The sequence below is a fragment of the Bos taurus genome, chromosome 8 (genome assembly GCF_002263795.3).
Source record: "Bos taurus isolate L1 Dominette 01449 registration number 42190680 breed Hereford chromosome 8, ARS-UCD2.0, whole genome shotgun sequence".
NCBI classification, from domain to species: domain Eukaryota; kingdom Metazoa; phylum Chordata; class Mammalia; order Artiodactyla; family Bovidae; genus Bos; species Bos taurus.
In genome coordinates, this window is record NC_037335.1 from 22,779,226 (window position 1) to 22,851,076 (window position 71,851).

At 41.7% G+C, this 71,851-nt stretch overlaps 4 protein-coding genes across 4 annotated transcripts; all 4 read right to left on the reverse strand.

Moving 5' to 3' along the window:
- Positions 1 to 3,374: 3,374 nt before the first annotated feature.
- Positions 3,375 to 4,179, reverse strand: LOC618947 (interferon alpha-B-like). The gene has a single exon (XM_002689514.5). The coding sequence runs from the start codon at positions 4,154 to 4,156 to the stop codon at positions 3,470 to 3,472; it is 687 nt and encodes a 228-aa protein (XP_002689560.2). The 5' UTR covers positions 4,157 to 4,179; the 3' UTR covers positions 3,375 to 3,469.
- Positions 4,180 to 33,989: 29,810 nt separating this feature from the next.
- Positions 33,990 to 34,620, reverse strand: IFN-TAU (interferon-tau-like). The gene is given in 1 exon segment (NM_001245936.2): positions 33,990 to 34,620. A coding segment is annotated over 1 exon segment (582 nt). The 5' UTR covers positions 34,604 to 34,620; the 3' UTR covers positions 33,990 to 34,021.
- A 9,878-nt stretch (positions 34,621 to 44,498) lies between these two features.
- LOC781948 (interferon omega-1) lies at positions 44,499 to 45,229 on the reverse strand. Its single transcript, XM_059889367.1, has one exon. It carries the CDS (start codon positions 45,227 to 45,229, stop codon positions 44,642 to 44,644), a length of 588 nt encoding a protein of 195 aa, XP_059745350.1. The 3' UTR covers positions 44,499 to 44,641.
- A 6,219-nt stretch (positions 45,230 to 51,448) lies between these two features.
- Positions 51,449 to 52,299, reverse strand: LOC100335490 (interferon alpha-G). The gene has a single exon (XM_003586366.6). The coding sequence runs from the start codon at positions 52,209 to 52,211 to the stop codon at positions 51,642 to 51,644; it is 570 nt and encodes a 189-aa protein (XP_003586414.4). The 5' UTR covers positions 52,212 to 52,299; the 3' UTR covers positions 51,449 to 51,641.
- Positions 52,300 to 71,851: the final 19,552 nt, after the last annotated feature.

The following is a 71,851-nucleotide window of genomic DNA, read 5'->3' on the forward strand; positions in this document are numbered from 1 at the left end:
CACCACAGCCATTGAGCCTGTGCTCCAGACCCCGGGACCTTCACGACCGAAGCCCGAGTGCCCTAGAGCCCCAGCTCCTCAACGAGAGAAGCTACTGCAATGAGAAGCCTATGCACCACCACTAGAGAGAAGCCCAGCTTTGGGCAAAAGTTCATGCAGCTATGAAGACCCAGTACAGTGAAAAATGAATAAATAAATTAAATTATATAAAAAAAATGCCCCTCTGACTTTACATGTAGCTATATGTGCTATGTGTCCCAACTGGGAAGAAGAGAAAGATGATTGATCCATCAATGTCCTCCTTCAAAATTGCCTACATTAAATACACTAATTTCCACAAAGATCTTTGTTACTTTGAGAAATTGCGATCTCCCAGTCTGCACATCGGAGAAGGCAATGGCACCCCACTCCAGTACTTTTGCCTAGAAAATCCCATGGATGGAGAAGCCTGATAGGCTGCACTCCATGGGGTCACTAGAGTCGGACATGACTGAGTGACTTCACTTCCACTTTTCACTTTCATGATTAGAGAAGGAAATGGCAACCACTCCAGTGTTCTTGCTTGGAAAATCCCAGGGACGGGAAGCCTGGCGGGCTGCCATCTATGGGGTCGCACAGTTTCGGACACGACTGAAGCGACTTGGCGGCAGCAGCAGCAGTCTGCACATTACTGACATATGTCCTGGGGGGATGGCTCTGTCCCACTGTTAATGAATGTTCTAAAGGCCTGCCTGCGACTCTTTTATTCAAGCTCGTTTGACTTTGTCTCTCAAAGATGCAAAGACATTATGGAGGAATTTAAGAACTTCGTGGATTGCCGGGAGCCGGCATATTGCATATTGAGTGCATATTGCATATTGAGTGCAGCACTTTCCACAGCATCATCTTTCAGGATCTGGAATAGCTCAACTGGAATTCTATCACTGCCAGGAGCCAGCGTGAGGAACTCTGCCCATGACAAAGGTCATGAGGAAGGAGGCTCGACATACGCAAAGGTGGGATCAAGCTTCAGGAGCCCCCCTGGAAATTCTTGAGCATCTACCCCCCAAACCAGAGTCTGCCTACTTTCTGCTTTGTGCTTTCACCTACACCTCTGACTTTACGGGGGGCTGCCCCCCACTACCTCTCTCTGAAAAAAGAGTTAGCTTACAGCTCCAGTTAATAATTCCTGGGTGTGACAGTGTTTCATCCTACAAACTCCTTTGGAAATCCTCTAGCCTGCCTGAATAGGTTTTTCCGGCCACATGTGATTGTTCAGAGCCTCCCAACTGTGAGAGGCAGGAGATGGTCTAAACTGTCTAAACACAGATTCTTTTGAGTAGTTAAAAGATTGATTAGAAATTGTATTGGTGAAGGGATTTTCACTTGTTGGGCCAATGTTTGCTGCTAAGTTTCCATATCCCTTACCTGCTGTGTCCCTGGCAGTGTATTGATTAATATAATTGGTGTAAGTAGTAGCTTTAATGTTTGTAACCTGGGACCCTTGAGTTAATTCTTTTTCTTGTTATAGCCCACCACACCTTTGCTCTGTAGGAATGCAACTTTATCTAATGCTTTTGGAGGGTGGCTCCTGACCAATCACCTTTAGAGAAAAATAAGTTTTCTGAATAAAGGGTCTTAAAATGTTAACAGGCCTCCGGGCCAGAAGATGATGCAAATCACCTAAGCTTTTGCATATGATAAGTTTGTAGGAAGAAAGCCTGGCTTGCTGCATGACTCTAACCCTTCCCCCATTATCCTCTATGCATAACTTAAGGTATAAAAACTACTTTGGAAAATAAAGTGCGGGCCTTGTTCACCGAAACTTGGTCTCATCATGTCGTTCTTTCTCTCACCTTCTGGCTGAATTATTCAGCGTCTTTTTTCCACGAAATTTCCTCACTGAGCTATCCTTATTTCAGCCTCTTTTCTTCACTGAAATTTCCTCACTGAGCTATCCTCATTCTATTACTCTTTATATCCTTAATTAACATTTAATTAAGCAATTGTTTCCTGATCTTCACCTACGCCGTCTCTCCTTCGAATACCCTGGATCAGTCGGGGCTGGACCCCGGCAGTGGACTGCGTTGTCCCCAGGTACATCTTGCTCTGCTCTGAGATACCTTGCTGGGTCCTAAGGAGGAAACGTGTCTGGAGCTGTGACAGGACTGGCCCTCTTGCCTCAGGGCAGCTCATCTGTGTGGTTCAGGTCCTGAGGACCTGCCTCTGTTCCAGGGAACACTTTACACTTCTCTGTTCTCCTTCCGAGTACTCAAACTGCTGCTGACTTTCAACTCCAAGTTTCCTGCGCTTTGGGCTTTTTGAGCAAGTGAGACTCCTGACCCAGGCAAGCTCCTCCTAGTGCAATCAGCAAGTGGAAGAGCCAGGTGGAGGCACAGAGGAGCCCCTGGAGACTCCACCATTGTTCACTGTGGTGCGGGGTTCCCTCTTTTTACTGTGTTTCTCTTTGAGGCGGGGCAGTCTGGACCTGCAGTGCTTGGCAGGCAGAGCAGGTGATCTCATAGGCGAGTGCCTGACAAATCTAGAAGTTTCACTCAGGTTCTGCTTTCAGTTGGTGGCTTTGCAGTCTTAAAAGGAAAATGACAACCAGAAACCATAATGGAGAATGAAACAGCTATGTGAATGAAGAGGACACCTTCATGCAGAGTGAATGAGGAGAGCATGCTGGGAATTCCTACACCGGGAGGAAGTGAATGATTGTGATATTTGAGTATAAAGATAAGATATTCACCTGACCTCTTGCCGACTGACCACATCTCTTCAAGCATCTCTACCACTTTCCAGGGAAACAACTTCGACAACCAACGAGAGGCAGAAAGCCCTTCCCAAGAGTTCATCAAATCCTGAAGCATGAATTTTTTGGATCATTGCTTTTAGGTTACTTTTCTTTTGAAAAAATCAGAGTTACAAAATGTATTGGAGTAGTTATGATCACTTCAAGGTCTTCAGAGCAACAAACAACTTAGGTAGAGCTTGTGAGTTTTTACTTCTAATATCCAAATCCTAAAGAGGGGTCAAGGATTTACAAAATGCATTGTTTTAATCAAGGTGCCATTCAGGCTTGGTGTTTAGGGAAAAAACAAAGTAAGTTTTTTACACTAAGAATTTAATGAGTGAAAAAAAATCACAAACTAACTAAATACAAAATTACATTTTCCCATGAATACACATACATAATATTATATCAACAAGATCATTTAAATATTTATAAATAGATAAATAAATACTAAAAGAGATAAATAATGGTCCAGGTAGTGAATAAGTAAATAGATCAGCTTCGGCATCTGTGAGGACCAAGTGCCTGTAGAGTAGAACATAATGTCACTTAATATTCCAGGAAATATTTGACAAATTGAATCAATTTCACTGCATGATAACAGCTGAAATGAGAGTCCTTGACATGGCAGCGCAGGAGGAAGTGTAGTCTGTTGGTCCATGAGAATCATTTCCATATTGACCCAGGTGTGTGTCAGTCCTTTCTCCTGAATCTCTCCTGCAAGTTGGTTGAGGAAGAGAAGGCTCTCATGATTTGTGCTCTGACAACCTCCCAGGCACAAGGGCTGTGTCTCTTCTCTTGCAGATAGACAGTGAGTCTGTGGAAGTATTTCCTCACAGCCAGGCTGGAGTCCTCGTTGAGTAGGGGAGCCCCTCGCAGCCCCTCCTCCTGCCTCAGACAGGCTTGCAGGTCAGTGAGCTGCTGATCCAGTGCAGCATGGAGCTTGTCCAGGAGGCTCTTGTCCCACACAGCGGCCGAGCCCTCTGTGCTGAAAAGCTGGAAGGTGTGCTGGGTCACCTCGTGGAGCACAGAGATGGCTTGAGCCTTCTGCAACTGGCTGCCACCCAGCGCCTCCTGGGGGAATGCGAAGTCATTTCTGTCCTGCAGGCAGGAGGAAGGGGAGACCCTCCTCAGTTGTCTCAGGAGCATCAGGACCCTCCTGTTGGGCAGGCTGTGGGTGTGAGGCAGGTGGCAGCCCAGAGAGCAGGTGGCGTTGCAGCTGAGCAGCAGCAGGGCCAGGAGTAAGGACCAGGCTGGGGCCATCGGGGACCTTGCAGATGCTTGTGGCCTGGGGAGGTGGGTGACTCTGAACCTGCTCTCTAGATTCTCTGAAGACCTTCCTTCAGGCCTGTGTCTTAAGTAGGAGCCCATGGTTTCCATTTTCTGAAAGTTCCCTCTTGCTTTCTACTTTTGTTTTTGTTTTTCAGTTTGCACTCTCCAAATGGGTTAAGGCAGCATTTCTCAATCATTGTTTTTTTTTTCATGTTGTCCTTCTTTCTTCTGACCACAGAGCCTTTTTAGATATATTTTAGGTGCCCTGATTGTGAAATTTTGATAGCACAGATATACTGGGTATGTTTTTATGAATTCTATGGATAACTTTTCTCTGTACATAGAAAAAGGAAGTGTAAATATTACTCTTTGTATTCAATGTAGAGTTGAGAATTACATAAAATTTTAAGCTATAACTTAAATGTGAAAGCTACTGTTTTTTTAAATTTATTATTTTATTGAGGATAATTGCTTTACAGAATTTTGTTGTATTCTATCAAACCTCAACATTAATCAGTCATAGGTATACATATATCCCCTCCTTTTTGAAACTCCCTCCCATCTTCCTCCCCATCCCACCCTTCTAGGTTGATACAGGGCCCCTGTTTGAGTTTCCTGAGCCATTCAGCAAATTCCCGTTGGCTATCTAATTTATATATGGTAATGTAAGTTTCCATGTTACTCTCTCCATACATCTCACCCTGTCCCCTCTCCCCGTGTCCATAAGTATATTCTCTAAGTCTGTTTCTCCATTCAGTTCAGTTCAGTTGCTCAGTCATGTTCAACTCTTTGCAACCCCATGAATTGCAGCACGCCAGGACTCCCTGTCCATCATTAACTCCTGGAGTTCATCCAAACTCTTGTCCATTGAGTCAGTGATGCCATCCACCCATCTCATCCTCTGTCATCCTCTTTTCCTCACGCCCCCAATCCCTCCCAGCATCAGAGTCTTTTCCAATGAGTCAACCCTTCATATGAGGTGTCCAAAGTATTGGAGTTTCAGCTTTAGCATCAGTCCTTCTAATGAATAACCAGGACTGAACTCCTTTAGAATGGACTGGTTGGATCTCCTTGCAGTCCAAGGGACTCTCAAGAGTCTTCTCCCACACCACAGTTCAAAAGCATCAATTCTTCAGTGCTCAGCTTTCTTCACAGTACGACTTTCACATCCATACAGGACCACAGGAAAAATCATAGCCTTGACTAGATGGACCTTCATTGGCAAAGTAATGTCTCTGCTTTTGAATATGCTATCTAGGTTGGTCATAACTTTCCTTCCAAGAGTAAGCATCTTTTAATTTCAAGGCTGCAATCCCCATCTGCAGTGATTTTGGAGCCCCCAAAAATAAAGTCTGACACTGTTTCTACTGTTTCCCCATCTATTTCCCATGAAGTGATGGGACCAGATGACATGATCTTAGTTTTCTGAATGTTGAGCTTTAAGCCAACTTTTTCACTTTCTTCTATCACTTTCATCAAGAGGCTCTTTAGTTCCTCTTCACTTTCTGCCACAAGGGTGGTGTCATCTGCATATCTGAGGTTATTGATATTTCTCCCAGCAATCTTGATTGCAGCTTGTGCTTCTTCCAGCCCAGCATTTATCATGATGTACTCTGCATATAAGTTAAATAAGCAGGATGAGAATATACAGCCTTGACGTACTCCTTTTCCTATTTGGAACCAGTCTGTTGTTCCATGTCCAGTTCTAACTGTTGCTTCCTGACCTGCATGCAGGTTTCTCAAGAGGCAGGTCAGGTGGTCTGGTATTCCCATCTCTTTCAGAATTTTCTACAGTTTACTGTGATCCACACAGTCCAAGGCTTTGGCATAGTCAATAAAGCAGAAATAGATGTTTTTCTGGAACCTGTTTGCTTTTTCCATTGCTGCCTTACAAATAAATTCTTCAGTACCATTTTTCTGTATTCCTTATATGTGTGTTAGAATATGATATTTAGCTTTCTCTTTCTGACTCACTTCATTCTGTATAACAGGTTCTAGGTTCATCCAGCTCATCAGAACTGACTCAAATTCGTTCCTTTTTATGGCTGAGTAATATTCCATTATGTATATGTACAACAACTTCTTTATCCATTCATCTATTGATGGACATCTAGGTTGCTTCCATGTTCTAGCTGTTGTAAATAGTGCCGCAAGAAACAGTGGGATACATGTGTCTTTTCAACCCTGGTTTCCTCAGAGTATATGCTTAGGAGGGGGATTGCTGGGTCATATGGTAGTTTTATTCATAGTTTTTTAAGGAATCTCCATAGCATCCTCCATAGTGGCTGTATCAGTTTACATTCCCACCAACAGTGCAAGAGCTTTGCCTTTTCTCCACACCCTCTCCAGCATTTATTGTTTGTAGACTTTTTCATGATGGCCATTCTGACCTGTGTGAGGTGATATCTCATTGTGATTTGATTTGCATTTCTCTAATAATGAGCGATATTGAGCATCTTTTCATGTGTTTCTTAGCTACCTGTATGTCTTCTTTGGAGAAATGACTGTTTAGGTCTTTTTCCCATTTTTTGATTGGGTTGTTTGTTTTTCTAGCATTGAGTTGTATGAGCCGCTTGTATATTTTGGAAATTAATCGTTTTCAGTTCTTTCATTTGCTATTATTTTCTCCCATTCTGAGGGTTGTCATTTCACCTTTCTTATAATTTCCTTTGCTATACAAAAGCTTTTAAGTTTAATCAGGTCCCACCTGTTTACTTTTGGTTGATTTCCATTACTCTTGGAATTGGGTCATAGAGGATCTTGCTTTGATTTATGTCATCGAGTGTTCTGCCTCTAAGGACATCAAGTGTTTTCCTCTAAGAGTTTTATTGTTTCTGGTCTTATATTTAGGTCTTTAATCCATTTTCAGTTTATCTTTGTATGTTTTGGGGAAGTGTTCTAATTTCATTCTTTTATGTGTAGCTGTCCAGTTTTCCCAGCACCATTTATTGAAGAGGCTATTGGCCCTATTGTATATTCTTGCCTCCTTTGTCAAAAATATGGTACCCATAGGTGCATGGGTTTATTTCTGGGCTTTCTATCTAGTTCCATGTGTCTATATTTCTGTTTTTGTGCCAGTAACATACTGTCTTGATGACTGTAGCTTTGTAGTGTAATCTAAGGTCAGGAAGGTTGATACCTCCAGCTGCATTATTTTTTGTCAAGACTGCATTGACTATTCAGGGTCTTTTGGGTTTCCATATGAATTGTGAAATTTTTTGTTCTACTTCTGTGAAAAATTCCATTGGTGATTTGGTAGGGATCGCATTGAATCTGTTGATTGCATTTTGTAGTAGAGTCATTTTCACAATATTGATTCTTCCTACCCAGGAACATGGAATATCTCTCCATCTGTTTATGTCATCTTTGATTTCTTTCTTCAGTGTCTCATAATTTTCTGTGTAAAGTTCTTTTGTCTCCTTAGGTAGGTTTATTCCTAGGTATTTGGTTCTTTTTGTTGCAATGGTGAATGGGATTGATTCCTTAATTTCTCTTTATGATTTTTCATTGTTAGTATATAGAAATGCAAGTGATTTCTATGTATTGATTTTGTATCCTGCAACCTTGCTAAATTCATTGATTAGCTCTAGTAATTTTCTAATACTATCTTTAGGGTTTTCTATGTACAGTAGCATGTCATCTGCAAATAGTGAGAGGTTTACTTCATCTTTTCCTATCTAGATTCCTTTATTTCCTTTTCTTCTGTGATCGCTGAGGCTAGGACTTCCAGAACTATGTTGAATAATGGTGGAGAAAGTGGACACCCTTGTTTTGTTCCTGATCTTAGGGGGCATGCTTTCAGCTTTTCACCATTGAAAATAACATTTCCTGTAGGTTTATCATATATGGCCTTCACTATGTTGAGGTAGGTTCCTTCTATGCCCATTTTTTGAAGAGGTTTAATCATAAATGGGTGCTGAATTTTGTCAAAGGCTTTTTCTGTGTCTTTTGAGATCATGTGGTTTTATTTTTCAATTTGTTGATGTGGTGTATCACATTGATTGATTTGTGTATATGGAAGAATCCTTGCATCCCTGGAATAAGCCCAAGTTGATCATGGTGTATGAGCTTTTTGATGTGTTGCTGAATTCTGTTTGCTAAAATTTTGTGGAGGATTTTTGCATCTATGTTCATCAGTGATACTGGCTGGTAGTTTTCTTTTTGTGTGTTGTCTTTGTCTGGTTTTGGTATCAGGGTGATGGTGGCCTTGTAGAATGAGTTTGGATGTGTTCTTTCCCCTGTAATTTTTTGAAAGAGTTTTAGAAGGATAGGCATTAGCTCTTCTCTAAATGTTTGATAGAATTCTCCTGTGAAGCCCTCTGGTCCTGGGCTTCTGTTTTTTGGGGAGATTTTTTTTTTTTTTAATCACACCTTCAATTTCAGTGCTTGTAATTGGGTTGTTCATAATTTCTATTTCTTCCTGGTACAGTCTTCGAAGATTGAACTTTTCTAAGAGCCTGTCCATTTCTTCCAGGTTATCCATTTTATTGCCATATAGTTGTTCATAATACTCTCTTATAATCCAATTATTTCTGCACTGTCTGTTGTAACCTCTCCTTTTTCATTTCTAATTTTGTTGATTCGATTCTTCTCTCTTTGTTTCTTGATGAGTCTGGCTTGTCAATTTTGTTTATTTTCTCAAAGAACCAGCTTTTAGTTTTATTAATCTTTAATATTCTTTATTTCATTTCTTTTTCATTGATGTCTGCTCAGATCTTTGTGATTTCTTTCCTTCTACTAATTTTGGGGGGTTTTTGTACTTCTTTTTCCAGCTGTTTTCGGATTAAAGCTGGGTTGTCTATTCAATGATTTTCTTGTTTCTTGAGGTAAGATTGTATTGCAATAAACTTCCATCTTTGGACTGCTTTTGCTGCATCTCATAGGTTTTGAGTTGTATTTTCATTATTTGCTTCTAGAAAATTTTTTTATTTCCCTTTTGATTTCTTCAGTAATCTGTTGATTATTTAGAAATGTGTTGTATAATTTCCTTGTGTTTCTGTTTCTTACATTTTTTCCCTTGTAATTAATATCTAGTCTCATAGTGTTGTGGTTGGAGAAGAAGCTTGATATGATTTCAATTTTCTTAAATTTACCAAGGGTTGATTTGTGACACAAGATCTGGTCTATCCTGGAGAATGTTCCATGTGCACTTGAGAAGAAGGTGTATTCTTCTTAATTTGGATGGAATGTCCTGAAGATATCAATGAGATCCGTCTCATCTAATGTATCATTTTAAGACTTGTGTTTCCTTAGTAATTTTCTGTTTTGATGATCTCTCCATTGGTGTGAGTGGGGTATTAAAGTCCCCTACTGTTATTGTTTTCCTGTCAATTTCTCTTTTATGTCTGTTAGTGTTTGTCTTATGTATTGAGGTGCCCCTATGTTGGGTGCATAGATATTTACAATTGTTATGTCTTCCTCTTGGATTGATCTGTTGATCGTTATGTAGTGTCCTTCCTTATCTCTTGTAATCTTTATTTTAAGGTCAGTTTTGTCTGATACGAGGATTGCTACTCCAGCTTTCTTTTGCTTCCCATGTGCATGGGTGCCGAGGTCCAGCCCCGGCTGATCCAGGGTATTCGAAGGGGAAACGGAGTCGGCGACTATTTACATATTTATCAAAGATATAAAGAGTAATAGAATGAGGATAGCTCAGTAGGAAAATTCAGTGGAGAAAAGAGGCTGAGTAGCTTGGTTTACGCGGGAGACCAATAAAACTTCAAGACAAGAAGTTTGCACCACTTACGTAGGCCGCAGCTGTCCTTCATTCTCCTGAAGGAGAGGAGACACTGAGGCCTCCCCGGTCGGATCTTAGAAGCCCAGGCATAATTAGTAAGCATGGTGGGTTCCGCGCTCCAGATGGAGACTCAGCTGGAAGTTAAAGGGAAGAATGACATGGGGAGACCAAGCGTTGGTGAGCAAGGCCCGTAGCTTTATTTTCAACAGGGGCTTATATACCCTAAGTTACACATAGAGGATAATAGGGGCTGCAAAGTCAGCAGTTTTTGATCCTTATCAAAAACCAGGGTTTCTTTCCTGCAAATTTATCGTATACAAATGGTTTAGGTGATTTACATCATCTTCTGGCCAGAAGGCCTATTAACATTTTATGACTCTTGACAAGGACTTATCAACAAAGACTTATTTTCTCTAAGAGTAATTATTTTAAGGTTTGGCGCCATCTTCCGAAGATAAAATTGCATTCCTATAGGGCGGATGTGTAATGGGCTTACAACAAAGGAAAGAATTTATTACCTTAAGGGTCTAAAGTTACTAACACCAAGGCCACTACTTACTTTTTCTACATACCAACTATATTAATTAATACACATTCAAGGATACAATTCAGGGGATGTGAAAACTTGGCAACAAGCATTGGCTCATCAATGAAATCCTTTACTAGTTTATTCTGACAGTTTCTAACTCTCTGAGAGGCTGTAAACTATTTGAATATCTTAAGATTCCCGTGCCTCTGGGAGACTGTAAACAATCGGATGCATAGCTGTAGGAGTCCGGGTAAACTTGTCAGGCGAGTTAGAGAGCCATCTGAGGGGTTTGGATTTAAACACTCCTAATTGCCCAGGAACTTTATTAATTGGAGCTGTAAGTTAAGTCTTTGACAGAGAGAGCGAGATGGTGGTGGAGGACAGCCCCCAGTAAAGTCAGAGGTGAGAGCACAAAGCAATAAAGTAGGCAGACTCTGGTTTTTTGGGGGAAGATGCTCGAGAATATCCGGGGAGACTCCCGAGGCTTGATCCCGCCTTTGCGTATGCCGAGCCTCCTTCCTCATGACCTTTGTCACGAGCGGAATGTCTCTCGCCGGCTCCCGGCACATGGGATATATTTTTGCATCCTCTCACTTTCAGTCTATGTGTGTCTTGAGGTCTGAAGTGGGTCTCTTGTAGACAACATATATATGGGTATTGTTTTTGTATCCATTCAGCCAGTCTGTATCTTTTGGTTGGAGCACTTAATCCATTTACATTCAAAGTAATTATTGATATATATGTTCCTATTGCCATTTTCTTAATTGTTGGGGGTTGATTTTATAGATCCTTTTCCTTCTGTTGTATTTCTTGACTATATAAGTCCATTTAACATTTGCTGTAAAGCTAGTTTGGTGGTACTGACTTATCTTTTGCTTGTCTGAAAAGCTTTTTATTTCTCCATCAATTTTGAATGAGATCCTTGCCAGTGACAGTAGTCTTGGTTGTAGATTTTTTCCCTTTCAGTCCTTTAAATATATCCTGCCATTCCCTTCTGGCCTGCAGAGTTTCTGCTGAAAGATCAGCTGTTAAGCATATGGGGTTTCCCTTGTATGTTACTTTTTCCTTCTCCCTTGCTGCTTTTAATATTCTTTATTTGTGTTTAGTCTTTGTTAGTTTGATTGGTATGTGTCTTGGCGTGTTTCTCCTTGGGATTATCCTGTATGGGAATCGTGCTTCTTGGATTTGATTGACTATTTCCTTTTCCATGTTGGGGAAATTTTCAACTTTAATCTCTTCAAAATTTTTCTCATACCCTTTCTTTCTTTATGTTTTTCTGGGACCCCCTATAATTCAAATGTTGGTGCATTTAATATGGTCCCAGAGGTCTCTGAGACCATCTTCATTTCTTTTGATTCTTTTAACTTTATTCTGCTCTTCAGAAGTTATTTCCACCATTTTATCTTCCAGCTCACTGATTCGTTCTTCTGCTTCAAATAGTCTGCTATGGGGTCACAGAGTCGGACACAACTGCAGTGACTTAGCAGCAGCAGCAGCAGCAGTAGCATCAGCAGAGTACTTTTAATTTTGGTAATTGTGTTTTTTGTCTCTGTATGCTTATTCTTTAATTCTTCTAGGTCTTTGTTAATGGATTCTTGTTTTCTCTCCATTTCGCTTTTAAGATTTCTGATCATCTTTACTATCATTATTCCGAATTCTTTTTCAGGTATTTTGCCTATTTCCTCTTCATTTGTTTGGACTTCTGTGTTTCTAGTTTGTTCTTTCATTTGTGTAGTATTTCTCCACCTTTTCATGACGATTTTTTTTTAACTTATTTTGTCTGAGGTCTCGTTTTCTCAGGTTTCAAGGTTGAATTCTTTCTTCCTTTTGGTTTCTGCTCTCCTAAGTTTGGTCCAATGGTTTGTGTAAGTTTCTTATAGGGTGAAATTTGTGCTCAGTTTTTGTTTGTTTTTCCTCTAAGTGGCAAGGCTGAGTGAGGTGGTAATCATGTCTGCTGATGATTGGGTTTGTATTTTTGCTTTGTTTGTTGTTTAGATGAGGTGTCCTGCACAGGTTGCTACTGGTGATTGGGTGATGCTGGGTCTTGTATTCCAGTGCTTTCCTTTGTCTGAGTTCTCACTATTTGATACCCACTAGGGTTAGTTCTCTGGTAGTCTAGGGTCTTGGAGTGAGTGCTCCCACTCCAAAGGCTCAGGGCTTGATTTGTGGTCAGGAATAAAGATTCCACAAGTGGTTTGTTATGGCATTAAGTGAGATTAAAATGAATATCCAAAACGAGAAACCAAAGATGAATCCCAGACAAATAGCAGTTACAAAATCAGGTAAATAATAATTAAAATAATGGAATATACATATATGCACATACACCCATGAGCAATGTCAAAACTGTCCAACAAAAATAAAGTACATTAGACTGACCTGGTGAAAAAAAGGAAATAAAAAATTATATTTACCAATTAATCACAAAAGTACACAGACTGGAAAACAAAGCTAAAGCAAGGTGCCAAGTAGGGAATAAAGCAATAAAAACAAAACTAAGAAATATGTTGAGAGAAAAGGAAAGAAAGACATGAAAGAAAGAATAGATATGCAAAGTTAAATAGAGGTAGATGAAGAAGATTTATATACATTAAAAATTAACTGCAAGGGGAAAAGAGCAGTAGGAAAGGCACACAAAGGAATAAGTATAGAAATAATATGATATGTTTAAAAAATCATAAGTTAAAATTATAAAAAAGAGAAAAGAGAAAAAAAACAGAAGAATAAAGAAAACAGGAGAAAAAAACAAAAGGATAGCTAGGCAGACTGCAAAAAGCCTAGTGTGGATCCAGAGCCCTCTACCAATAAAAAGTTTGAACAAATATACATGCATATGTATACATCCATAAGCAAAATCAGAACAGTCCACCAAAAATAAAGTACTATAGACTGACCCAGCAAACAAAGGAAACCAAAAAGTATATCTACCAGAACAAAACTAAGAAATCTACTGAATTATACTTTAACTTTATAAACTAAGTATCCTGAGTGAGTTTTAATGTCATATGTTTAGTTATATAAGTAGGAATGTATCAAATTACATATTCAAATAGAACTTACATAAATACTTTATAATCATACCAAGGTATAGACACTCTTGAAAGTCATTCAAAGCTGCTCAAATCATTGAATAACTTAAAATAGTTCTTTAATATTTATTTTAGGTATTTAACATTGAATTTTCTTCATATCAGAAAGTAATTTTTCATTTTAATTAATGCTAGATATTCATCTGGATATTATCAACATTTTTTTTCTTTTCAACACTTGGATAGGTGAATAGCTATAGTAGAATTACATAAAAATATATTTTTTGTATTTTATTTACAAATACAATTTTCCATTTTTATTTAATTTCTGGAGCCCAAATAACACTGAGGTTCAAACATAAGCAACATGCCCAAGACATCCAATGGTTGCTCATAAGTATAGAAAGGCCACCTCTCACAAGATGACTTTGAGATGAAGCAAAGGAAGGAGAGAAAGTCCTCCAGTGAACCATCAAGTCGCCTTAGGTTGCACCACTGACCTTGTATACAATTTGTTTATATTCCATAAACTCAATCTCAATGCTCCTCTTACATATGATACACAAGAAATGCCAAAGTGAGAAATAAATACTAAGGAGTCCAATTTTGTTGTATCAGATTGGGTTTTGAAGTGTAATAATAAATCATTGTAATGACAAGCTTTGTTCATGTTTCAGAAAACTAATGTCTGCATGTGTGGCAGCATATCATCCCCAGTGAGAAAACATGATTTAGGAATCACCATCCATGTGAATCTCTCTCTCTGTTCATTTGCATTAAATTTCATATTTTCCAAATGACTTCCAACTTCCAATCCAAGTCTATTCTTTTAAAATAAAAGGAAACCATCTTTGTAATTAATTCAGAATGGGATAAATATTGATTATTCCATGGGAAGATTTAACTTTTGGCTCTGCTCCGGAATCCTTTTGAATTTGCAGTGGATTTTATGTTGTCTTGTCCCCTTATGTTCCAAACTTCAAATAAGAGATATGTGACCATCTTTGGCAAATCAGCTCTGTAGTGACTGAACTCTGCCTTCTTCTCTGTGGTATCCTCTGTACCAGGCCCAGTGTAATTGCTCAACAAGTTGTTTTCTGGTTATTTATTTACTTATTCACTTCTGGATGCACCGGGTCTTCACTGCTTGCCTGGACTTTCGTCAGTTGTGGCAAGTGGGGATCGCTCTTCCTCGCAGTACCCGCTTTACTTGCTGTGTGGTCCTCCTCAGGCTCTAGCGTGCAGGCTTCAGGAGTTGCAGCGTGTGGGCTCTAGAGCAGGGTCTCAGTAACAGGGGAGCACTGTCTTTGTTGTTCCGTGGCAGGTGGACACTTCCTGGACCAGGGATCTAATCTGTCTCTCCTAAGGAAAGATTCTTATTCACTGTACCATCAGATAAGTCCTCAACAAGTAATTGTAGCTAAAGCAGTTTCTCAGATTTCCTCCTACTACTGGAAGGCATTTACAAATGACCCAGCTATTTTGCTTCATCTGGGCCCTATTTCCTGGAACTATAATAGACAGCGTCTGGTATTTCCACTCTATTCCTGCTGGTACCAGTCATACTGAGTTTGTTGCTAAAACCACAAGGAGTCTCCTTCCTTGAAGGCACATGTGGTCTGGGGATTCAAGTACTAAGTGCAGCACACTTTTCAGCCTTTGCCCAGCACTATATTAAACTCAGGAGGATGCCTCACCCATAATTGTGCTCAACTAGGTCATGATTCCAGAAAACATCTACTTCTACTGCATTGACGACACTAAAGCCTTTGAATGTGTAGATCACAACAAACTGTGAAAAACTCTTCAAGAGAAAGGAATACCAGGCCACCTTACCTGCCTCCTGAGAAATCTGTATGCAGGTCAAGAAGGAACAATTAGCACTGGACATGGAACAAAAGACTGGTTCCAAACTGGGAAAAGAGTACATCAAGACTGTATACTGCCAGCCTGCTTATTTCATTTATATCCAGAGTACATCATGTGAAATGCTGGGCTGGATGAAGCACAAGCTGGAATCAAGATTGACAGGAGACATATCAATAACCTCAGACATGCAGATGACACCACTCTTATGGCAAAAGCAAAGAGAAACTAAAGGAACACTTTCTCTAATGATTAAAGTGAAAGAGGAGAGTGAAAAAGCTGGTTTAATACCTAAAACATTCAGAAAATGAAGATCATGGCATCTAGTCCCATCACTTCATGGAAAATACATGGGGAAACAATGAAAAGAGAGACAGACTTTATTTTCTTGGGCCCCAAAATCACAGATGGTGACTGCAGCCATGAAATTAAAAGACACTTGTTCCTTGGAAGAAAAGTTATGACAAACCTAGACAGCATATTAAAAAGCAGAGACATTACTCTACCGCCAAAGGTCCATCTAGTCAAAGCCATAGTTTTTCCAGTAGTCAGGTATGTATGTGAGTGTTGGACTATAAAGAAATCTGAGCACCGAAGAATCGATGCTTTTGAACTGTGGTGTTGAAGAAGACCCCTGAGAGTCCTTTGGACTACAAGGAGATCCAACCAGTCCATCCTAAAGAAAACTAGTCCTGAATATTCATTGGAAGGACTGATGCTGAAGCTAAAACTCCAATACTTTGGCCACCTGATGTGAAGAACTGACTTATTAGTAAAGACCCTGATGCTGGAATGATTGAAGGCAGGAATAGAAGGGGATGACAGAGGATGAGATGATTGGATGTCATCACTGACTCGTTGGACATGAGTTTGAACAAGGTCTGGGAGTTGGTGATGGGCAGGAAAGCTGGAATGCTGCAGTGCATGGGGTCACAAAGAGTTGGACATGACTGAGGGACTGAATTCAAATGACGTCATAACAGAAAGTGAGTCGGACATGACTGAAGCGACTTAGCAGCAGCATGACAGAAAAGAACATGCCGGGTGTCATATACAGAGCCATGTATCTGAACTCAAATTCTCCCTGATGCTCATAGCTCACAGCAACCAGGCAGTTTACCACAATACTCGGTGGATCTTTACCGACATGGCAATTGATCCAGACACTTCAGAGAATCCTTGCAAGGAATGATGAATGATCATTTTCATGCTCCATTTTATTCTACTGCATTGGCTGTTGAGTTCCATTTCAGTATGACTTCCAGTATTTGACAGGTAATAATTAAAGCCTTATGACAGGTTGAAAATCTAGAGTTTGGATATGAATCCTTGATTTCCTTTTATTGCTTGCTAACCTGCTCTTTTTTTTTTTTTTTTGGCTCAGCATGACTATATTCTTACAAGCATGTAGACTTTAAAGCCATTTATGTCTGAATGGTTCAGTCAGTTCAGTTCAGTTCAGTCACTCAGTGATGTCCGATTCTTTGCGATCCTGTAAATCGCAGCATGCCAGGCCGCCCTGTCCATCAAAACTCCTGGAGTTTACTCAACTCATGTCCATCAAGTCGGTGATGCCATCCAAGCATCTCATCCTCTGTCGTCCCCTTCTGCTCCTGCCCCTAATCCCTCCCAGCATCAGAGTCTTTTCCAATGAGTCAACTCTTCACATGAGATGGCCAAAGTACTAGAGTTTCAGCTTTAGCATCATTCCTTCCAAAGAACACCCAGGGCTGATCTCCTTCAGAATGGACTGGTTGGATCTCCTTGCAGTCCAAGGGACTCTCAAGAGTCTTCTCCAACACCACAGTTCAAAAGCATCAATTCTTCAGCTCTCAGCCTTCTTCACAGTCCAACTCTCACATCCATACATGACCACTGGAAAAACCAAAGCCTTGACTAGACGGACATTTGTTGGCAAAGTAATGTCTCTGCTTTTTAATACACTATCTAGTTTGGTCATAACTTTCCTTCCACAGAGTAAGTGTCTTTTGATTTCATGGCTGCAATCACCATCTGCAGTGATTTTGGAGTCCCCCCAAAATAAATTCTGACACTGTTTCCACTGTTTCCCCATCTATTTCGCATAAAGTGATGGGACCAGATGCCATGATCTTAGTTTTCTGAATGTTGAGCTTTAAGCCAACTTTTTCACTCTCCTCTTTCACTTTCATCAAGAGACTTTTTAGTTCCTCTTCACTTTCTGCCATAACGGTGGTGTCATCTGCATATCTGAGATTATTGATATTTCTCCCAGCAATCTTGATTCCAGCTTGTGCTTCTTCCAGCCCAGCGTTTCTCATGATGTACTCTGCATAGAAGTTAAATAAGTAGGGTGACAGTACACAGCCTTGACCTATTCCTTTTCCTATTTGGAACCAGTCTGTTGTTTCATATCCAGTTCTAACTGTTGCTTCCTGACCTGCATATAGGTTTCTCAAGAGGCAGGTCAGGTGGTCTGGTATTCCCATCTCTTTCAGAATTGTCCACAGTTTATTATGATCCACACAGTCAAAGGCTTTGGCATAGTCAATAAAGCAGAAATAGATATTTTTCTGGAACTCTCTTGCCTTTTCCATGATCCAGCAGATGTTGGCAATTTGATCTCTGGTTCCTCTGCATTTTCTATAACCATCTTGAACATCTGGAAGTTCCCAGTTCATGTATTGTTGAAGCCTGTCTTGGAGAATTTTGAGCATTACTTTACTAGCATGTGAGATGAGTGCAATAGTGCGGTAGTTTGAGCATTCTTTGGCATTGCCTTTCTTTGGGATTGGAATGAAAACTGACCTTTTCCAGTCCTGTGGCCACTGCTGAGTTTTCCAAATTTGCTGGCATACTGAGTGCAGCACTCACAGCATCATCTTTCAGGATTTGAAATTGCTCCACTGGAATTCCATCACCTCCACTAGCTTTGTTCGTAGTGATGCTTTCTAAGGCCCATTTGACTTCACATTCCAGTATGTCTGGCTCTAGGTGAATGATCACACCATCATGATTATCTTGGTCATCAAGATCTTTTCTGAGTGGTTGCTGCTAAGTCACTTCAGTCGTGTCTGACTCTGTGTGACTCCATAGACGGCAGCCCACCAGGCTGCCTTGTCCCTGGGATTCTCCAGGCAGAATGATGGAGTGGGTTGCCATTTCCTTCTGAATGGTTGAAAGTGAAGTGAAGTCGCTCAGCTGTGTCCGACTCTTCGTGACCCCATGGACTGCAGCCCACCAGGCTCCTCCATCCATGGGATTTTCCGGGAAAGAGTACTGGAGTGGGTTGCCATTGCCTTCTCCAGGGTAGACAGCTAGTCACCAGCAAAGTGGGCTTCAAACCCAGGCCTCAGATCCATCTGCCTTTGGAAACACTAGAGTGATTTTTAGAATTTATAGTAACCCCATGTGCTCGTTTTACGGGCCACTCCCCACATACATACGCTGAGGGTCCCCAGGATGAGAAATGCAGGCCAGCATTAGACCCTTTGGTGGTTTATAAGCATTTGTTTATAAGGAAACAAAAAAGTTTGCTACTTACAGTTCCAAAACAATATAATAATCTTCAGTATCAAAAAAGTCTTTAATCATGATGATATAAGGATGATTTAGTTTCTCATATCTTGAAGTACTAAACCCCAAACTAATGTTTTCATGTGACAGACCTTTTGGGATATGCTTAGGGTGTGGGGATGGAGACCTCACAAAAGGAAATAATGCCCTTATAAAAGAGGTGGATATAAACTATTCCCTCTCCTGCCCTGTGATGATACAAGGAGAACTCTGCAGTGTGAGACCTGAAGCATGCTCTCACCACAACTGGACCATGCTGACTTCCAGTTCTCAGATATCCAGACTCGAGAACTAACTTGCAGAAATACATTTCTGGTCTTTGCAAACGACCCAGTCTATGCTCTTTTGTTGAAGAAGCTTGAACAATAAGATATAACATGTCCTGTTTTATCCTAAGAATACCTCCAGGAGTCTGTAAAATACCTGAAAGGAGAAATCAACTTCCTCAACCCTGTTCCTAGACATTTTGTCTGGGCTGAAACATTTCTTGAGGTCAATCATATTCATGTAACATCAATTCACAAGGATGGTAATGATAGGAGAAACAATAATGCCAACATCTGTTAATAGATATGATGTGATAACACACTAATTTAAATATTCTTCACAGTTCTACAAGGGAGGATATGATGAAATAACATGTGAGAGAATTTTTAAAGATCATTTGCAGAAATATTTTCCTCAAGTTTGCATTTTCAACATTTGGAAGGTATGGTGAGTGGAAGATCCACTGTCCACTTTTAGTTCAGTGATTCTCAAGTACTTGCAAGGAGCTGCCTGATCATTCTTTCGTTGTCTCCCTCAGGTAATAAGGAAATATTTTGTCTACACTTGTAGATGTTTTCCTCATTGGCCTATGCCTTTGGGACTCAACCTAAATGCTTCCTTCAAATAGTCTATGATGCTCTGAACTCTGACTGACATCTCTGTCATCTTCCCCAAGCTGAAACTGTGATATAACAGTTTGTCAGAGTGTGTGCAAGCAAGAACATTGGATTTCCCCTTGCACACCCACCCAGAGCTCCATTAGGACAAATAGTGCAAAAATGAAAAAATGGTCTTGTGCACTGAACTTGTCTTCTCCTCTCTTAATCATCCAATTATTTCCCAACTTCCTTGCCATGAGACTCCCATGAGGATAAGTCCAGGCCGTGTGATGTGAGAAGTGCTATTACCCCATCTACTCCTGCTCCTTGGAAGCATCCCATGTGATCCACCAGACTTTTCTCTTTGCCTTCAAGGAGAATAGACTCAAGTGTGACCGACAAATTTGGAGTCACAGGTTGATGATGAAAAAAAATCTCAAAACAATGGCACCAATGTTCTCAACTCACTCTTTGGAGGAGAGCAAACTAGAAGATTTACCTGATCAAGGCCTGCGTTGTGCTCTTCGAAGACAGAAAGAAAAGTGTCCACTAGATTCAAATTCCTGAGACTTTGCTGTTTACATGTTAAAGAAGAAGAAGCTAAGCATTAGGTTAACTGACAAATACCTTTAACAACATACTCTCTTAAAAACTTTTCCATAAAAAAATAAATTTCATAGGTTGAAAATAGCAAATACACTCAAAACACATAAAAAATCTTTTAGATTATGTTATAAAATTATTTATTTAAGAAAAGAGATTGTGATTTGATGACTGGACGGTGTTGGGGATGCCCTGTGGGTGAATCGGATCGCGGTCCCCACCCAAGGTCTGGGGTGCTATGCGCCTTTGGAGATGCTCTGGGACTTTCAGGGTATCTTTCAAGGAATTGGCCTTGAAGTAGGGGAGTAAGTATTGAACAGCTAAAAAGTAGGAATATTCAAAAACTTACAGCACTGTATTTTTATGCATTTCAATTTATATTTAATTACATTTGTCTCATTAAATATTTAAAATTTTTTATTTTTGAAATATTTTTTGAAATATTAAATATATATTAAAATATGTGAGTATTCATTTTATGAAAATATTTAAATGTTAGATAATATATTAAAATATGAGTATTAAAATAATTTAATATTTATTAGTATTTTATTAAATTCTTTTTAAGCTATGGTTTATTTATACTGAAACAAGAATTCATTTATTTTTTTTTAATTAATTTATTTTTTTTATTTTACAACACTGTATTGGTTTTGCCATACATCAACATGAATCCACCATGGGTGTACATGTGTTCCCAATCCTGAACCCTCCTCCCACCTCCCTCCCCATACCATCCCTCTGGGTCATCCCAGTGCACCAGCCCCAAGCTTCCTGTATCCTACATTGAACCTGGACTGGTGATTCGTTTCTTATATTATATTATGCATGTTTCAATGCCATTCTCCCAAATCATCCCCCCCACCCTCTCCCACAGAGTCCAAAAGACTGTTCTATACATCTGTGTCTCTTTTGTTGTCTCACATACAGGGTTATCATTCCATCTTTCTAAATTCCATATATATGTGTTAGTATACGGTATTGGTGTTTTTCTTTCTGGCTTACTTCACTCTGTATAATTGGCTCCAGTTTCATCCACCTCATTAGAAATGATTCAAATGTATTCTTTTTAATGGCTGAGTAATACTCCGTTGTGTATATGTACCACAGCTTTGTTACCCATTCATCTGCTGATGGACATCTAGGTTGCTTCCATGTCCTGGCTATTATAAACAGTGCTGCGATGAACATTGGGGTACACGTGTCTCTTTCAATTCTGGTTTCCTCAGTGTGTATGCCCAGCAGTGGGATTGCTGGGTCGTATGGCAGTTCTATTTCCAGTTTTTTAAAGAATCTCCACACTGTTCTCCATAGTAGCTGTACTAGTTTGCATTCCCACCAACAGTGTAAGAGGGTTCCCTTTTCTTCACATCCTCTCCAGCATTTATTGCTTGTAGACTTTTGGATCACAGCCATTCTGACTGGCGTGAAATGGTACCTCATTGTGGTTTTGATTTGCATTTCTCTGATAATGAGTGATGTTGAGCATCTTATCATGTGTTTGTTAGCCATCTGTATGTCTTCTTTGGAGAAATGTCTATTTAGTTCTTTGGCCCATTTTTTGATTGGGTCGTTTATGTTTCTGGAATTGAGCTGCAGGAGTTGCTTGTATATTTTTGAGATTAGTAGTCTGTCAGCTGCTTCATTTGCTATTATTTTATCCCATTCTGAAGGCTGTCTTTTCACCTTGCTTATAGTTTCTTTTGTTGTGCAGAAGCTTTTAATTTTAATTAGATCCCATTTGTTTATTTTTGCTTTTATTTCCAATATTCTGGGAGGTGGATCATAGAGGATCCTGCTGTGATTCATGTCGGAAAGTGTTTTGCCTATGCTGTCCTCTAAGAGTTTTATAGTTTCTGATCTGATGTTTAGATCTTTAATCCATTGTGAGTTTATTTTTGTGTATGGTGTTAGAAAGTGTTCTAGTTTCATTCTTTTACAAGTGGTTGACCAGTTTTCCCAGCACCACTTGTTAAAGAGATTGTCTTTTCTGCATTGTATATTCTTGCCTCCTTTGTCAAAGATAAGGTGTCCATAGGTGCGTGGGTTTATCTCGGCTTTCTATTTTGTTCCATTTAGCTATATTTCTGTCTTTCTGCCAGTACCATACTGTCTTGATAACTGTGGCTTTGTAGTACAGCCTGAAGTCAGGCAGGTTAATTCCTCCAGTTCCATTCTTCTTTCTCAAGATAGCTTTGGCTATTCAAGGTTTTTTGTATTTCCAAACAAATTGTGAAATTATTTGTTCTAGCTCTGTGAAAAATACTGTTGGTAGCTTGATAGGGATTGCATTGAATCTATAGATTGCTTTGGGTAGTATACTCATTTTCACTATATTGATTCTTCTGATCCATGAACATGGTATATTTCTCCATCTATTAGTGTCCTCTTTGATTTCTTCCACCAGTGTTTTATAGTTTTCTATATATAGGTCTTTAGTTTCTTTAAGTAGATATATTCCTAAGTATTTTATTCTTTTTGTTGCAATGGTGAATGGAATCCTTTCCTTAATTTCTCTTTCTATTTTCTCATTATTAGTGTAAGGAATGCAAAAGATTTCTGTGTGTTGATTTTATATCCTGCAACTTTACTGTATTCATTGATTAGCTCTAGTAATTTTCTGGTGGAGTCTTTAGGGTTTTCTATGTAGAGGACCATGTCATCTGCAAATAGTGAGAGTTTTACTTCTTCTTTTCCAATTTGGATTCCTTTTATTTCTTTTTCTGCTCTGATTGCTGTGGCCAAAACTTCCAAAACTATGTTGAATAGTAGTGGTGAGAGTGGGTACCCTTGTCTTGTTCCTGACTTTAGGGGAAATGCTTTCAATTTTTCACCATTGAGGATAATGTTTGCTGTGGGTTTGTCATATATAGCTTTTATTATGTTGAGGTATGTTCCTTCTATTCCTGCTTTCTGGAGAGTTTTTAGCATAAATGGATGTTGAATTTTGTCAAAAGCTTTCTCTGCATCTATTGAGATAATCATATGGCTTTTATTTTTCAATTTGTTAATGTGGTGTATTACATTGATTGATTTGTGGATATTGAAGAATCCTTGCATCCCTGAGATAAAGCCCACTTGGTCATTGTGTATGATCTTTTTAATGTGTTGTTGGATTCTGATTGCTAGAATTTTGTTAAGGATTTTTGCATCTATGTTCATCAGTGATATTGGCCTGTAGTTTTTTTTTGTGTGGCATCTTTGTCAGGTTTTGGTATTAGGGTGATGGTGGCCTCATAGAATGAGTTTGGAAGTTTACCTTCCTCTGCAATTTTCTGGAAGAGTTTGAGTAGGATAGGTGTCAGCTCTTCTGTAAAGTTTTGGTAGAATTCAGCTGTGAAGCCGTCTGGACCTGGGCTTTTGTTTGCTGGAAGATTTTTGATTACAGTTTCAATTTCCGTGCTTGTGATGGGTCTGTTACAATTCTCTATTTCTTCCTGGTCCAGTTTTGGAAAGTTGTACTTTTCTAAGAATTTGTCCATTTCTTCCACATTGTCCATTTTATTGGCATATAATTGCTGATAATAGTCTCTTATGATCCTTTGTATTTGTGTGTTGTCTGTTGTGATCTCTCCATTTTCATTTCTAATTTTATTGATTTGATTTTTCTCCCTTTGTTTCTTGATAAGTCTGGCTAATGGTTTGTCAATTTTATTTATCCTTTCAAAGAACCAGCTTTTGGTTTTGTTGATTTTTGCTATGGTCTCCTTTGTTTCTTTGCATTTATTTCTGCCCTATTTTTTAAGATTTCTTTCCTTCTACTAACCCTGGGGTTCTTCATTTCTTCCTTTTCTAGTTGCTTTAGGTGTAGAGTTAGGTTATTTATTTGACTTTTTTCTTGTTTCTTGAGGTGTGCCTGTATTGCTATGAACTTTCCCCTTAGCGCTGCTTTTACAGTGTCCCATAAGTTTTGGGTTGTTGTGTTTTCATTTTCATTTGTTTCTATGCATATTTTTATTTCTTTTTTGATTTCTTCTGTGATTTGTTGGTTATTCAGCAGCGTGTTGTTCAGCCTCCAGATGTTGGAATTTTTAACAGTTTTTCTCCTGTAATTGAGATCTAATCTAACTACGTTGTGGTCAGAAAAGATACTTGGAATGATTTCAATTTTTCTGTATTTACCAAGGCTAGATTTATGGTCCAGGATGTGATCTATCCTGGAGAAGGTTCCGTGTGCGCTTGAGAAAAAGTTGAAATTCATTGTTTTGGGGTGAAATGTCCTATAGATATCAATTAGGTCTAACTGGTCTATTGTATCATTTAAAGTTTGTGTTTCTTTGTTAATTTTCTGTTTAGTTGATCTATCCATAGGTGTGAGTGGGGTATTAAAGTCTCCCACTATTATTGTGTTATTGTTAATTTCCCCTTTCATACTTGTTAGCATTTGTCTTGCATATTGTGGTGCTCCAATGTTGGGTGCATATATATTTATAATTGTTATATCTTCTTCTTGGATTGATCCTTTGATCATTATGTAGTGTCCTTCTTTGTCTCTTTTTACAGCCTTTGTTTTAAAGTCAATTTTATCTGATATGAGTATTGCTACTCCTGCTTTCTTTTGATCTCTATTTGCATGGAAAATCTTTTTCCAGCCCTTCACTTTCAGTCTGTATGTGTCCCCTGTTTTGAGGTGGGTCTCTTGTAGACAACATATATAGGGGTCTTGTTTTTGTATTCATTCAGCCAGTCTTTGTCTTTTGGTTGGGTCATTCAACCCATTTATGTTTAAGGTAATTACTGATAAGTATGATCCCGTTGCCATTTACTTTATTGTTTTGGGTTCGAGTTTATACACTGTTTTTGTGTCTTCTGTCTAGAGAATATCCTTTAGCATTTGTTGGAGAGCTGGTTTGGTGCTGCTGAATTCTCTCGGCTTTTGCTTGTCTGTAAAGCTTTTAATTTCTCCTTCATATTTGAATGAGATCCTTGCTGGGTACAGTAATCTGGGCTGTAGGTTATTTTCTTTCATCACTTTAAGTATGTATTGCCATTTCCTCCTGGCCTGAAGAGTTTCTATTGAAAGATCAGCTGTTATCCTTATTGGAATCCCCTTGTGTGTTATTTGTTGTTTTTCCCTTGCTGCTTTTAATATTTGTTCTTTGTGTTTGATCTTTGTTAATTTGATTAATATGTGTCTTGGGGTGTTTTGCCTTGGGTTTATCCTGTTTGGGACTCTCTGGGTTTCTTGGGCTTGGGTGATTATTTCCTTCCCCATTTTAGGGAAGTTTTCAACTATTATCTCCTCAAGTATTTTCTCATGGTCTTTCTTTTTGTCTTCTTCTTCTGGGACTCCTATGATTCGAATGCTGTGGTGTTTAATATTGTCCTGGAGGTCTCTGAGCTTGTCCTCATTTCTTATAATTCGTTTTTCTTTTTTCCTTTCTGATTCATTTATTTCTACCATTCTATCTTCTATTTCACTAATCCTATCTTCTGCCTCTGTTATTCTACTATTTGTTGCCTCCAGAGTGTTTTTGATCTTATTTATTGCATTATTCTTTATATATTGACTCTTTTTTATTTCTTCTAGGTCCTTGTTAAACCTTTCTTGCATTTTCTCAGTCCTTGCCTCCAGGCTATTTATCTGTGATTCCATTTTTATTTCAAGATTTTGGATCATTTTCACTATCATTATTTGGAATTCTTTATCAGGTGGACTCCCTATCTCTTCCTCTTTTGTTTGGTTTGGTGGGCATTTATCCTGTTCCTTTACCTGCTGGGTATTCCTCTGTCTCTTCATCTTGTTTATATTGCTGAGTTTGGGGTGTCCTTTCTGTATTCTGGCAGTTTGTGAAGTTCTCTTTATTATGGAGTTTCCTCACTGTGGGTGGGGTTGTATCGGTGGCTTGTCAAGGTTTCTTGGTTAGGGAAGCTTGTGTCGGTGTTCTGGTGGGTGGAGCTGGGTTTCTTCTCTCTGGAGTCCAATGAAGTGTCTAGTAATGAGTTATGAGATGTCAATCGTTTTGGAGTAACTTTGGGCAGCCTGTATATTGAAGCTCAGGGCTGTGTTCCTATGTTGCTGGAGAATATGCATGGTATGTCTTGCTCTGGAACTTGTTGGCCCTTGGGTGGTGGTTGGTTTCAGTGTAGGTATGGAGGCGTCTGATGAGTTCCTATCGCTTAATGTTCCCTGGAGTCAGATGTTCTATGATGTTCTCAGGATTTGGACTTAAGCCTCCTGTTTCTTGTTTTCAGTCTTATTTTTACAGTAGTCTCAAGAATTTTTCTATACAGCACCGTTGATAAAACATCTAGGTTAAAGATGAAAAGTTTCTCCACCATGAGGGATACCCAGAGAGATTCACAGAGTTACATAGAGAAGAGAAGAGGGAGGAGGGAGTTAGAGGTGACCCGAATGAGATGAGGTGGAATCAAAAGAGGAGAGAGCAAGCTAGCCAGTAATCACTTCCTTATGTGCACTCCACAGTCTGGACCACTCAGAGATGTTCATGGAGTTATACAGAGAAGAGAAGATGGAGGAAGGAGACAGAGGTGGCCAGGAGGATAAAGGAAGGAATGAAAAGGAGAGAGACAGATCCAGCCAGTAATCAGTTCCCTAAGTGTCCTCCACCATCTGGAACACACAGAGATTCAGAGAGTTGGGTAGAGGAGAGAAGGGGGAGGGAGGAGACAGAGGCGACCTAGTGGAGTAAAAGGAGAGTCCAAAGGGGGAGAGAGCAGTCAAGCCAGTAATCTCGCTCCCAAGTAAAAATGAGTACTGAAGATTGGGTTCTTAAAGGTACAAAATTGATAACAAATACCAACAAGCAAAGATTAAAATTCTAGAGTAGAGGTTGGATTTTCAAAAATACAATATTAAAGAAAAGAAGAAGAAGAAGAAAATCAAAGTCACAAAAGTTATTAAAATATACATATATATGAAGTTTGCTTTAAAAAAGTCCTTTTTTTTGAAAAGTAATAGGTTATAAAAATGAAAATTAAAGGAGTAATAAAGGACTTAAAATTTTTTTAAAAAGTTAAAAAAAAGAAAGAAAAAAATGGAAAATAAAAAAGAAAAGAATGATCATAAAAATAGTAAGAATACATCTAGGACTTTCTCTGGTGGTGTTGTGGGCAGTGTGGGGTCAGTTCATTTTCAGATAGTTCCTTGGTCCGGCTTATATTTCTCAAGATCTATAGGCCCCTTCCTATGTAGTCGGTACTAACTACAGGGTTTTAATCTATGACACCTGTCACTTCCAAGGTGGTTCCCTCGGTTTTAGCTTCTGTTTGCTGGTCTCCTCAGTGTCTGACTTCTGCCCTGACACAAGGGGGTGGTTGGTGGTGGACACTTTTTTAGGCTCATTTGTTCAGTCGCATTGTGGGAAAGGAGGGACGCTGCAAACAAATAATACTGGCGTGTGCTTGCAGTGTCTCAGCCACACTGGGCCTGCCCCTGCTCACGGCGCTTGCACCCTCCCTGCCCACACAGCTCAGGCTCTAGGTTGCTCCACCGGGAACCGTCTGAGGCTGGCCCTGGGCTGCATGCACCTCCCAGGTCTAAACCACTCAGGTTCAGGCACTCGGGTAGTCCTCAGAGGCGCAGACTCCATTGGGCCTGCGTTTTGTGCCCTTCCTAGCTCCAAGCGTGGTGTTTGGCAAGCACGGTCGCTGTGACATCGTCTCTCCCGTCCCTGCCGCTCGGTTTTCTGGGTGTACAACTGGCTCACCTTCTCAGGCGGATGACTGTCCAGAACCCCAAGAAGTCTTAGTTAGCAAAGAAGCCTGCTTGCAGTTTGGTAGATGTCTCTCTGGGGCTACGATTGCCCACTTCTGGCTATGGCTGCCTGTCACTGGAGGGGGATGGTCTGCAGCCGGCTAGTTCTGTTCCGCCCTTTGTTCTGTGCGCGGGCCTGGTGGTATCTTAGGGCTTTTTGCATGGTAGCTATCCCGTAGTCTGGTTTGCTAGCCCAAATTAGTTTGCTCTGATTACCCATGGGGGCATTCAGGCCGGATCCTTACTCTAAGCAATGCGGCCCGCGCCTCCCTGCCCAGCCCGCGCTTGCTAGTGGCGGGTGCAGGTGTCTGTGCTGATTCCCCACTGGGGGAGTTACCGTTGGGCTCCTAATCTGTGGGTTTTAATTATTTACTTATTTTCTTCCCTATTATGTTGCCCTCTGTGCTTCCAAGGCTCGCCACAGACTCGGCAGTGGGAGTGTTTCCTGGTGTTTGGAAACTTCTGTCTTTTTAAGACTCCCTTCCCAGGACGGAGCTCTGTCCCTACCTCTTTTGTCTCTTTTTTTGTCTTTTCTATTTTTCCTACCTCCTTTCAAAGACAATAGGCTGCTTTTCTGGGTGCCCGATGTCCTCTGCCAGCATTCAGAAGTTGTTTTGTGGATTTTACTCAGCGTTTAAATGTTCTTTTGATGAATTTGTGGGGGAGAAAGTGGTCTCCCCGTCCTATTCCTCCGCTATCTTAGGACCGCCCTCCTGAAACAAGAATTTAATATGATTTTACTTTACTGGCTTTAATGGAAGCCCACTCATTAATATATTCAAGCTGACATCTTTATTTGTTTGACAATTTCTTGTGACTGTGACAGTTAAATAATTTTTATTTATCCTGAGTTTCTGAAACACCACTGCCAGCACCCCACCTTGAGTGTAGTGTAGAAAAAAGGATTAGTGCAGATGTCCCTGGTCCAATGAGTAAGACTGCACTTTCAGTGCAGGAGGTGTGAATTTGATGCCTGGTCTGGGAATTAAGGTCCCCACATGCAGTGCTGTGCAGTCAAAAAGAAAGGAAGAAGATGGAAGAGAGAGAGGGAGAGAGGAACCAGAGGAAGAAGAGGCAGTGTCCTGTACAGAGCGTTGAGGGCATTTACCACGTCTGATCTTTTCATTTTCTTTGGGAAAAATTTTATAGGTGAAATGAAAATTGCCCAGAGTTCATTGGCAATGTGAAGCTTTTCTTTGTAAAACACATATGGTCTTGCAAATGAAAGGGCATTTCCTGTCTTTCTTGAAAATTTTGATGTTTTGTTCAGTGTGTGTATTTTGGTATTTTCATTTTTTAATATTGAGTTACAGTGTTATTTACCTTGATGGCTTAGACTTGGTGCCTTTTAACATTTCATACTCAAGACAAGTCCTTTCTTACTTCACCCCAAATACTAACCCAAGAAATAGCTTTGGAAGTACTGTTGCCACCTTCCCTGGTGGCAGAGAAAGTGTAGGGATGTCCCATTTCTTGTCATCCTCTCTGTCACATTTTATAACTGATTTCCTGGTCTCGTAATCATTAAAAAAATCTCTGTCTTAAAATAATATCACCAGAGGTGGTCTGAGACTAACTGAGGATGATGTTAGGGACTGTTTACCTCATTTATACTCTTCACAGAGAAGCTGTTATTTTATAAGACAATTTTTCAAGATGCTAGTCCCAAGCAAAAAGATTCAAGTGCTGTAAGATTTCTTTTCATAATGTTCCCGGACTGCTGTAAGCATGGACTCTTGGGATCTGTTCCTTCACAGTTCTTTGGGCAACCCCCTCTCCTAGACTTTGGATTTGGTGGGTCTCAAAACACAGCATTTTATCCATTTTCCTCCTCTCCACATCTTAAAAAAAAAAAAACAAAAAACAAAAAACCTGTCATTTTGTTCCTTTAGAACAAAAATTTCCTTTAAAAAAATTTCCTAACCACAAATCTGATTTCTTTTTCTCTCAGTATGATTTTGAAGTATAACATAATCTGTAGCTTAAAAAGTAACATCAGAGGTGGTCTAAAACTTACTGAAGTTGAGGAAAGGGACTGCTTGTTATCTCTTTTATTAGCAGAGCAAGTGTGTTTTATTAGACAACTTTCTTAGAATCTGTTTCTATGCAAAGAACTAAAAGTACTGTGGGATTTCTCTCCATAATGTACCAGGTACTGATCAAAAGAGAGGAAACGTGGGCTCCTGGGCTCCTTCAGAGTTGTGCAGGCAGTCCCTCTCCTAGAATTAATACTTGGGCCTCAACATGCAGACTCTTCACAGTGTTAAGAGACTTGCAGGTGAAACTTCTTTTGGTTGGACTGAGGGTGGACTGAAGAGGTTACTATTGGTTATATGCGAAGTACATCATGAGAAATGCTGGGCTGGAGGAAGCACAAGCTAGAATCAAGATTGCGGGGAGAAAAATCAATAACCTCAGATATGCAGATAACACCACTCTTATGGCAGAAAGTGAAGAAGAACTAAAGAGCCTCTTGATGAAAGTGAAAGAGGAGAGTGAAAAAGTTGGCTTAAAGCTCAACATTCAGAAAACTAAGTCGTGGCATCCGTTCCCATCCCTTCGTGTCAAATAGAATGGGAAACAGTGTCTGACTTTATTTTTCTGGGGCTCCAGAATCACTGCAGATGGTGATTGCAGCCATGAAATTAAAAGACACTTGCTTCTTGGAAAGAAATTTTTGACCAACCTAGACAGCATATTAAAAAGCAGAGACATTACTTTACCAACAAAGGTCTGCCTAGTCAAGGCTATGGTTTTTCCAGTAGTCATGTATGGGTGTGAGATTTGGACTATAAAGAAAGCTGAGCACAGAAAAATTGATGCTCTTGAACTGTGGTGTTGGAGAAGACTCTTGAGAGTCCCTTGGACTACAAGGAGATCCAACCAGTCCATCCTAAAGGAGATCAGTCCTGGGTGTTCTTTGGAAGGACTGATGTTGAAACTGAAACTCCAATACTTTGGCCTCCTGATGTGGAGAGCTAACTCATTGGAAAAGACCCTCATACTGGCAAAAATTGAGGGCAGGAGGAGAAGGGGATGACCAGGATGAGATGGTTGGATGGCATCACTGACACAATGGACATGGGTTTGTGTGGACTCTGGGAGTCGGTGATGGACAGGGAGGCCTGCCGTGCTGGGGTTCATGGCGTCACAAAGGATCGGACATGACAGAGCGACTGAACTAAACTGAACTGAATTGGTTATATTGATATGAAAGACTGTTATCATTCATTAAGTTTTACATTCTCAGCCTAATTTGCAAACTTTGTATTATTTGAAGTAAAGAATGTCCTCTGTGGCTGCTAAAAGTCATCTTCATCTTTTAGAAGAGGAACTGAAAGTCTGGAACAGCAACACTCAGGAGCCCCAGATTGTGTGAGAATAGTGCTTCCTGCTGCTCCCAGGCCCTCCTCTTCATCAGCTCTGAGTACTGGCCCTCAGCTGCTCTGAGCACTTGCTGCCTCCTTCCTCCTCTTCCTGACTCGATGTCCTCTTCCCTGCTCCCAGGAGGGCAGTCACCATTCGTGCCTGACTGTTCTGGAATGCACATCATCAAGCACATTGTCACATGTGTGTGCTGTCAGCACACTTTGGTGACAGAATAAAGAAACTGTGAATTACCCCATGTTCAGTATTATACCACTGTTATCTGTAGACCATCAGAAAATGAGAACTATGGTCCAGTAAATCATTGTGGAAGAATTCAAACCTTATCTATTGGACCTTAAAAAGGAAATGTAGAGAGTTGTGGCTAGATTTATTTTGGTGCAATTTAAACTGTCAAAATAGATTATGTAGTCACACCTCTGAGTTCTATTTTACTAAAGAAGAGAGTTAGATTGAGCTTCAGGTTTTTATTTCAAGCTGAGTTGACTCTTATAGATGAATATCTCCTTTTGTATTGAGACTTTACCATGAGTATATTTCATTTCCAGTGTAATAATACAAAAGAAGTATTGAAGCTGTGACATTGTCTGATGCCCAGGATAGAAGGGAAAAGTTTCTTCCATGAAAACAAAATTGAGAAAAGTGCAGAAAATGACAATTCTGGCTTAGCTTCTGGTTCAAGATGACAGAGTACGAGGACATGCACTCATCTCCTGCAAGAGCACTGAATTCTCAAGGAGCTGTTAAAAACCATCCACAGGAGGACTCTGGAGCCCACCCAGAAAAGATACCCCATGTCCAGAGACAAAAAAGAAATTATAATGAGATGGTAGGAGGTACTCAAACATAATAAAAATAAACTCCATACCTGCACATTGGGAAACCAACAAACTGGAAAACAATACAACCAAAAACATTCTCTCACTGTTGTGAAGGATCTAAGACTCATGTCAGGCTTCCAGGTCTGCGAATCCAGCAAAGGGCCTGGGAATCCCTGGGATATCTGACTCTAAAGGCCAGCGATATTTGATTTCAAGTCTTCCACAGGACTGTGTGGCAAAGAGACTCCATTCTCAAAGGGGACAAACAAAATCTTGTGAGCACAAAGACCCAGGGGAACTGAGCAGCAGTGAGCCCACAGGAGACTGAACCAGACCTACCTGCTAAAGGTGGAGTCTCCTGTGGAGGTGGGTCAGCAGGGGCTTGCCGTGGGGGCAAGGGCACTAGCTGCAGCAATCCTGGAAGGTGCCCCGTGGCGTGAGTCCCCTGGGGGTTTCAGAAAATCACACTTCATTCATTAATAATGTTTCTCCCGTCTTTAGTATGAGAAGGGTAACAACTGGTTTCGGAACTCTTTGTTGGGTTTTGGTCTTTCAGTAGCAATGCAGAGGCTCCTGGAGGTGATCTTGCCAGCAAGTATGGACAAGGGACTTTACTGAAAAGAGAACTAGGATCCAACCTGGGACGGCGTAGGATTGGAGGGCAGAAGTCCATTTCACAGTGCCTGCTCTTTCCTTCCTGCCTCTGCATGTGTTTGACTTTCTGCATTGATATGAGATCTGTATTGTTTCCCTATTATTCGTCTTTTTTACATCAAATCATTTTCTACAAATTCATCTTTCTCAAAGAGTTTTATATGAACTCATAGGAGTGCTTTTTAGAGATATGACACCCAGAAATTGGAATTCTTTTCAGTATATGGCAAAGGAAAGTTCTCACACTGAAAGCACTATGAAACCAGCACTGAAGTGGAAGAGAAAATACCTTTAATACACCATGCAGCTAGAAAGCAGCACAGAACAGAGTTCCTGTGTTGGAGGCAGTGAAGTTACTGTGTAAGGGAGTGAATTGCTCAGTAAGGCAGTACTGAGGAGAAGGTGGAAGGCAGAATAATAGGAGTCAGGAGCAGCCAGTCAACAACATATGGCATCAACTTTCCAGCAGGAGGTGACTGCTTCCCTCAGATATGTCTATCAACCATTCTTTAATGAGTGGGTATAAATTACTTATGCCTAGACATCAAGACTAACAATTTTCTATAATTCATAATTTCCTTTCTACCTTTTTTTCTTTTTGGCACCCTCCACAGCTTATAGGATCTTAGTTCCTCAACTAAGGCTCCCTGGAGGGAAAACTCAGAGTCCTAGAAACTGCGCCACCAGAAAGCTTGAAGAATTCCACCTTTTGACAGACATTTGCTAGAAAGTGATAGAACTGTTCCACAGTATAAAATGAACATTACTGTTTTGTGGTAGGTAAATATAGACAAAATAAGGATTTAGATTTTCAAAGTAAAAAACCTCAAGAAGTTTACCTTGATAAGTATTTAATAAATAAAACAAATTACAATTTTAATCAAAGAGAAAGGGGAATATATTTTCTAAATTTTAATACAATGTAAGCATACACATCTTTTATATGAAAATATAAAATATTGAGATAAAATAACACATTAAATAAATAAAATATAAATAAATAACATCAAAGCAGTCATTGCTTATAGACTGATACCCTTGCAGCTGGGTACTTTTATATCTACTTGCTTACTAATACTGTACTTCTATGCATTGGACTAACTAATTCAACAACTTTCATGGCTAAAGCAGAAATCAGAGTCTTCTGAAATGACTACACTTGAGTGTGCAAGGATGCTGTGGCATCTTAGTCAGTGAGTCATGTCAAGGTTAATTCAGGTCTCCATCCATCATTCTTAACCTTTCTTGCAAGTTGGTTGATGAAGACAAAGATCTCATGATTTCCAGTCTGACGATTTCCCAGGCGCAGTCACTATATTCCTTCTCTCTCAGGTAGACGTGGATTCCGTGGAAGTACCTCTTCATGGCCAGTGTGGGGCCCGTCCTTCCCAGCGCAGAGTCTTCCTCTCCCATCACCTGCCCCAGGCAGGCATCCAGGTCATCCAGCTGCTGATGGAGTCCAGTGTGGAGTGGCTCCAGGAGAGTGGTGTCCCAGGCAGCAGAGGAGTGCTCTGTGTTGAAAAGGTTGAAGGTCTGCTGGAGCATCTCATGGAGCACAGAGAAGGCCTGAGCCTCCTGGAGCTGGCTACCCTCCACCATCTCCTGGGGGAAAGCAAAGTCTTTTCTGTCCTGCAGACAGAAGCGAGGGGAGAGTCTCCTCATTTGGCCCAGGAGCCTGAGGTTCTGCCTGCCAACCAGCATGTGGTTCTGAGACAGGTCACAGCCCAGGGATCCTCCCAGGCCGTAGCTGACAAGCACCAGGGCCATCAGTAGAGAGAGCATGACGGCCATGGGGAATATGAGGCTGCTGCTGGGCTGGCTGAGACGGCGTCTGGTGGAACCTTGAGGTAGGTTCTCTGATGCCATGCTTTCTAAGCAAGGCCATTAAATAGGGAACACAGTAATTTTCATTTTCTAATCATTTCTATACACTTTTACTTTCTATTTTGGTTTTCTGTTATGTATTCTGAATATGGTCAAAGAAATTTTCATCAATTTAAACTATTAATTTTACTTTTTCCCAGTAACTTCAGACATGCTTATCCAAATGGGTATTTATCATCAAATGAGAAGGTCTTTGTCTTATGTTAGAATTGAAGTACATTTGTAATTACACACATATTGCTCCCTGTCTCTCATGCATAAATGTGCCTCTCCTCTTGTCCAGGAACACATTTGTAGCCCTCATCTTAGGCTCCATTTTCCCCTCTCACTTTACCTAGGAAGCCAGGCTCCCTCAGCCCTATGGTTTTCGTATTTATTTAGGGATTTACCAGATCACTGTGGCAGTTGAGCTCTTTGAAACAAGATGGGTTTCATTAGAGTTTGATTTAGAGAAGAGGCTGATTATTATCAGTCCATGAGCTTATCCCACGTTTCTCTTCCTTCTAGAACATGTTCTTGCAGGTCCATGTGGTTCTGTTTTAGGGAGCCACAAGCTCAGGGCCATTACAGACATCACCCTTTCTTTCCACCATTTTCTTGCTCGAGACCTGTCATCCTCCACAGACTGGGCCAATACCCCCACCAGAATCCTGGTTCTTCTCAGGGAACACTGGTGAGGAGACTCTAAATCCAGGATAATTGTATTTTCCCAGCAGCACCTCACTCAGAAGGGAGAGATCACATGGAGACACCCCCTCTCCTCTGAGTGACAGAGTCCCTTCCTCACCTGCTGTACTCCCTCCCTGAGGACAGGCTTACCATATCCTGTGGCCTCAAAATCTCCTTCTGTGGAGGGCTTGTTTATTTGTTGGGAAAATAAATTCTCTTCCTGAACCCCATCCTCTCCCCTGGAGTGTTTCTGTGAAGGATCCTAGTTCTCCATGGTGATCTCCTCTTGTCCTGACCCTTTTCCCCAGGTGTCCAAAACATCAGCAGTGCTCAGATGCTGAGAGCAAAAGTGTGTTTGTGTAAGTTGGTGAAGGAATTTCCAACTGCAGTCATTTTGCTTTTAGTAGTTAAATAATATCTACTTTACCAAGTATAGTTTTTATTATTCAACTCTTTTACTTAAACTGTTCAACACTTGTTCTGCTCAGAGTTTCTGAGCTGGAGGAAGGAGATTCAGTGCTGGTGTTGTCTCTTGTTGGAAGCTTATGTCACAGAATCTAGTGAGTTACAGCCGTTTGTTCAGGCAGTTGATTCCACCCGGCATCTCTGTTCCTCTGACTCTGTCTCCTCTGAGAAAGCAAGTCAGTGAGACCCAGCATGCTAGATCAGGAGAAATAGCCTTCTTTCCTTGAGTGTAATTTTTCATTTAAACTTTTTATATTCACTTAGTGACTTATTGGACAAGATTGGTGTCACCGCTCCTTCTCTGGTTGTAATTCATGATGAGGTGAGAACAAGAAAGGAAAGAAAAGAAAGCCCGAGGAGCTGCATCACTTTCAAGAGGTTAGATTTTTTGTTTCTCTTTGCAATTTTGCTAGAAAGTAAAATTCCACAGTTGTTTCGTGGGCAACTAGAAAACAAGGGTAAGTCTCAGTGTCATGAATATGAAAGAAAGGAAGTGGCTTCCCTGACACAGTGATGTATTCTGGATTAGCAAACTTCAGTGCAGCATATCTGGGGCCTAGGCTGTGGCAGAGGGGAAGGATCAGGTCAATATGAACAACAGAAAGGCTGGGACATGGCTGTTTCAGACAGAAGCTCAACAAAGTCCAGGTCCTGAGTCCGTGGACTGCCCTCAGCTTTGTAAGACCAGCCACCTGATTTTTCTTTCCTTTAATCCATATGTGGCCAGTATAAGGGGAGAAGGAAGAAGTCACACACACCAGCTCATCGGAGATGGGTAATCAGAACTCCAGTTGCTAGAACACTAACCCTGTCTCACAGGGTCAAGGAGACCAGCCTTGCTATGCATCTGTGACAAATCCACCTGGGCAATGAGAAGTTGCTTTGAGAAAACTAGAATGAAAGGGAATGAAATGATTCCAATGATTCTGATCTTAATCTGGGTAATAATAATTATGATATTAAAAATGATAACTGAATTTTATTGATTGTAACCCTAATGTCCCTAATATCCCACCTTGTGATATGATCACATTTATGGGATGGGTTTCTTTGGGTTTTTTAAGAATTTTAAATGCATTTATTTGGCTGTGCCAGGTCTTGGTTGCGGCATGCTGGCTTTTCCATATTCCTTGCCTCAGATAGGATCTTTACTTGTGGCATGGGTAGTCTTGGTTGTAGCCTGTAGGATCTAGTTCCCTGACCAGGAACAAAACATCAAAATCCTAGGAGAGTGGACTACTTTCCTAGAATCTCTTCCTCAGCAAAGAACTTCAACTGCTGTTGGATTTCTCACGATTATGTACAAGGCCCTGCTCCAAAGGGAGGAAACTTGGGCTCCTGGACTCTTCACAGTCCTGCGGGCATTCCCTCTCCTAGAATGAACACTTAGGGATTCAACATGCAGACCCTTGCCTGTGTTAAGGAACTTGCACTCAAAGCTTCTCTTGGTTGGACTGAGGGTGGAGTAAAGAGGTTACTATTGGTTATACTGATATGAAAGACTGCTATCATTCACTAAGTTCCACATTCTCAGCCTAATTCTCAAACTTTGAATTGTTTGAATTAAAGGATGTCCTCTGTGACTGCTACTATAGTTGTCTTGATGTTTTAGAAGATGAAATGAACATCTGGTGTCGGCTACACTCAGGAGCCCCTGATTCTGTGAGAGTAGCTTCCTGCTGCTCCCAGTCCCTCCTCTTCATCAGCTCTGAGTACTGGCCCTCAGCTGCTCTGAGCACGTGCTGCCTCCTTCCTCCTCGTCCTGCCTCCAAAGTCTTCTCCCCTGCTCCCAGGAGAGCAGTTATGATCCCCTCCTGACACTCCTGGAATCCACATCGTCAAGCACATTGTCACATTTGTGTATGTGGTCAGCACACTTTAATGAGAGAATGAAGAGAATGCTACAAATTAACCCATGTTCGTTAATATGCCACTATTATCTCTAGACCACCAGAAAATAGGAGCTATAGTCCTGTAAATAACTGAAGAATTCAAACCTTATGTATTAGACCCTTAAAAAGGAAATGCAGAGAGATGTGGCAATTTAAAAATTGATGCAGTTTAAAAACTGTCACAATAGACTATGGAGTCACACCTCTAAATTCTCTTTTAGACTAAAGAAGAGAGATTGAGCCTCAGGTTTTTCTTTCAAGCTGAGTTGACTCATATAGATAAATATCTCCTTTTGGATTGAGACTTTTCAAGAGTATATGTCATTTCCAGTGTAATAACACAAAAGAAGCATTGAAGCTGTGACATTCTCTGATGCCCAGAATAGAAGGGAAAAGTTTTTCAGTGAAGACAAAATTGAGAAAAGTGCAGAAAGTGACAATTCTGACGTATTTAAAGATCTTATTTGTGGGAAGGGGCTGGGAACAGCTTGATAAAGGCTGGCACAGCCCAACACCTGCAGCATCACCAAGCTTACCAGATGCCAACCCCTTCCCTGATGACACGGAGGGTGATGTTCTCCAGCCCTGGAGAATGGTGATCATCACCATTGCCACCCTCTGAGAGACCAGGAATCCCCCCAAATCAGCACTTCAGTGAAATTCAGTCCCATGGCTCCAGCTCAACAAGATGCTCAAATCTGCCTTTCCTGCACCCCAGCGACTGGGAGACCACTACAGAACTCCCTGTAACAGAGCAACTGGCCTTGCTCTCCCAGCAGACCTGTCCAGGTCCAGAGCCTCGAACTCCAGCGCCACATACACGGGGAGAACTGGGGAGACCCTGTAGGCAGGAGCCTCCAGCTAAGTTGGTGCTTCTGGGGCCCGGGAAGCATGTGGGGTCCCAGGAGCAGTGAGGAACCTTCGTTTTGGGGCCAGACTGCCCAGGGGAGCTTTGCAGGGGTTTCGCTCAGAACTTGATTTGTGCACCTGCCCCTGCTTCCATCCTGCCCTTCCTGGGAAAAGATTTTAGCCAGAGCGGTTTACACTGGTGCCCGTTTATGCTGCAACTGATGGCTGGAAATCTGAGCATGTTGTGGTATGTTTTCAGATTCCGGGTTGTTTCTGGGGGAAAAGACTAATTTGGGGAAAGGGGAAAGGCATCTACATTCTGGACAGTAATCTAGATATTGGGACCATCCACTGGGAAGACTTGAGGACAAGACTGAGACTTACAGGAGCCCCTGGGGAAAGGGAAAATGATTTTACTTAATATAAATGGTTAATTTCTCCTGCAACGTTCAAGTAGTTGGAAATATTTCAAAATGTACAAAGAAGTCTAAAACTCACACCAAGTCTAAATATTCCTTATGCCAAAGCAAAACTTTAAGTACCTGGCTTCATTGGAAGCAAAACATCTGTAAAGTTTTCAAAATTGCTTCTTTTTCATCTCAGTTCAATTGAGGGAAAGCCATATTTGAGAAACAATGACCCAGTAGCTACCTTAAATAATTAATATCAATTTTCAAAGTCTTTTTTTCTTCTCATTTCCTTTATCTAAGGATCTTACGTTAAGCTTTCAAAATTATACATAGTTTTGCATTGCATAGTTTTATTAACATTTTTAGAAGGTCATTTCATATAGATAAGTTACTTTAAAATTCATAATCAAGATGTTTTTTATTTCAGCATAATGTAGATTTTCACATAATATACCATTTCCTACCTAATAAGTATCTTATATGCCAAATGCACTGATTACATGTTGATTTGATGGCCACTAAATATCTCGGTGTGCTTGGTACAGTCATGTCATTATTTTATTTGCTAGTAAAATTTCAAAATGTGTAGATATGCTTTGTACAATCCTAGAACAGATTTACATTCTAATTTGCAGAGGTAGAATTTTTGCATTAAAAATTGAGTTGAGACAGTCACAGATATGGCCTAATCATCTTTAGGGTAGACATGAAATAATGGTGAAAGCTTAATACACACCTGTCACAGTAACAACTCTCACATGTTTAATGTGGCCCTGATGCTTTATATAATCTACTCATTTAAGATAATTTTGTAAGTTGTTATATTAACATCATATAGAGTACAGAACATGAGATGGTATATTGAATGGAGTACAGTATTCTCATTATCCCTATTTTGATTTTAATTGGAGAATAATTGCTTCACAATGTTGTGCTGGTTTCTGCTGTACAACAAGGTAAACCAGCTATAAGTACACATATATCCACTCCCATATCCTTATTTTAAAGCTGAGAAAACTGTAGCATAGGACAGAAAAATCGACTGGACTAAATGATTCAGGAACTTGTGGGAAATCTAAAGAGATGCCCAGATAACAAATATACTGGTCACCTGAGAAGACAAGAGTAACCCACAAAAAATAAAAACAAAAAAATGTAGCAAGATTGTCGTTTTCAAACAGTTTAACTGGTAAAACTCTTCTAAGCTTATCATTATTATTATTATCATTGTTACATTTACACTTTTATTGACAACTCTGAGGACCAGTAGTATCCTACCGTTGTGCAGGATGCTGGGTGGGAATAGGAAATGGAGACTTGCTCCTGCTTTGGGGAGTCAATTCCTCCCCATTTAAAGGACTCTCAGTTAGAAGGTCCTGATGGAGGATGTGTGTGGCGGAGGTGTGTTTAAAATGAAAAGAAAGACTTTGATCTTGAAAAGTAAAGATTATAGGAAATTCTTAAAATAATAAAAGTTGAAATATGCTGAATGAAATACATAAATTGGTGGGATCTTTGTTGATCAAATTTTATAAATGATCCCACTTGTTACTGGGGGGAACTGGATATACCTCAATAACAATATTTTCTGTGCAGCAGATTGATGTGTTGATTTTTAAAATCTTTCTTATAAAAGCATACTCTTTGAAGACAGACAGCATACATATTTCCAGCAATTAACCCTCTGTTCAAATCTCAGCCACAAGTATGTCCATGGTGGTAAATAAAAGATATGGTGGGTGTGCATGAGATAGTTCAGCATATTTCAACTGGTCAAATATCAAAGTTTTGGCGAAGCTTCTGATTCAAGATGGCAGAGTAGAAGGACATGCACTTATCTCCTCACGCAAGAGCAACGAAATCTCAACTAGCTGTTGAACAGCCATCCAGAGGAGGACTCTGGAGCCCGCCAAAAAAGGATGTCCCATGTCCAGACACAAAGAAGAAACTACAACGAGATACTGAGGCACTCAAGCATGATAAAAATAAATGCCATACATGCCAGATGGGAAAGCAACTAACTGGAAAACAATAATACCAGAAAAGTTCTCCCACTGGTGTGAAGGTTCTGAGCCTCATGTCATGCTTGCAAGCCTGCAAAGGGACTGGGAATCCCCAGGCAATCTGACTCTGAAGACCAGTGGGATTTGATTACAGGACTTCCACAGGGCGGTGGGAGAGACTCTTCTTGCAGGGGACAAACAAAATCTTGCATGCACCAAGACCCAGGGGAAGGGAGCAGTGACCCCACAGGAGACTGAACCAGACCCACCTCCTAAAGTTGGAGTCTCCTAGGGAAGTGTGGGTCAGCAGTGGCTTGCCCTGGGGACAAGGGTACTAGCAGCAGCAATCCTGGAAGGTGGCCCCTGGTGTGAGTCTCCTTGGAGGTTGCCGAAAATCAAGCACCTCATTCATTAATCATGTTTCTCACTTCTTTAGTATGAGAAGAGGTAAAACTGGCTTCTGAACCATTTCTTGGGTTTTGTTCTTTCAGTAGTAAAACAGAGGCTCCAGGAGGTGACATTGCCAGCAAGTATGGACAAGGGATTTTATGGAAAGGAGAACTAGGATCCAACCTGGGACAGCCCAGAACTGGAGAGCAGAACCACACACTTCACAGCCCGTGCTCTTTCCTTCCTGCCTCTGCTTGTGTTTGATTATCTGTACTGATATGCAATCTCTATTCTTTCCCTAGTATCGTATTTATGTTAGATCAAGCATTTTCTACCAATTCATCTTACTCAAAGAGTTTTTATGAATTCATAGGAATGCTTTTAGAAGTATGAAATCCAGAAATTGGAATGCTCTTCAGCATACAGCAAAGGAAAGTTGTCACACTGAGAGCACTGTGAAACTAGCACCCAAGTGGAAAACAAAATTCCTTTGTCAGGGGCCAGCACCTTTCCATGCTGCCCTCCAGTCTCTGTCTCAGGGCAGCTGTCCTGTCTCCTCCCTGAGGGCAGCCACTCCATGATTCTCACAGTCCTGATGATTTCTGCCAGGAGCACTTGATGCCTCTTGTGTGATATAGATTCATTGACTCCAAACAGTAATTGTATGAAAACCACTCTTATTGTCCCCATATTAAAAATGAGGAAACTGACCTGTTGTGTTTGTGAAATTCTTCAGGGTCATACTGTTGGTAAATAGCAGAGTTGGGATTCAGAGGTTTTGGAATTTCTAGTACTCTCCTTTCACTTGGACTCTCTTCCTGTGGCTTCTACTCTGACTACACCATGCAGCTAGAAGAAATCAGCACAGAACAGAGTTCCTGTGTTGGAGGCAGTGAAGGTAATGTGGAAGGGACTGAATTGCTCAGTAAGGCAGTGCTGAGGAGAAGGTGGGAGACAGAGTAATAGGAGTCAGGAGCAGCCAGTCAACACTGTATGTCATCAGCTTTCCTGCAGGACGTGACTGCTTCCCTCAGATATGTATATCAACCATTCTTTAATGAGTGGGTATAAATTAGTTAAGCCTATGACATCAAAACTAACCATTTTCTACAGTTTCATAATTTCCTTTCTACCTTTTTTCTTTTTGGCACCCTCCACAGCTTATAGGTTCTTAGTTCCTCAACCAAGGCTCCCTGGAGGAAAAACTCAGAGTCCTAACAACTGCACCCACAGATGTTTCTCAGAATTCCACTTTTGAAAGACACTTGTTAGAAAGTGATAGAACTGTTTCAAAGTATAAAGTGAACAAATACTATTTTGTCATAGGTATTTGTAGACAAAATAAGGATTTAGGTTTTCAAAGTAAAAACTCAAGAAATTTATCTTGATAACTATTTAATAAATAAAATATAAAACTCCTAGAGGAGAACATAGGCAAAACACTCTCCGACATACATCACAGCAGGATCCTCTATGACCCACCTCCCAGAATATTGGAAATAAAAGCAAAAATAAACAAATGGGACCTAATTAAACTTAAAAGCTTCTGCACAACAAAGGAAACTATTAGCAAGGTGAAAAGGCAGCCTTCAGAATGGGAGAAAATAATAGCAAATGAAGCAACGGACAAACAACTAATCTCAAAAATATACAAGCAACTCCTACAGCTCAACTCCAGAAAAATAAATTACCCAATCAAAAAATGGGCCAAAGAACTAAATAGACATTTCTCCAAAGAAGACATACAGATGGCTAACAAACACATGAAAAGATGCTCAACATCACTCATTATCAGAGAAATGCAAATCAAAACCACTATGAGGTACCATTTCACGCCAGTCAGAATGGCTGCGATCCATAAGTCTACAAGCAATAAATGCTGGAGAGGGTGTGGAGAAAAGGGAACCCTCTTACACTGTTGGTGGGAATGCAAACTAGTACAGCCACTATGGAGAACAGTGTGGAGATTCCTTTAAAAACTGGAAATAGAACTGCCTTATGATCCAGCAATCCCATTGCTGGGCATACACACTGAGGAAACCAGAAGGGAAAGAGACACGTGTACCCCAATGTTCATCACAGCACTGTTTATAATAGCCAGGACATGGAAGCAACCTAGATGCCCATCAGCAGATGAATGGATAAGAAAACTGTGGTACATATACACAATGGAGTATTACTCAGCCATTAAAAAGAATACATTTGAATCAGTTCTAATGAGATGGGTGAAACTGGAACCTATTATACAGAGTGAAGTAAGCCAGAAAGAAAAACACCAATACAGTATACTAACGCATATATATGGAATTTAGAAAGATGGTAACAATAACCCTGTGTACGAGACAGCAAAAGAGACACCGATGTATAGATCAGTCTTTTGGACTCTGTGGGAGAGGGAGAGGGTGGGGAGATTTGGGAGAATAGCATTGAAACATGTATAATATCATGTATGTAATGAGTCGCCAGTCCAGGTTCGATGCACGGTACTGGATGCTTGGGGCTGGTGCACTGGGACGACCCAGAGGAAGGGTAGGGGAGGGAGGAGAGAGAAGGGTTCAGGATGGGGAACGCGGGTATACCTGTGGCGGATTCATTTCGATATTTGGCAAAACTAATACAATATTGTAAAGTTTAAAAATAAAATAAAATTTAAAAAAAAGAAAAGAAAAGAAATACAAATAAAACAGTCCAATTAAAAGACAGACTGAATAAAAGCAAAACTTCATATGCTTCTTACAAGCAATGTACTTAATATTTATATATGAAGTCAAAAAGGAGTTTGGCAGTAACAGGATGGAATAGAATATATCTAGAAAATAAGACCCTAGAATACAACCTGGCATAGTTATACTAATTTCAGAAGAAAAAAAATAAATAAAATTTAAAAAAATAAAAACTCAAGAAATTTATCTTGATAACTATTTAATAAACCACATAACAATTATAATTAAATAGGAAAATATATTTTCTAAATTTTAATACAATATAAACATACATATCTTAATATGAAAATATAAATACAATGAGATAAAATATTCCATTAACTAAATAAATAAAGAATAAATAAATAACATCAGGGCAGTCATTGCTTATGGACTGATACCCCTGCACATGATTACTTTTACATCTACTTGCTTATTACTACCGACATGTATCGGCTGAGTTAATTCAACAAATTTGGGGGCTAAAGCAGAATTCAGAGTCTTCTGAAATGACCCCAGGTGAGTAAACAAGGATGATGTGGCATCTTAGTCAGTGAGAGTCATGTCAAGGTGAGTTCAGGTCTCCGTCCTTCATTCTTAACCTTTCTTGCAAGTTGGTTGATGAAGACAAGGCTCTCATGATTTCCAGTCTGACGATTTCCCAGGCGCAGTCGCTGTATTCCTTCTCTTTCAGGTAGACATGGATGCCCTGGAAGTACCTCTTCACGGCCAGTGTGGGGCCCATCCTTCCCAGCGCAGAGTCTTCCTCTCCCGTCACCGGGCCCAGGCAGGTATCCAGGTCGTCCAGCTGCTGATGGAGTCCAGTGCGGAGCTGCTCCAGGAGGGTGGTGTCCCAGGCAGCAGAGGAGCGCTCTGTGTGGAAGAGGTTGAAGGTCTGCTGGAGCATCTCGTGGAGCACAGAGAAGGCCTGGGCCTCCTGGAGCTGGCCACCCTCCACCATCTCCTGGGGGAAAGCGAAGTCTTTTCTGTCCTGCAGACAGAAGCGAGGGGAGAGTCTCCTCATTTGGCCCAGGAGCCTGAGGTTCTTTCTTCCAACCAGCATGTGGTTCTGAGACAGGTCACAGCCCAGCGATCCTCCCAGGCCATAGCTGACCAGCACCAGGGCCATCAGTAGAGAGAGCATGAAGGCCATGGGGAAGATGAGGCTGTTGCTGGCCTGACTGAGCAGTGTCTGCTGGAACCTTGAGATAGGTTCTCTGATGCTACTCTTTCTAAGCAAGGCCATTAAATAGGGAAGATGGTAATTTTCATTTTCTAATTGTTTTAATACACTTTCACTTCCTTTTTTGATTTTCATTTGTGTATTCATAATATGATCAAAGAAAATGTCATAAGTTTAAAGTAGTAAATTTACGTATTTCCCAATAACTTCAAATGTACCCATCCAATTGGATATTTGTCACTCAAATGAGAATGTTTTTATTATTCAAGACTTTTACTTAAACTGTTCAACACTTTTCTGCTCAGAGTTTCAGAGCTGGAGGAAGGAGATTCAGTGATGAAGTCTCTCACTAGAAGCTTATGTCACAGAGTCTAGAGAGTTTCAGTCATTCATTCAGGCCGTTGATTCCACTGGGTATGTCTGTTCCTCTATCTCTTTCTCCCTCTGAGAACGAAGGACAGTGAGAACCAGGCTACTGGTTCAGGGAGAAATAGCCTTCTTTCCTTTACTTGAGTATAATTTTTCACTTAGTTTCTACATTCTTTTAGTGACTTGTTGACCAGGCTTTGTCTTGCTGCTCCTGCTCTAGTTCTAATTCACCTTGAAGTAAGAATAATAAAGCGAAGTGAAGAAAGGCGGAGGGGCTGTATCTCTATCATATGTAAGACTTTAGTTTTTTTTGTTGTTGTTGTTTCCCTTTGCCACTTTCCTAGAAAGTAAAACTCCACAGTTGTTTTGTGGGCAAAAAGAAAACTAATCTAAGTCTGAATGTCTGAATATGAATGAAGGGAAGTGGTTTTCCCTGACACAACGATGTCTTCTGAGTTAGCAAACTTCAGTGCAGCACAGCTGGGGATGAGGCTGTGGCAGAGGGGAAGCATGAGGCCAGTGTGAACAACAGAAAGGCTGGGCCATGGCTGCTCTGACAGAAGCTCACGAAGGTCAAGTCCAGGGTCAAGTGACTGTCCTTTGCTTTGCAAGATCAGCTACCTCATTTTTCTTTCAATTAATGCATGAGGATTAGTTTCAGGACAGAAGGAAGAAGTCAAGCCCATCACCTAACAAGAGATGGACAACTAGAATGCCAGTTGCTGGAATACTAACCTTCGCTGGCAGTGTCTTGGAGACCAGCCTTGCTGAGCATCTGTCTAGGTAGTAAATCCACTCAGGCAATGAGAAGATGCTTTGAAAAAAACTAGAATGAAATAGAATTAAATGATTCCAAAACATCCTGAACTTAATCTGGATAATAGTAATTATGATATTAAAAACAATCGCTGAATTTTATTGCCTGCTACTAATGGAGTGTTCAAGCTGGTTTTAGAAAAGGCAGAGGAACCAGAGATCAAATTGCCAACATCCACTGGATCGTCAAAAAAGCAAGAGAGTTCCTGAAAAACATCTATTTCTGCTTTATTGACTATGCCAAAGCATTTGACTGTGTGGATCACAATAAACTGTAGAAAATTCTGAAAGAGATGGGTATACCAGACCACCTGACCTGCCTCTTGAGAAACCTATATGCAGGTCAAGAAGCAACAGTTAGAATTGGATATGGAACAACAGACTGGTTCCAAATAGGAAAAGGAGTACGTCAAGTCTGTATATTGTCACCCTGCTTGTTTAACTTCTATGCAGAGTACATTATGAGAAACGCTGGGCTGGAAGAAGCACAAGCTGGAATCAAGATTGCCAGGAGAAATATCAATAACCTCAGGTATGCAGATGACACCACCCTTATGGCAGAAAGTGAAGAGGAACTCAAAAGCCTCTTGATGAAAGTGAAAGAGGAGAGTGAAAAAGTTGGCTTAAAACTCAACATTCAGAAAACAAAGATCATGGCATCTGGTCCCATCACTTCATGTGAAATAGATGGGGAAATAGTGGAAACAGTGTCAGACTTTATTTTTCTGGGCTCCAAAATCACGACAGATGGTGATTGCAGCCATGAAATTAAAAGACGCTTACTCCTTGGAAGGAAAGTTATGACCAACCTAGATAGCATATTGGAAAGCAGAGACATTACTTTGCCAACAAAGGTCCATGTAGTCAAGGCTATGGTTTTTCCAGTGGTCATGTATGGATGTGAGAGTTGGACTGTGAAGAAAGCTGAGTGCCAAAGAATTGATGCTTTTGAGCTGTGGTGTTGGAGAAGACTCTTGAGAGTCCCTTGGACTGCAAGGAGATGCAACAAGTCCATTCTGAAGGAGATGAGCCCTGGGTGTTGTTTGGAAGGAATGATGCTAAAGCTGAAACTCCAGTACTTTGGCCACCTCATGCGAAGAGCTGACTCATTGGAAAAGACTCTGATGCTGGGAGGGATTGGGGGCAGGAGGAGAAGGGGATGACAGAGTATGAGATGGCTGGATGGCATCACTGAGTTGATGGACATGGGTTTGGGTGAACTCTGGGAGTTGGTGATGGACAGGGAGGCCTGGCGTGCTGCGATTCATGGGGTTGAAAGGAGTCGGACACAACTAAGCGACTGAACTGAACTGAAGTGAATGGTCTAGTCATTTTCAAGCTCTTTATAATTTTAACTGAATCGTTTCATTAACTCTTAGGGTCCCACTTACTTATACTCCTGGAGAAAAATATAAATCTAGACAAATGAACTATTCCAATCATAGCAAAATTCAAGAGCAAACCTTGGGGGCTTTGATTTGTCTGAATGATCCAATTAAAAAATAAAAGGAAGGATTCAAATGAACATGACATTAAGGAACCAGTGAAATAAGTGATAGGGGGAGAATGAGATGACAAAGACCCCTTAATCCATTTCAGATGCCAAAGGGTCACGACCTATTGTTTTGTAGGGCCACAGTGTATGGTCTGCAGTCCGCAAAATTGAGATCTAATTATAAATAGTCAAAATCACTATTAAGTAGTTGGAAGGGAGTAGATTGTTCTGCCAGCTAAAAGAAAAGCAGGAGTTTGCTCATTGTCTAGTGGTTAGGATCCAGCACTTTCACTGCTGTGACCTGATTTCAATCCCTGGTTGGGAAGTCCGATCACACAAGCCTCGCTGAAGTCTAAGCTTTTATGAGTGGTTTCTTCCATGAAATATAGTAAAATGATTTTATTAACCCTATGAAAGGTAAGCTCTAGTTTCTATGTATTTTAATCTTTTGCCCTTCTTGTGAGCTTAAGAACAAACAAAAAGCATCTAACAGTTTCTTGCCACATGAGTTCTGATGTTTCTCCTTCAGGATGACAATGAAAACATCTTTCTGCATCAGGTTCTGCAGAATGAAGTCTCTACCCACTGCAGTCCCTGACCTCCAACACGCACTGATAGGAGTTCAGGGTTGAGATCAGGAACAAGGCCCTCTGTGCTCTGGGAAAACTGACACAACAGGCCTTCTGATAGTTAAATAATTTCTAGAGAAAATTGACTAACCCAATTTTACAACTTCTTATGGGTAGAAAAGCTCTAAAATCTTTCAGAGAGACATCTGTTCCTCCTGATTCTCAGCCACTTTCTCCCAAGGTGTGAGATTATCTGCACGTCACCCCTTCACCACAGTCGCATGCATACTGACCTCCTCTACGTCCGTGGAGCAGTTCCTCAGAGCTGGGGGGAGGCTGTCCTCTGGCCTGTAGTCCTCAGCAAGTCCTCCCAATAAAAAGAACTCTCGGGAGTCATGTTTTGGGGGTTTTTTTTTTGGTTGACAAGGACCCCTTCCAAGAGACCTCCTCAGGTAACCTGCTGTTCTCATTCTAAAGGAAGACACCTGCGTTACTCACCTCCAATCCAGCTGGGTCATCCTGGTGTCTACTGATGGAGTTCAGTGAAGAACAGCTACTCTGTTTCCCAACTTCTGGTCAAGATGTGGGTGTTGAGGAGGCCTGTGTGCGACCAAGATGGAAGCGCATGTGTGCTTCCTGGACAGAAGCAGTGAACATTTTTCTCCTTGGCAGGGAGAAATGGGCTTGAATTGTGAAGTAAGTCTCAAGGCCTTGTATAGTTATCTTTTTAAAAAATTTCTAGCTCAACCTATTAAACATCATTAAGTAATACTATAGAACTGACATGAAAAGGTTATTTAGAAAATAATTTGTTAATGAAACGATATTTTTAGCAGTAATATCAGAATGTTTTTTACTTTTTTAGGACCCTTATCCTCAGGAAGGTTTCCAAACCTCTCAATGTACTTTACATGTTTCCTGAGGGGCCTCCATGGTGGCTCAGTGGTGAGGATCCCACCTCTGGGATAGGACCACATGCAGTCCTAGAGGATGCGCACACTGCAGAACAGCTGAGCCGTGTGCCGCAACTATTGCCCTGTGCTCTAGACCCCAGGACCCCCATTACCAAAGCCAAGTGCACCGGAGCCTGTGCTCCCCAACAAGAGGAGCTACCACAGTGAGAAGCCTGTGCACCACAAGCGGAGAGGACCCACCTTTGCCACAACTAGAGGAAACTCCAGGCAGCAATGAAGACACAGCACAGTGAAAAATGAATAAATAAATAAAATTATTTCAAAAGTCCCTCTGACTTTACATATAGCTACTGAGTGCTGTATGTCCCAACTGGAAAGAAGAGAAAGATGACTGATCCATCAATGTCCTGAAGATTGCCTACATTAAATACATGAATTTCCACAAAGATCTTTGTTACTTTGAGAAATTGTATTCTTCCAGTGTGCATGTTACTAACATATGTCCTACAAGGAAAGCTCTGTCCCACTGTTGCTAAATGTATTAAAATCCCTGCCTGTGCCCCTTCTATTCAATCTTGTTTGTCTTTTTTGTCTCTCAGAGATACAAAGACACCATGATGGAATTTAAGAACTTCCCTGGATTGCATTGTCCCCAGGCACCTCTTGCCCTGCTGTGTGATAACTTGCTGGGTCCTAAGGAAGAAACAAGTCTGCAGCTGTGATGGGAGTGGCCCTCGTGCCTTCCAGGACTCTGCAGGCTGCTGTGGTGTGAATGTCAGCCGTGCTGGGGACACAGCTGGTGGCCAGGCATTCGTACTCTGTCTCTGTGCTCTCAGCATCCACTTCAGTCTTCTCAGTCTCTGAAAAGGAATGTTGTGGAGAAGCACTTGCCTCGGTGTAGTTCATCTGTGTTGTTCTGTGTCCCGAGGACCCGCTGCTGCTCCACAAACACTTTAAACATCTCTGTTCTCCTTCCAAGTTCTCAAGCTGCTGCTGACTTTCAACTCCAAGTTTCCAGTGCTTTGGGCTTTTCTCAAATGAGATTCCTGAACCAGGTGAGTTCCTCCTGGTGCAACCAGCGCATGGAATAGCCTAGGTAGACGCTCAGAGGAACCCCTGGTGTCTCCACCATTGTTCACTGTGGGGCGGGGTTCCCTCTATTTACTGTGTTTCTCTGGGAGGCTGGACAGTCTGGACCTGCAGTGCTTGGCAGGCAGAGCAGGTGAAGTCTTAGGAGAGTGTCTGACAGATCTAAAACTTTCACTCAAGTTCTGCTTTTAGTTGGTGGTTTGCAGTCATATGGGGAAATTGACAACCAGAAACCGTAATGGAGAAGGACACAGCTGTATAAATGGAGAGGACACTTTCATGCATAGTGAATGAGGAGAGAAATGGGGATTTCTACACTGGGAGGAAGTGAATGACTGTGATATTTGAGTGTAAGGATAAGATATTCACCTCACCTCTCGCCAACTGAATACCATGTCTTCAAGCATACCTACAATTTTTTCCAAGGAAGAAAATTCCACCACAAACAAGAGGCAGAAAATCCTTCACAAGAATTCATCAAATCCTGAAGCATGGATTTTTTTTTTTTTTTTTTTTGATCGTTGTTGTTAGGTTACTTTTTTTGAAAAAAATCAGAATTACAAAAAGCGTTGGAGTGGTTGTGTTCCCTTCAAGGTCCTCAGAGCAACAAACAACATAGCTAGAGCTAGAGTATTTTTACTTCTAATGTGTAAATCCTAAAGACGGCTCAAGGAATCGTAAAATGCATTTTTTAATCAAGCTGCCATTTGGCTTGGTGTTTCTGTTTTAACGAAAAAACAAAGTAAGTCTTTTACAGTAAGAATTTAATAAAGGAAGAAAAATCATAAACTGACTAAATACAAAAATACACATTTTCCCATAAGTATACATACATAATATTTTATCAACAAAATAATTTAAATATTTATAAATAGTTAAATAAATATTAAAATAAATAAATAAATGTCCAGGTAGTTAAATATGTAGATAGATCAGCTTCAGCATCCGTGAGGAACCAGTGCCTATAGAGTTGAACATGATGTTGCTTAATATTCCTGAAAACATTTGACATATTGATTCAGTTCAGTGCATGATGACAGCAGAAATGAGAGTCTTCCACATGGCAGTGCAGGAGGAAGTGTTGGTCTGTTGGTCCATGAGAATCATTTCCGTGTTGAACCAGGTGTGTGTCAGTCCTTTCTCCTGAATCTCTCCTGCAAGTTTGTTGAGGAAGAGAAGGCTCTCATGACTTCTGCTCTGACAACCTCCCAGGCACAAGGGCTGTGTCTCTTCTCTTGCAGATAGAGAGTGAGTCTGTGGAAATATTTCCTCACAGCCAGGCTGGAGTCCTCCTTGAGCAGGGGAGCCCCTCGCAGCCCCTCCTCCTGCCTCAGACAGAATTGCAGGTCAGTGAGCTGCTGATCCAGTGCAGTGCGGAGCTTGTCCAGGAGGCTCTCGTCCCACGTGATGGCCGAGCCCTCTGTGCTGAAGAGCTGGAAGGCGTGCTGGGTCACCTCGTGGAGCACAGAGATGGCTTGAGCCTTCTGCAACTGGCTGCCACCCAGCGCCTCCTGGGGGAATGCGAAGTCATTTCTGTCCTGCAGGCAGGAGGAAGGGGAGACCCTCCTCAGTTGTTGCAGGAGCATCAGGACCCTCCTGTTGGCCAGGCTGTGGGTGTGAGGCAGGTGGCAGCCCAGAGAGCAGATGGCGTTGCAGCTGAGCAGCAGCAGGGCCAGGAGGAAGGACCAGGCTGGGGCCATCGGGGACCTTGCAGATGCTTGTGGCCTGGGGAGGTGGGTGACTCTGAACCTGCTCTCTAGATTCTCTGAAGACCTTCCTTCAGGCCTGTGTCTTAAATAGAAGCCAATGGTTTCCATTTTCTGAAAGTTCCCTCTTATTTTCTACTTTTGTTTTTGCTTTTCAATTTGCACTCTCCAGCGGATTAGGGCAGCATTTCTCAATCATTTTTTTTTTCAAGTTGCCCTTCTTTCTTCTGCCCACAGAGCCTTTTTAGATATTTTTTTCTTAATTGCTCTGCACTGTGAAATTTTGATAACACAGATATACTGTGTATGTATTTTTTTACTCTATGAATATCTTTTCTCTGTACATAGAAAAAGGAGGTGTAAATCTTACTCTTTGTATTCAGTGTAGTTTAGAATTACATAAAATTTTAACCTATAATTTAAATGTAAAAGCTACTGAATTTTATTTTTTCTTTATAAACTCAGTTTTCAGAGTGACTTTTAATGTCATATGTTTACTTTTATAAGTAGGTATGTATCCAATTACACATTGAAATAAAATTTACATAAATACTTTTAATAATACCAAGATATAGACATACTTAAATGTCATCAAAGCTGCTCAAATCATTGAATAACTTTAAAATAGTCCTTTAATATTTTAAGTATTTATCATTGAATTTTCTTCATGTCAGAAAATAATTTTTAGTTTTACTGCCTGCTAGATATTCATCTGGATATTATCAACATTTTTTCTCTTTAATACTTTGACATGTTGAACCACCTTTGTAGAATTTTGTAAGAAAATATAATATTTTTTGTATTTTATTTACAAATAAATTTTCCATTTTTATTTAATTTCTGGAGCCCAGATCACACTGACCTTCAAACGTAAGCAACATGCATGAGACGGACAATGGTTTCTCAGAAGTACAGAAAGGGCAACTCTCACAATATGACTTGGAGATCAAGCAAATGATGGAAAGTCCTCCCATGAACCATCTAGTCACCTTAGGTTGTAATACTGATCTTGTATACAATTTGATTATATTCCATAAACTCAATCTCAATGCTTCTCTTATGTATGATACACAGGAAAGGCCAAAGACAGAAATAAATACTAAGGGGTTAGATTTTGTTGTATCAGGTTGAGCTTTGACGTGTAATAACTAATCATTGTAATGACAAGATTTGTTCATATTCCAGAAAACTAATGTCTGCATGCGTGGAAGTAGCATTATCCCCAGTGAGAAAGCATGATTTAGGAATCACCATCCATGTGAATCTTTCTCTCTGTTCCTTTGCATTAAATTTCAGATTTCCCAAATGACTTTCAAGTTACAATCCAAGTCTATTGTTTTCAAAAAAAGGAAACCATCTTTGTAATTAATCCAGAATGGGATAAATATTTATTATTTCATGGGAAGATTTAACTTTTGGCTCTGCTCCTGAATTCTTCTAATTTTACAGTGGATTTTATGTTGTCTTGTCCCCTTATGTTCCAAACTTCAAATAAGAGATATGTGACCATCTTTGGCAAATCAGCTCTGTAGTGACTGAACTCTGTCTTCTTCTCTGTGGTATCTTCTGTACCAGGCCCAGTGTAATCACTCAACAAGTTGTTTTCTGGTTATTTATTTACTTATTCACTTCTGGATGCACTGGGTCTTCACTGCTTGCCCGGACTTTCATCAGCTGTGGCAAGTGGGGATCGCTCTTCCTCGAAGTACCCGCTTTACTTGCTGTGCAGTCCTCCTCAGGCTCTAGCGTGCAGGCTTCAGGAGTTGCAGCATGTGGGCTCTAGAGCAGGGTCTCAGTAACAGGGGAGCACTGTCTTAGTTGTTCCGTGGCAGGTGGACACTTCCTGGACCAGGGATCGAATGTGTCTCTCCTGAGGAAAGATTCTTCCTCACTGCACCATCAGGGAAGTCCTCAACAAGTAATTGTAGCTAAAGCAGTTTCTCAGATTTCCTCCTACTACTGGAAGGCATTTACAAATGACCCAGCTATTTTGCTTCATCTGGGCCCTATTTCCTGTAACTATAATAGACAGCGTCTGGTATTTCCACTCTATTCCTGCTGGTACCAGTCATACTGAGCTTTTTGCTAAAACCACTAGGAGTCTCCTTCCTTGAAGGTACGTGTGGTCTGGGGATTCAAGTAGCAAGTGCAACACAGTTTGCAGCCTTTGCCCAGCACTATGTTAAACTCAGGAGGATGCCTCACCCATAATTGTCCTCAACTAGGTCATGATTCCAGAAAACATCTACTTCTACTGCATTGACTGGGCTAAAGCTTTTGACCTTGTGAATCACAACAAACTGTGGAATATGCTTCAAGAGAGAGGAATACCAGGCCACCTTACCTGCCTCCTGAGAAACCTGTATGCAGGGCAAGAAGCAACAGTTAGAACCAGACATGGAACAAAAGACTGCTTCCAAACTGGGAAAAGAGTACACCAAGACTGTATACTGTCACCCTGCTTATTTAACTTATATCCAGAGTACATCATGTGAGATGCCACGCTGGATGAAGCAGAAACTGGAATCAAGATTGCCAGGAGAAATACCAATAACCTCAGATATGCAGATGACACCACCCTTAAGGCAGAAAGGGAAGAGGAGCTAAAGAGCCTCTTGATGAAAGTGAAAGAGGAGAGTGAAAAAGCTGGCTGAAAACTTAAAACATTCAAAAAATTAAGAACATGGCTTCCTGTACCATAGCTTCATGGCAAATAGATGGGGAAACAAAGGAAAGAGTGACAGACTTTATTTTCTTGGGCTCCAAAATCACTGCAGATGGTAACTGCAGACGTGAAACTAAAAGACACTCGCTCTTTGGAGGAAAAGCTATGGCCAATCTAGACAGCATATTAAAAAGCAGAGCTGTTACTTGGACCTAAAGGTCTGTATGGTCAAAGCTATGGTTTTTCTAGTAGTCATGTATGGATGTGAGAGCTGGACCAGAAAGCTGAGTGCCAAAGAATTGATGCTTTTGAACTGTGGCATTGGAGAAGACTGTTGAGAGTCCCTTGGATTGCAAAGAGAACAAACCAGTCCATCCTGAAGGAAATTAGTCCTCAATATGCACTGGAAGGACTGATGCTGAAATTCCAATTCTTTGGCCACCTGATGCGAAGAACTGACTCATTGGAAAAGACCCTGATGCTGGAAATGATTGAAGGCAGGAGGAGAAGGGGACAACAGAGGATAAGATGGTTGGATGGCATCACTGACTCAATGGACATGAGTTTAAGCAAGCTCCAGGAGTTGGTGATGGACAGGGAACCCTGGTGTGCTGCGGTTCAGGGGTCATAAACAGTCACCAATGACTGAATGACTGAACTGAACTGAGGTCCTGACAGAAAAGAACTTGCTGGGTGTCATACGCAGAGCCATGTATCTGAACTCAAACTCTCCTTGATGCTCATAGCGCACAGCAATGAGCAGGCAGTTTACCACAGTACTCTCTGGTGGATCTTTACCGATATGGCAATTACTACTACATTGACCTGAGATACTTCAGAGACTCCTCACAAGGAATGATGAATGATCACTTCCATGCTCTATTTTATTCCATTGCATGGCTGGTGAGCTTCATTGTAGATTGGTTTCCAGTTTTTGACATGTAATAATTAAAGCCTTACAACAGGTTGAAAATCTAGAGTTTGGATATGAATCCCTGGTCTCCTTATTTTGCCTACTAACCTGCTCATTCTTTTTTGCTCAGTGTGACTATTTTCTTCCTTCTACATGCCAAGCATGTAGACTTTAAAGACCTTTATGTTCTGAATGGTTAGGACCCCACCAAAGTCATATCATGAGGTCTTAAACCCCAAAGTAATGATATCAGGTGACAGACCTTCTGGGAAGCGATTAGGGTGTGAGGATGGAGGCCTCACAAAAGGAAATAATGCCCTTATAAAAGAGGTGGATAAAAACTAGTCCCTCTCCTGCCCTGTGATGATACGAGAGAACTCTGCAGTGTGAGACCTGAAGCAGGCTCTGACCACGACTGGACCAAGCTGACACACAGTTCTTGGATATCCAGACTCGAGAACTAACTTTGAGGAATACATTTCTGGTCTTTGCAAACTACCTAGTCTATGATATTTTGTATACATGCCCTGTTTTATCCTCAGAATACCTCCAGAGTCTGTAAAATTTCTGAAGGGAGAGAAATTATCTTACTGAACACCATTTCCTAGACGTCTAGTCTGGGCTCTAACATTTCTTGAGCTCAATCAATATTCAAGTAACATCAGTTCACAAGGATGGTAATGATAGGAGAAACAATAAACCCAATATCTATTAGATATATATGATGTGAGAACACAATGATTTAGAGATTCTTCATGTTTCTACAAGGGAAGATATGATGAAATATTGTGTGAGATACTTTTTAAAGATCATTTGCAGAAATATTTTCTTCAAGTTTGCATTTTCAATATTTGGAAGGTATGGTGAGTGGGGGACTCAGTGTCCACTTTTCATTCAGTGATTCTCAAGTGCTTGCAAGGGGCTGCCTGATCACTCTTTCCTTGTCTCCCTCAGGCAGCAAGGAAACACTCTGTCTACACTTGTAGATGTTTTCCTCATTGGCCTATGCCTTTGGGACTCAACCTGAATGCTTCTTTCAAATTGTCTATGATCCTGTGAACTCTGAGTGACAGCTCTGTCATCTTCCCCAAGCTGAAACTGTGAAATAAGAGTTTAAATTAGACTGTGTACAAGCAAGAACATTGGTTTTCTCCTTGCACACCCACCCAGAGCTCCATTAGGACAAATAGTGCAAAAATGAAAAAATGGTCTTGTGCACTGAACTTGTCTCCTTCTGTCTTAATCATCCAATTATTTCCAAATTTCCTTGCAATGAGACTGCCATGAGGATAAGCCTGGGCCGGGTAATGTGAGCAGAAGTGCTGTTACCCCCGTGTAGTCCTGGCCCTTGGAAACACCCCATGTGATCCACTAATCTTTTCCCTTTGCCTTCAAGGAGAATAGACTCAAGTACTACAGACAAAATAGAAGTCACGTGTTAATGATGGAAAAATTGCAAGACAAGGGGACCCATTTCCCTGACTCACTTTTTGGAGAAGAGCAAACTAGAAGATTCACCTTGATCAAGAAGGCCTGCATTGTGCTCTTCAAAGAAGGAAAGAACGGTTTCCATTAGAATCAAATTCCTGACACTTTTCTGTTTACCTCTTACAGAGGCTAAACATTAGGCTAACTGACAAATACCTTTAACAACATACTCTCCTAAAAACTTCCATAAAAAAGTAAACTTCAGATGTTGAAAATAGTAAATACCCCCAAATACATAAAGATCTTTTACATTATGTTATAAAATCGTTTATTTAAGAAAAGAGACTTTGTTTTTATGTTTAAATGTTTTTGTAAAACTATGATTTTTATTTCAGATATTTTTCAGCTTGTAAGCAAACAGAAGTCCAGATCCCTTTGGAGAGTTAAGAAAACAACAATCTGATTGAGTAGAGAGTTGTCACAAGTATAATTTTCATTTTATCTGTTGACTTTTCTTGAGGATTCTTACATGAGGGAAAGGCACTTTTCAATTTCCACTCTGACAATCTCCCAGGCACAGGAGCTGTATTCCTTTCCCTTCAGGTAGAAATGGATTCCTCAGAAATACTCCCAGACAGTAATTTCCAAATCGGGAAAATCCAGAGTCACTTCTTCCAGCTGTTCCAGGCTCTGACCCAGGCTGGAGAGTAGTTTGTCGAGGAGGGTGTTGTTCCAAGTAGCATAGCTACTCTCCATGGTAAAGAGGTTGAAGATCTGCTGGAGCATCAATTGGTGATAACAAGTGCCCTGAGTCATCTGGATTGGGCTGATATTCTCTCTTTTCCAAGGAAACTTGAAGTCATGTCTGTGCTCTAGGCATGACTGGGAGGGGATCGTTTTCATCTGTCTCAAATGTATGAAGATTTCTTTGTTGTCAAGAGGACAAGCAGGGATGGAGCAGAACATCACTCCTGCCACTAGCAAATAGATCTTGGCCATAGGGAGTTTCCGTGATTCACTGGAAGGCCAACAGGGGGCGCGCGGACACCACTAATCAGTGAGCGAAAGGTTTCTTGGCCAGGTTCTGGGAGAACGGTTCTCTAGGAAGCCGCAAGAAGGCGGGAGGATGACTTCTTACCGGTTTTCTTAGAGTTTTGCTAGTTCTGAGACTTCGTTTCAGCGGGTTTGGCAGCCAGAGAGGAAGAGCATCGCTGCTCAGAGACCAAGCTGGTGCGCCTTTAATAGTGCACTAAGGAACTTTCAGCAGCAAGAAACTTTGGTTTCCGAACCCTCGCCAGAGGCATTTTTGTGCCCGGAACCTTGCGTCTTCTGCTTTCCCCTGAGGTTTTTTTTTTTTTGTGCTTTCTTCTCGCCCAGAAACTTGAGCGAGGTCTTTCTTTCATGGTGACTCAGACGGTAAAGAATTGGCCTGCAATGTGGGAGACCTGGGTTCGATCCCTGGTTTGGGAAGGTCCCCTGGAGCAAGAAATAGCACCCACTCCAGCATTCTTGCCTGGGGAATCCCCATGGACAGAGAAGTCTGGTGGGCTACAATCCATGGAGATTTCAGAGTCGGATAGAACTGAGCAACTTGGCACGTCGTTACAAAGAAAATACTTTTACTAAGGGGTTTGAGGCAGAGAAACAGAGCGAGTTAGGGCCGATTTTACAGATTCCGCCTCGTTTCTGGCGCGATGAAGGGGCAGCTCAGGGAATGGGGAACTTGGCGGCGGCGATGGGACGACTGGACCGTGTTGGGGACGCCCTGGAGGTGAGTCGGAGTGCGGTCCCCACCCGGGCCGAGGACGGGGGAGCTATGCGCCCCTGGAGATGCTTTGGGACTTTCAGGGTGTCTTTTAAGGTATCGGCCTTGAGGTGGGGGAGTAAGTATTAATTAACTGAAAAGTGGGACTATTAAAACACTCATAGCACTGTATTTTTATATATATATAAGAATTTATTAATATTTAGATACAATTAATACTAATCGTATTTAACTTGTTTAAAATGTTTATATTTTGAATTATTTTAATGAATATATTTAAATATTTGCTATATGGTATTAAGCAATCGTGAACCGTGAACTTCCAGATGCTCAAGCTGGTTTTAGAAAAGACAGAGGAACCAGAGTTCAAATTGCCAACATCCGCTGGATCATCGAAAAAGCAAGAGAGTTCCAGAAAAACATCTATTTCTGCTTTATTGACTATGTCAAAGCCTTTGTCTGTGTGGATCACAATAAACTGTGGACAATTCTGAAAGAGATGGGAATACCAGACCACCTGACCTGCCTCTTGAGAAACCTATATGCAGGTCAGGAAGCAACAGTTAGAACTGGACATGGAAAAACAGACTGGCTCAAAATAGGAAAAGGAGTCCATCAAGGCTGTATATTGTCACCCTGCTTATTTCACTTATATGCAGAGTACATCATGAGAAACACTGGACTGGAAGAAGCACAAGCTGAACTCAAGATTGCCGGGAGAAATATCAATAACCTCAGATATGCAGATGACACCACCCTTATGGCAGAAAGTGAAGAGGAACTCAAAAGCCTCTTGATGAAAGTGAAAGTGGAGAGTGAAAAAGTTGGCTTAAAACTCAACATTCAGAAAACGAAGATCATGGCATCTGGTCCCATTACTTCATGGGAAATAGATGGGGAAACAGTGTCAGACTTTATCTTTGAGGGCTCCAAAATCACTGCAGATGGTGATTGCAGCCATGAAATTAAAAGACGCTTACTCCTTGGAAGGAAAGTTATGACAAACCTAGATAGCATATTGGAAAGCCGAGACATTACTTTGCCAACAAAGGTCCATGTAGTCAAGGCTATGGTTTTTCCAGTGGTCATGTATGGATGTGAGAGTTGGACTGTGAAGAAAGCTGAGTGCCAAAGAATTGATGCTTTTGAGCTGTGGTGTTGGAGAAGACTCTTGAGAGTCCCTTGGACTGCAAGGAGATCCAACCAGTCCATTCTAAAGGAGATCAGCCCTGGGTGTTCTTTGGAAGGAATGATGCTAAAGCTGAAACTCCAGTACTTTGGCCACCTCATGTGAAGAGTTGACTCATTGGAAAAGACTCTGATGCTGGGAGGGATTGGGGGCAGGAGGAAAAGGGGACGACAGAGGATGAGATGGCTGGATGGCATCACCGACTTGATGGACTTGAGTTTGAGTGAACTCTGGGAGTTGGTGATGGACAGGGAGGCCTGGAGTGCTGCGATTCATGGGGTCACAAAGAATCGATCACGACTGAGGGACTGAACTGAACTGAACTGACTGACATTTCATACTTAAGAAAAGTCCTTTCTTAGTTTACCGGAATACTAACCCAAGAAATAGCTTTAGAAGTCCTGTTGCCATCTTCCCTGGATGAAAGTATAGGAATGTCCCCTTTCTTGTCATCCTCTCCCCTGTCTCGTTACATTGTATAACTGATTTCCTGATCTCTTTAACCCTTAAAAAAAACTTTGTCTGAAAATAATATTACCAGAGGTGGTCTGAGACTAACTGAGGATGAGGTAAGGGACAGTTTATCTCATTTGTATTCTTCACAGAGCAGCCATGGTTTTTTTTTGTTGTTGTTTGTTTGTTTTGTTTTTTGTGGGTTTTTTTTTTTTTTTTGACAATTTTCTGAGGTGCTGGTTCTCTGCAAAAGGATTCAAGTGCTGTAAGATTTTTTTCCAGAATGTTCCAGGCACTTCTCTAAGACTAGAATCTTGGGCTCTGGTTCTTCACAATCCTATGGGCAGCCCGCTCTCCTAGAGTTTGCACTGCACTCAACGTGCAGACCCCTGACAGTGTTAAGGGCCTTACAGTCAGAGCTTCTCCTGTTTGAACTGAGAATGGACTAAGGACCTTACTGTTGGTTATATTGATATGAAAGGCTACTATCATTCATTAAGTTCAGATTCTCGGCCTGTAATTTGCAAACTTTATATTTGATGAACATGATATCCTCTGTGACCACTACTGAAGTTGTCTTGGTTTTTTAGAAGAGGAAGTGAAAGTTTGATGTCAGTTACACTCAGGAGTCCCAGATTGTCTGAAAGTAGAGCTTTCTGCTGCTCCCAGTCCCTCCTCTTCATCAGCTTTGAGTACTGGCCCTCAGATGCTCTGACCTCCTTCTGCCTCATTCCTCTCATCCTGCCTCCGATGTCCTCACCCCTGCTCCCAGAAGGGCAGCCACCATCCCTGCCTGACTGTCCTGGAATCCACATGGTCAGATATTTATGCAGTCAGCACACTTTGGTGACAGAATGAAGAGAATTGTATGAATTAACCCACGTTCAATATTATGCAATTATTATCTGTAGACCATCAGAAAATGAGAGCTATGGTCCTGTAAATAATTGTGGAAGAATTCAAACCTTATGTATTAGATCTTAAAAAGGAAATACAGAGAGTTGTGGCTAGATATATTTTGGTGCGGAAACTCCAGTACTTTGGCCACCTCATGCCAAGAGTTGACTCATTGGAAAAGCCTCTGATGCTTGGAGGGATTAGGGGCAGGAGGAGAAGGGGACAACAGAGGATGAGATGGCTAGATGGAATCACTAACTCGATGGAAGTGAGTCTGAGTGAACTCTGGGAGTTGGTGATGGACAGGGAGGCCTGGCGTGCTGCGATTCATGGGGTCGCGAAAAGTCGGACACGACTGAGCGGAACTGAACTGAAAAACTGTCAAAATAGAGTACGGGGTCACACCTCTTAAGTTTTTTTATTAGACTTAAATAAGAGAGTTAGATTGAGCTTTGGGTTTTATTTCAACCTGAGTTGACTCATTCAGATGCATACATCATGTTGGACTGAGACTTTTCCATGAGTGTATTTCATTTCCAGTGTAATAACACAAAAGAAGCATCGAAGTTGTGACATTCTCTGATGCCAGAAATAGACAGGGAAAGTTTTTAGGTGCAAACAAAAATGAGAAAAGTGCCGAAAATGACAATTCTGGCCTAATTAAGCATCTCATTTGCAGGAAGTTCCTCAGAGCAGCTGGATAAATATGCAGCATAATCAACACCCCCCCGGGGGGGGGGGGGCTGCCAACCCCTTCACAACAAGAACAACAAGACAAGATGTTCTCCAGCCCTGGAGAATGGTGATCATCACCATTGCCATCCTCTGAGAGACCAGGAATCCCCAAACTCAGCGCTTTAGTGAAATTGAGTCGCAGGCATACAACTCAACAAGGCTCTGAAAACTGCCCTCGCTGCGCCCCAGCGGCCGGGAGGGGGCGCCCGAACTCGCCATAACGCACTAACGACAGCGCCCACCCCGCGCGACCCGCCTCCAGTGACGCGAACTGGAGCGCCTGATCAACCCGGAGATCCCGGGAGCCCGGGCGAGGCGCCGCCGGGGCTTAGGGAGCGCGTGGGGCCGTGGGAACCGTGAGTAAACTTCGTTTTCCCACCCGACTGCCCAGGGGAACTTTGCCGCGGCTTCGCTCAGAGCCTTGCATTTTCTGCGTCCACCCTCCCCTTCCTGGGAGGACATTTTGGCCAGACCGGTTTACACCGGTGCCTGTTTATGCTACGATTGATGGCTGGAAATCAGAGCATGCTGTGATGTGTTTTCAGATTAAGGATTATTTCTGGGAGAAAGGGGAAAGACATCTCCAATCTGGAGATGAATATTATTACAATGATTTTATTAAATTTTAATGATTAATTTGGCTTCCCTGGTGGCTGAGCGGTAAAGAGTCGGCCTGCAATGCAGGAGACCCGGGTTCTATCTCTGGGTTGGGAAGTTCCCCTGGAGAAGGGAATGGCTACCCTCTCCAGTATTCTTCACTGGACAATCCCATGGACAGACGAGCCTGGTGGGCTGCAGTCCATGGGGTCGCAAACAGCTGGACAGGACTGAGAGACGAACACTTTCACTTGGGGCTTCCCTGGTAACTCATAAAGAATCCTACGGCCTTATAGTAGTTAAAAAGTGTTAAAACGTGTGTGTATTAAAATTCAGATTATTTTAACTTTAAACATTTTATTTATACCCAAACCAGAATTTGTTATAATTTACTGACCTTTTGAAGACAAATTGAACAATAATTTTGTCAGAATTAAGTTCAGTTCAGTTGCTCAGTCGTGTCCAACTCTTTGCAACCCCATGAATCACAGCACGCCAGGCCTCCCTGTCCATCACAACTCCCGGAGTTTACTCAAACTTATGTCCATCGAGTCGGTGATGCCATCCAGCCATCTCATCCTCTGTCGTCCCCTTCTCCTCCTGCCCCCAATCCCTCCCAGCATCAGAGTCTTTTCCAATGAGTCGACTCTTCGCATGAGGTGGCCAAAGTACTGGAGTTTCAGCTTTAGCATCATTCCTTCCAAAGAAATCCCAGGGCTGATCTCCTTTAGAATGGACTGGTTGGATCTTCTTGCAGTCCAAGGGACTCTCAAGAGTCTTCTCCAACACCACAGTTCAAAAGCATCAATTCTTTGGCAGTCAGCTTTCTTCACAGTCCAACTCTCACATCCATACATGACCACTGGAAAAACCATAGCCTTGACTAGACAGACCTTTGTTGGCAAAGTAATGTCTCTGCTTTTGAATATACTATCTAGGTTGGTCATAACTTTCCTTCCAAGGAGTAAGCGTCTTTTAATTTCATGGCTGCAATCACCATCTGCAGTGATTGTGGAGCCCTCAAAGATACAGTCTGACACTGTTTCCACTGTTTCCCCATCTATTTCCCATGAAGTAATGGGACCAGATGCCATGATCTTCGTTTTCTGAATGTTGAGCTTTAAGCCAACTTTTTCACTCTCCTCTTTCACTTTCATCAAGAGGCTTTTTAGTTCTTCTTCACTTTCGAATTACTTCTTTGCTTATCTCACTTTCAGTCAAGAGAATTATCTTAATTTAATTTAGGTTGCTGAAAGTTTTGGAGAGACAGCATATGAATTTCTGATTCATATTAGTTCTTTTCTCCATCTCATGCATAATGTATTTCCAAATTATAGGACATATTTTTCTTGTCCCCTAGTTGCAATTACAATTCTATGGCAGTCCAGTGTTTTGATATCTTTTTTTGACAACAGTGTTAACCATCTTGTTGGCACATTTTTATGGGGCTGTCTTTTTTTCTTTTGACAGGATCAAAGTTTTCATCAAGTTCTTCTGTATGTATTGAGACTGAAAAGTGACCGAAACTTTTCATTATAAAAGCTTCAGTATCTCAGGTAAACACATCACACCACTTTTTACCAATATTATGTGAAAAGTGTCCAATTATTTAACAAGGACATTTAGATTTCTTTGCTGAGTAATATATAGAATGCATGAAATTTGTCACAATTTAACTTTGTGCCACAAGCCCCTCCCAGCACCCCCTCCCCCCTACTTGTACACCTCTTAGACTTTTTAAGTTGTGGGGCCAGATCTTGTCTTTATTTATAATTTTTATATATTGTTCATCAAGACTTTTATTATTAATTTTAATTTTTTTAAATATTGCACGAATGTATATTTTTTCCACATTACAAAGTCACTTGTCACCTCCTCTCTGTATTTGAGGCAACTTTCTAACTTGCCTAAACCTAATCCCAACACTGGGAGGAATTTTTGACGTGAAGTGTTGTGAAAATTATGTCTGAAAATCTGGAAACATCCCCTTCTCCCATCCCTTACTGTATTTTTTCCTTACAAGTTATCTTTGTCTTTATAATATTGTTTTACCTATACTGTCACCAGAGGTAGTCTGAAGTTAAGTGAAATGAACATTGGAATTATTTGTATCATTTATTTATATATTTCATAGAGTAGTTTTGATCTGCCAAACAACTTGCTAAGATTTAGGGGCTCCAGAAAAAGCTTCAAGAATGCTGTGCGATTTCTTCTCTGTGCTAGACACAGCCTTAGCATCAGAGCCTGGGCACTGCTCCTTCATATGCCTGCAGACATCCCTTTGTCCAGGAGCCCCCATCAGCGATGCTAACTTCTCTGATCCTTAAGTTTAAAAACATCTGAAAAAAGCATCAAGTAGCCAGTTAAACTATATCACACCCCAAATACAAAATTAGGACAATCTATGTGAACTTCCCTGAAAAGATTTCCATGATAAATATATAGAAATAAACTGTACAGTGTTACCTTTGGTATAATTATATAAAAGCATATCCAAAAAGAATATTGATCCTATAGAGACAGTTTGAGATGCCAGCCCCTCAACTTTAGTGGACAGGGGCCTTGTTGAGGTCTCCCTGGGCCAGTCTTGATATTTCCATGGCACTGGGACTCGGGGGCATGGGGTTGGGTGATTCTGGACAGTGTTATTTGCCAAGTCTATGTGGCAACTCTAACCAGGCCAGGCCTTAAATTTGTGTAAAGTGCTTGCCTATTTATTCTGTTCTTCACAACTACATTATTAGGATATATGAATATTCCCCAGTTAGTAGATGAGACTTGGGGATTGTATGCAGTTTTCTGTGTTAAATATCATTACCATGGTTATCTCCATGGACCTGCAGCAGAGAAGGGAGGTGCCTGCTCCAGCAGGCCCAGACCACAAGCAGCCCTTTGAAGAAGGCTGCTTCTGTGCTGAGGCTGAGGCTAAGCACAGGGGTGTTGAGATTCCAAGGCTTCCCCTGGGTGGAGTGGCTTCAGAGGCTGCGGAGCTGAGCCCTGGCTGCAGAGCCGTGATAGAGGAACTGAGAGCAGCAGCCCCCTGACTGGGGGCACAGCAGGCTTCCCCATGTGTCCAGAGAGCTGTGCCTGAACCTCATCTATAAGGCCGAGTCTCCAGCACTTGTCTTCCAGAAGCCACAGAGGCAGAGCATGGTTCCTGAGGAGAAAGCTGTGGTGGCCTCTGGTAGACAGCCTGAGGGAGCATCCCTCAGAGTCTGGTCCTTTCTGGGGGCTCTGTCCCAGGACATGCTGTGGGGGCCCTCCCTCCAACAAGCCCCCTCATTCCTCATTAATTTCCCAAATGCCTCTTGAGTACCAAGTAAATCCTAAGCGCCTGACACTGGTAATAGAGCGGTGATGCATGTTCTGGAAGAAAATAGATAATTCAGCTAGAAGTCACAACATAGATAAAATGTACGTGCCTGCGGCAATAAAAGCACCTTCCCAGCTGGAAACTCAAAGAAGGACTGCCGTCTGGGAAACTTCTATCACTCTAACGGAAGGAGGACGGAGAAGAAAGGTGGTAAATGTTTTTGATTTTGGTGACAAAAAAGTTCTCTTCTAGTGGCTTTTACTTCCTTTATGAAATGGCATCCAGCACATCTGAGATTGGGGGGATGGAAGTTTGTCAAAGAGGAGAATGTTTGAAATTGTTTGTGAAGAATAAGAGAGTTGATGGTGGAACCAATGATATAAGCTCCAAAAAACCAGGGAGCCTTATCACTGTGTTCACTTACGTAGCCTAGGCGCACCTGTGTGTGCTCGCTGCGTCATGCCTCACTCTCTGTGACCCGTGGACTGTAGCCCACCAGGCTCCTCTGTCCATGGGATTTTGCAGGCAAGAATACTGGAGTGGGTTGCTTCTCCAGGGGGTCTTCCTGACCCAGGGATGGAACCCGCATCTTCTGCATTGGCAGGCAGATTCTTCATCACTACACCATCTGGGAAGCCTTCAGTGCACACAGAAGGAACTTACCAAAGATATAGGGTGAATGAAATTATGAATTCCATGTAGTACTGGAGAGGCCCATTAGTCGTCGACCATAGAGCTATGGTAGCATGATATACTCGTTTGCCTGATTTTATCTAATAGGTCTCCACTGCGTACTTGACATCAGGTGTGGAAGAGGCAGAGGGTTTGACTTCTGCCAGACAGGAGTGATGACACAAGGGTGACGTGAGGGCCTGAAAAATGTTGCTCAACTGATGGACCAGGAAGTCCACTCTGTTAATTTCCAGGAGCTGCCATAACAAAATGCCACAGTCTGGATGGCTTAGACAACAGAGAATTATTTTCTCACGGTTCTGGAGGCTAGAAATCCGAGCTTGAGGCCTAGGCAGATTTGGTTTCTCCGGAGGCCTGTCTTCCTGGCTTGCAGATGGCTGCCTTCTTGCTGTGTCCTCACATGGCCTTTTCTCTGTGTGTACCCATCCCTGGTCTCTCTTCCTTTTATGAGGACACCAGGGAGACACCAGGTGGTCCAGTTGTTAGGACTCTGCACTTCCACTTCAAGGGGCATGGGTTCAGTCCCTGGTAGGGGGACTAAGATCCAGCAGGGGTGAGAGAGGTGGGGAGATACTAGTCATATTGGATTAGGACCCCACCCTAAGGGTCTCATTTTAACTTAATCACCTCTTTAAAGGCCTTACCTCCAAATCCCATTGCATTCTTAGGTACTGGATGTTGAGACTTTAATAAACAAATGTGTATGGAGTACACATTTCAGCCCATAACATCTACGTGGAGAGAGAGAACAGATCAGAGGCTGGTGATGAAGAAGAAGAAACTAAAGACCCACAGACTGTAATTCCTTGACTAATTGGCTGCTGGAGGGCAATCTAGACAATTTGGAGAAACTGAAGGTGGAGGTCAGAGGGTGGGATGCTAGGCTGTATTAGTGTATGACTTCAAATTGCAGACCAGCTCCTAAGGAAAAGCAAAGATCTGTGAGTCAGGTGTAACTTGTCATGTGACCCACGGCCAGCCATGGGCACTCTAAGCCACCGCCTCTCTTGGTGAGTAGTCTTCGTCAATAGGAGCAAAACGAAGGTCACTGTCCTGAGACACTTCTCTCCAAGTTCCCTAGTCCTGGGTCTTCTGCATGTGTGGTTACTCATCTTGTCCGTACTTCAAGTTAGAAGAATCAGATTGTTTTTGAATGAATGAGAAGTGTTATTAATTGTATAATAAAAAAGCAGGTAGTAAATCTCCCCAGGCTTTAATTGCTCTGTGTGAACTTATCTGTAGGCAATAAAGGCTGATTCTCACAGCTGAGATCTGGGAGCCAAGGCAGCTGAAGAGATTGGTGTAGCTACACTGACCCCGACCTCCTCTCTCCTCCAGGTGGAAATGGCACCACAGGTAGCTCAGTGGCTCTGTTTTCTATCTCATGGGGACTACTTTTAGGTGACTCCACTTCTTTGTGGCTCTTCTTTTTCAGCCATCATGCCACTCTGCCCTTCAGTGGTGTTAACCCAGATCATATGGATGGAGAGGGATGTGGAAAGTCTTTAGAATCTTTGGTCACCTAGGCTTCAGTGGGTTGAGTAGTGTGTGTCCAAGGTAAGCCCAGAAAAATTGAACTCTTGTCATAAATTGCAGAACCACCTGTGGTGCATGTGCTTTATGTGTCCTAAAGAAGATATCCCATGACTGTATAAAGCATATAACTAACTATCCCAGCTGGTGCATGCTAAGTCACTTCAGTCATGTCTGACTCTGCAACCCTATGGGCTGTAGCCTGTCAGGCTCCTCTGTCCATGGGATTCTCAAGGCAAGAATAGTGGAGTGAACCGAGGTCTCTTATGTCTCCTGCATTGGCAGGCGGGTTCTTTACCACTAACACTACCTGGGAAGCCCACGGTCTCTTATGTCTCCTGCCTTGGCAGGTGGGTCCTTTACTGCTAATGCCAACTGGGAAGCCCACAGAGGACACTTCAACCCTGATTGGCCAGGTGTTGGCATTGAGTACAAGATCCTGCACGATATCAGAAAGAATGGCTTTAAGGAAGGCCAAAAAGGAATTTGGGAGGCCTTAGAACTGTCCTGATTGTGCTCAAAGGCTGGCTTTCCCTCTTCCACTCTCTGTCCCCAGGCTATATTCACACACTTGTCGGGGTGGCGCAAGTCCATCGCACTTTGTCAGTGTTATAGTCAGTCACCAGCAGGTGGCGCCCGGAGAAGGCAATGGCACCCCACTCCAGTACTCTTGCCTGGAAAATCCCATGGACGGAGGAGCCTGGTAGGCTGCAGTCCATGGGGTTGCTAAGAGTCGGACATGACTGAGGGACTTCACTTTCACTTTTTACTTTCATGCATTGGAGAAGGAAATGGCAACCCACTCCAGTATTCTTGCCTGGAGAATCCCAGGGACAGAGGAGCCTAATGGGCTGCTGTCTATGGGGTTGCACAGAGTCGGACACGACTAAAGCGACTTAGCAGCAGTAGCAGCAGCAGGTGGCGCCAGCATCAGATAGTTGGGAAGGGAGTCAGGGAGTGGGAGAGGCTTGATTCAGTTCAGTTCGGTGGCTCAGTCCTGTCCAACTCTTTGCGACCCCATGGACTGCAGCACGCCAGGGTTGATTAGTGATAAATTATAGGGATACTCCTGTTCCTTCCCACCCAGGGGGTCTTCTTTCCCTGCTTTGTTAGTTTCCCTTCTTCCCACTCACTCAATCCCTAACCCTTTCCGCATTCTCTCTTCATTTTCCTGCAGACCCTGTGTGGCTGCTCTGTGAACATTTCCATCATTGATGGCTGTTTGACCCCAAGTCAGGTCACGTGCAGTCTCAGTGAGGCGTTAAATCCTTGTGCAAGGTCACCAGCCAGTGGGAGAGTTTATCTGAGTTCAAAGTTTGTGTCAAAACAGATGAATATCACAGTTATAGTAGACCTTTAAGAAGCTCGTATCATTTTATTGGGCCTTAGCACGCCCATCTCAGTCTCCAAGCATGGCAATGTTCCCATCCTCCATCCAGTTTTCACTCAGTTCTGCATCCACTACACAGTGGGTACTTTTATAACATTCTGACATCTTAAAAAGCCACTTTTAAGACAGAAGTTCTCCTGCTTCTGAACCCCTTCAGAGCTTGGCTGCCTGGAGATTGGGAGGTGGGATGACCCAACTCATGGGTCCATCTTCAGGTCCCTAGCTTTGAATCCAGTCCCCTTCTCATGGCTGGAGAGTGACATGAGTATTACTTGGAAGATACGTGGAGATTTCTTTCCTGAGCGTGTACACGCTATATTCCCCTTCCCCTCCAGTTTTGCTGAGGTCTTTTAGGGCTCTCCTTTCCCTTTATTTCTATTTTTTTAACTGCTTGTTTTTTAAAGTATTTGTCTTTGGCTCTTCATTGCTGTGTGCGGTCTTTATGTAGTTGTGCTGCATGGGTTTCTCATTGCGGTGGCTTCTCTTGTTGCAGAACACAGGCTGTGGGGCACATGGGCTTCCGTACTTATGGTGCACAGCCTTAGTTGCCCCAAGGCAGGTGGGATCCTAGTTTCTGGATCAGGGATCGAACCCATGTCCCCTGAATTGGCCGGTGGAGTCTTAACCACTGGGCCACCTCAGAAGTCCCTCTCCCTTCCCTTTAGCTACCTCCTGTCTGCAGGAGAAAGAGCAGAGGACTCCTGTTTTAGCAGCCCCACTAGACCCTGGGTCTGCAGTGCCCAGCAGTCAGAGAGAGGTGTCTACGCACGTTCGTGCCCTTGTACCACCCACTCAGGGCTTTCTACAACCCCTCTGGAGTAGAGGTAGGAAAGAAAAGTAACTATGGTAAAGCTAAAGTTGGGAAAGTGGTAGGCTATGAACGCTTTCTGCATGGAGCAAGGAGGTGAACTATTGCCCACAGCAGCCTTGCTGAGAGCTCCAATCCCTGCCTTCACTGTCACCACCACTTACTAAACCACAGAGCCAGGGTTCTGTGTTTTCTACTGGCTCAGAGCAGGTCACGTGGGGAGAGGAGATGAGATGTGGCGTGATCAGCTGTGTGTTTTAAGTTGCTTCAGTCGTGTCCGACTCTTTTTGACCCTATGGACCATAGCCTGCCAGGCTTCACTGTCCATGAGATTTTCCAGGCAATACCAGAGTGGGTTGCCATTTCCTTCTTCTGGGGATCTTCCTGACCGAGGGATCGAACCCATACCTCTTATGTCTTCTGCACTGGCAGGTGGGTTCTTTAGCATCACCTGATCAGCTGTATGTTTTCCTTAAGGCTGAGGGTAGAGTAGAGTGCCTGGCACTGCAGTTTTCATCAGGGAGGGTGCATTGTCTTTGGTGCAGATGGAAGCTCTGCCCCACCATGGTCACAGGTGTTTTTTTTTTCCCCCTCACACTTCTGAACTCAGGGCCTTGCTACTTCCAAATCTTGAGTTCCACTTTGGGGATGTGTAAAGTTCATTTTCTCTAACTATTTCCTAGATGCCCAGTTGGGAATCTTTGCCCCATGAGGCAGGTGCAACCTGATCCACTTCCTGCCATGACTCCATAATGTGCAGGGTGCTGAGGGGGCAAAGGAAAGGGCTGACTGGTCCGTCTAATTTGCTGTGGTCTTTGTTACAGTTTCTCACTTTTGCAAGCATCAAATGATTGTTTAGTGGTTACTTGTTTTTCTAATAACAGTATTATGGAAAAATTAACTTTTAAAGTGGGCTATCTTCACAAATACAGATGAAGGAAACCAGGATGGTGGTGTGTCAGCAACTCCATTGTCTACTTCCCTAGCAGTTGTCTCATTTTATAAGCCAAAGCCAGCTCTCCAATAAAGGCTAGAGGGATCCCTTCCTTTCCCTAAATCTGAGCTCATAGGATACTCTATTTCCCCCTGAACATAGCAGAGACAGGTGACACCATTCTCCTTTAGGAAAAAACAAGTATATATGGGGAACAATAAATATCCTTTCCAGAGGAAAGGTCTCAAGAGAGACCATCCTTTTCCAAAGAATATGATATAAGAGCTAACTGATATTCTCTAAATAATAAAAACAGGGGAC

Coding starts and splice junctions, on each gene's coding strand:
- LOC618947 (XM_002689514.5), bottom strand. CDS start 4,156: ATGGAAACCATGGGCTCCTACTTAAGACACAGGCCTGAAGGAAGGTCT.
- LOC781948 (XM_059889367.1), bottom strand. CDS start 45,229: ATGGCCTTCATGCTCTCTCTACTGATGGCCCTGGTGCTGGTCAGCTAT.
- LOC100335490 (XM_003586366.6), bottom strand. CDS start 52,211: ATGGCCCCAGCCTGGTCCTTCCTCCTGGCCCTGCTGCTGCTCAGCTGC.